This window comes from Oncorhynchus mykiss, chromosome 5, assembly GCF_057628025.1.
Source record: "Oncorhynchus mykiss isolate SJ-2025 chromosome 5, ASM5762802v1, whole genome shotgun sequence".
Taxonomy (NCBI): domain Eukaryota; kingdom Metazoa; phylum Chordata; class Actinopteri; order Salmoniformes; family Salmonidae; genus Oncorhynchus; species Oncorhynchus mykiss.
The window spans coordinates 89,409,366-89,481,454 of record NC_143026.1 but is presented as its reverse complement, the minus strand read 5'-3'; the positions used below and the strand labels follow the sequence as shown (position 1 = coordinate 89,481,454).

At 44.2% G+C, this 72,089-nt stretch overlaps 2 protein-coding genes across 3 annotated transcripts; both read right to left on the bottom strand.

The window, feature by feature from the left end:
- Positions 1-38,797: 38,797 nt before the first annotated feature.
- phb2b (prohibitin 2b) lies at positions 38,798-47,067 on the bottom strand. 2 transcript variants are annotated; one of them, XM_090236271.1, is made up of 10 exons: positions 46,119-47,067; positions 45,050-45,182; positions 44,875-44,959; positions 44,667-44,746; positions 44,144-44,328; positions 43,044-43,173; positions 42,767-42,870; positions 41,299-41,376; positions 40,866-40,942; positions 38,798-39,631 (listed from the first exon to the last, which is right to left on the bottom strand). In XM_090236271.1, the coding sequence occupies exons 1-10, from the start codon at positions 46,137-46,139 to the stop codon at positions 39,610-39,612; spliced, it is 915 nt and encodes a 304-aa protein (XP_090092397.1). In that variant the 5' UTR covers positions 46,140-47,067; the 3' UTR covers positions 38,798-39,609. The 2 variants fall into 2 exon arrangements, with proteins under 2 accessions (XP_090092397.1, XP_090092398.1); XM_090236272.1 differs by having other exon boundaries at positions 38,798-39,988; positions 46,119-46,291.
- On the bottom strand, positions 46,444-69,826 carry pde6d (phosphodiesterase 6D, cGMP-specific, rod, delta). Its single transcript, XM_021604723.3, has 5 exons — positions 69,362-69,826; positions 50,890-50,978; positions 48,937-49,062; positions 47,387-47,492; positions 46,444-47,067 (listed from the first exon to the last, which is right to left on the bottom strand). Exons 1-5 carry the CDS (start codon positions 69,427-69,429, stop codon positions 46,986-46,988), a joined length of 471 nt encoding a protein of 156 aa, XP_021460398.1. The 5' UTR covers positions 69,430-69,826; the 3' UTR covers positions 46,444-46,985.
- Positions 69,827-72,089: the final 2,263 nt, after the last annotated feature.

Below are 72,089 nucleotides of genomic sequence, written 5' to 3'. Positions count from 1 at the left end.
CACCACCACAGGACTGTAGGACTGCACCACCACCAGAGGACTGTAGGACTGTACTACCACCAGAGAACTGTAGGACTGTACCACCACCACAAGACTGTAGGACTGTTCCACCACCACAGGACAGTAGGACTGTACCACCACCACAGAACTGTAGGACTGTATCACCACCACAGGACTGTAGGACTGTACCACCCCCACAGGACTGTAGGACTATACCACCACCACAGGACTGTACCACCGTACCACCACCACATGACTGTACCACCACCACAGGATTGTAGGACTGTACCACCACCAGAGGACTGTACCACCACCACCACCACAGGACTGTAGGACTGTACTACCACCAGAGGACTGTAGGACTGTACTACCACCAGAGGACTGTAGGACTGTACCACCACCACAGGACTGTATCACCACCACAGGACTGTACCACCGTACCACCACCACAGGACTGTACCACCGTACCACCACCACAGGACTGTACCACCACCACAGGACTGTAGCACTGTACTACTACCACAAGACTGTAGGACTGCACCACCACCACAAGACTGTACCACCACCACAAGACTGTAGGACTGTACCACCACCACAAGACTGTAGGACTGCACCACCACCACAAGACTGTACCACCACCACAAGACTGTAGGACTGTACCACCACCACAAGACTGTACCACCACCACAAGACTGTAGGACTGTACTACCACCAGAGGACTGAAGGACTGTACCACCACCACAAGACTGTAGGACTGTACCACCACCACAAGACTGTTCCACCACCACAAGACTGTAGGACTGTACCACCACCACAAGACTGTACCACCACCACAAGACTGTAGGACTGTACTACCACCAGAGGACTGTAGGACTGTACTACCACCAGAGGACTGTAGGACTGTACCACCACCACAGGACTGTATCACCACCACAGGACTGTACCACCGTACCACCACCACCACAGGACTGTACCACCGTACCACCACCACAGGACTGTACCACCACCACAGGACTGTAGCACTGTACTACCACCACAAGACTGTAGGACTGCACCACCACCACAAGACTGTACCACCACCACAAGACTGTAGGACTGTACCACCACCACAAGACTGTAGGACTGTACCACCACCACAAGACTGTAGGACTGCACCACCACCACAAGACTGTACCACCACCACAAGACTGTAGGACTGTACCACCACCACAAGACTGTACCACCACCACAAGACTGTAGGACTGTACTACCACCAGAGGACTGTAGGACTGTACCACCACCACAAGACTGTAGGACTGTACCACCACCACAAGACTGTACCACCACCACAAGACTGTTCCACCACCACAAGACTGTAGGACTGTACCACCACCACAAGACTGTACCACCACCACAAGACTGTAGGACTGTACTACCACCAGAGGACTGTAGGACTGTACCACCACCACAGGACTGTATCACCACCACAGGACTGTACCACCGTACCACCACCACAGGACTGTACCACCGTACCACCACCACAGGACTGTACCACCACCACAGGACTGTAGCACTGTACTACCACCACAAGACTGTAGGACTGCACCACCACCACAAGACTGTACCACCACCACAAGACTGTAGGACTGTACCACCACCACAAGACTGTAGGACTGCACCACCACCACAAGACTGTACCACCACCACAAGACTGTAGGACTGTACCACCACCACAAGACTGTACCACCACCACAAGACTGTAGGACTGTACTACCACCAGAGGACTGAAGGACTGTACCACCACCACAAGACTGTAGGACTGTACCACCACCACAAGACTGTTCCACCACCACAAGACTGTAGGACTGTACCACCACCACAAGACTGTACCACCACCACAAGACTGTAGGACTGTACTACCACCAGAGGACTGTAGGACTGTACTACCACCAGAGGACTGTAGGACTGTACCACCACCACAGGACTGTATCACCACCACAGGACTGTACCACCGTACCACCACCACCACAGGACTGTACCACCGTACCACCACCACAGGACTGTACCACCACCACAGGACTGTAGCACTGTACTACCACCACAAGACTGTAGGACTGCACCACCACCACAAGACTGTACCACCACCACAAGACTGTAGGACTGTACCACCACCACAAGACTGTAGGACTGCACCACCACCACAAGACTGTACCACCACCACAAGACTGTAGGACTGTACCACCACCACAAGACTGTACCACCACCACAAGACTGTAGGACTGTACTACCACCAGAGGACTGTAGGACTGTACCACCACCACAAGACTGTAGGACTGTACCACCACCACAAGACTGTACCACCACCACAAGACTGTTCCACCACCACAAGACTGTAGGACTGTACCACCACCACAAGACTGTACCACCACCACAAGACTGTAGGACTGTACTACCACCAGAGGACTGTAGGACTGTACCACCACCACAAGACTGTAGGACTGTACCACCACCACAAGACTGTACCACCACCACAAGACTGTAGGACTGTACCACCACCACAAGACTGTACCACCACCACAAGACTGTAGGACTGTACTACCACCAGAGCACTGTAGGACTGTACCACCACCACAAGACTGTAGGACTGTACCACCACCACAAGACTGTACCACCACCACAAGACTGTAGGACTGTACCACCACCACAGGACTGGAGGACTGCACCACCACCACAGGACTGTAGGACTGTACTACCACCAGAGGACTGTAGGACTGTACCACCACCACAGGACTGTATCACCACCACAGGACTGTACCACCGTACCACCACCACAGGACTGTACCACCGTACCACCGTACCACAGGACTGTACCACCACCACAGGACTGTAGGACAGTACCACCACCAGAGGACTGTAGGACTGTACCACCACCAGAGGACTGTAGGACTGTACTACCACCAGAGGACTGTAGGACTTTACCACCACCACAGGACTGTACCACCACCACAGGACTGTACCACCGTACCACCACCACAGGACTGTACCACCACCACAGGACTGTAGGACTGTTCAACAACCACAGGACTGTAGGACTGTTCCACAACCACAGGACTGTAGGACTGTTCCACAACCACAGGACTGTAGGACTGTTCCACAACCACAGGACTGTAGGACTGTTCCACAACCACAGGACTGTACCACCACCAGAGGACTGTACCACCACCACAGCACTGTAGGACTGTACCACCACCACAGGACTGTACCACCACCACAGGACTGTAGGACTGTACCACCACCACAGGACTGTACCACCACCACAGGACTGTAGGACTGTTCCACAACCACAGGACTGTAGGACTGTTCCACAACCACAGGACTGTAGGACTGTTCCACAACCACAGGACTGCAGGACTGTTCCACAACCACAGGACTGTAGGACTGTTCCACAACCACAGGACTGTAACACGACCAGAGGACTGTACCACCACCACAGGACTGTAGGACTGTACCACCACCACAGGACTGTAGGACTGTTCCACAACCACAGGACTGTAGGACTGTTCCACAACCACAGGACTGTAGGACTGTTCCACAACCACAGGACTGTAGGACTGTTCCACAACCACAGGACTGTAGGACTGTTCCACAACCACAGGACTGTACCACCACCAGAGGACTGTACCACAACCACAGAACTGTAGGACTGTTCCACAACCACAGGACTGTAGGACTGTTCCACAACCACAGGACTGTACCACCACCAGAGGACTGTACCACCACCACAGGACTGTACCACCACCACAGGACTGTACCACCACCACAGGACTGTAGGACTGTACCACCACCACAGGACTGTAGGACTGCACCACCACCACAGGACTATAGGACTGTACTACCACCAGAGGACTGTAGGACTGTACCACCACCAAAGGACTGTAGGACTGTACCACCACCACAGGACTGTACCACCACCACAAGACTGTAGGACGGTACCACCACCACAGGACTGTAGGACTGTTCCACCACCACAGGACAGTAGGACTGTACCACCACCACAGGACAGTAGGACTGTACCACCATCACAGGACTGTAGGATTGTACCACCACCACAGGACTGTAGGACTGCACCACCACCACAGGACTGTAGGACTGCACCACCACCACAGGACTGTAGGACTGTACTACCACCAGAGGACTATAGGACTGTACTACTACCACAAGACTGTACCACCACCACAAGACTGTACCACCACCACAAGACTGTAGGACTGTACTACCACCAGAGGACTGTAGGACTGTACCACCACCACAAGACTGTAGGACTGTTCCACCACCACAGGACAGTAGGACTGTACCACCACCACAGAACTATAGGACTGTACCACCACCACAGGACTGTAGGACTGTACCACCACCACAGGACTGTACCACTGTACCACCACCACAGGACTGTAGGACTGTACCACCACCACAGGACTGTACCACCGTACCACCACCACAGGACTGTACCACCACCACAGGATTGTAGGACTGTATCACCACCAGAGGACTGTACCACCACCACCACAGGACTGTAGGACTGTACTACCACCAGAGGACTGTAGGACTGTAGCACCACCACAGGACTGTACCACCGTACCACCACCACAGGACTGTACCACCACCACAAGACTGTAGGACTGTTCCACCACCGCAGGACAGTAGGACTGTACCACCACCACAGGACTGTAGGACTGTACCACCACCAGAGGACTGTAGGACTGTACTACCACCAGAGGACTGAAGGACTGTACTACCACCAGAGGACTGTAGGACTGTACCACCACCACAGGACTGTACCACCACCACAGGACTGTAGGACTGTACCACCACCAGAGGACTGTAGGACTGTACTACCACCAGAGGACTGTAGGACTGTTCCACCACCACAGGACTGTACCACCACAACAGGACTGTAGGACTGTACCACCACCAGAGGACTGTAGGACTGTACCACCACCACAGGACTGTACCACCACCACAGGACTGTACCACCGTACCACCACCACAGGACTGTACCACCACCACAGGACTGTAGGACTGTACCACCACCAGAGGACTGTAGGACTGTACTAGCACCAGAGGACTGTAGGACTGTACCACCACCTCCACAGGACTGTAGGACTGTACTACCACCAGAGGACTGTAGGACTGTACCACCACCACCACAGGACTGTAGGACTGTTCCACAACCACAGAACTGTAGGACTGTACCACCACCACCACAGGACTGTAGGACTGTACCACCACCAGAGGACTGTAGGACTGTACTACCACCAGAGGACTGTAGGACTGTACCACCACCACAGGACTGTACCACCACCACAGGACTGTAGGACTGTACCACCACCAGAGGACTGTAGGACTGTACTACCACCAGAGGACTGTAGGACTGTACCACCACCACAGGACTGTACCACCACCACAGGACTGTAGGACTGTACCACCACCACAGGACTGTACCACCACCAAAAGACTGTAGGACTGTTCCACCACCGCAGGACAGTAGGACTGTACCACCACCACAGAACTGTAGGACTGTACCACCACCAAAGGACTGTAGGACTGTACCACCACCAGAGGACTGTAGGACTGTACCACCACCAGAGGACTGTAGGACTGTACCACCACCACAGGACTGTACCACCACCACAGGACTGTAGGACTGTACCACCACCAGAGGACTGTAGGACTGTACTACCACCAGAGGACTGTAGGACTGTACCACCACCACAGGACTGTACCACCACCACAGGACTGTAGGACTGTACCACCACCACAGGACTGTACCACCACCACAGGACTGTACCACCGTACCACCACCACCACAGGACTGTACCACCACCACAGGACTGTAGGACTGTACCACCACCAGAGGACTGTAGGACTGTACTACCACCAGAGGACTGTAGGACTGTACCACCACCACCACAGGACTGTAGGATTGTTCCACAACCACAGAACTGTAGGACTGTACCACCACCACCACAGGACTGTAGGACTGTACCACCACCAGAGGACTGTAGGACTGTACCACCACCAGAGGACTGTAGGACTGTACCACCACCACAGGACTGTACCACCACCACAGGACTGTAGGACTGTACCACCACCAGAGGACTGTAGGACTGTACTACCACCAGAGGACTGTAGGACTGTACCACCACCACAGGACAGTACCACCACCACAGGACTGTAGGACTGTACCACCACCACAGGACTGTACCACCACCACAGGACTGTACCACCACCACAGGACTGTACCACCGTACCACCACCACAGGACTGTACCACCACCACAGGACTGTAGGACTGTACCACCACCACAGGACAGTACCACCACCACAGGACTGTAGGACTGTACCACCACCACAGGACTGTACCACCACCACAGGACTGTACCACCACCACAGGACTGTACCACCGTACCACCACCACAGGACTGTACCACCACCACAGGACTGTAGGACTGTACCACCACCAGAGGACTGTAGGACTGTACTACCACCAGAGGACTGTAGGACTGTACCACCACCACCACAGGACTGTAGGATTGTTCCACAACCACAGAACTGTAGGACTGTACCACCACCACCACAGGACTGTAGGACTGTACCACCACCAGAGGACTGTAGGACTGTACCACCACCAGAGGACTGTAGGACTGTACCACCACCACAGGACTGTACCACCACCACAGGACTGTAGGACTGTACCACCACCAGAGGACTGTAGGACTGTACTACCACCAGAGGACTGTAGGACTGTACCACCACCACAGGACAGTACCACCACCACAGGACTGTAGGACTGTACCACCACCACAGGACTGTACCACCACCACAGGACTGTACCACCACCACAGGACTGTACCACCGTACCACCACCACAGGACTGTACCACCACCAGAGGACTGTAGGACTGTACCACCACCACAGGACAGTACCACCACCACAGGACTGTAGGACTGTACCACCACCACAGGACTGTACCACCACCACAGGACTGTACCACCACCACAGGACTGTACCACCGTACCACCACCACAGGACTGTACCACCACCACAGGACTGTAGGACTGTACCACCACCAGAGGACTGTAGGACTGTACTACCACCAGAGGACTGTAGGACTGTACCACCACCACCACAGGACTGTAGGACTGTACCACCACAGGACTGTACCACCACCAGAGGACTGTACCACCACCACCACAGGACTGTAGGACTGTACTACCACCAGAGGACTGTAGGACTGTACCACCACCACCACAGGACTGTGGGACTGTACCACCACCAGAGGACTGTACCACCACCACAGGACTGTACCACCACCAGAGGACTGTACCACCACCACTGTACTGGCCTTCCTGAGAACCTTTCAAATAGGCAATAGAGTATCAGCATATTACTAATATCTCCTACATAACACTGCGGCAGCGCCTGCAGCGAAACAACAGAAAACATCAGAGGGAAAGGTTCTTCGTTGGAGGGCTCAAAACCAACACTGAACAATACCTGTAACGGCAACACTCTGTGAACAGTCTTTACATGTCACTTTTAAGAAGAGAAAAAACGTTTGTAAGCGTTTGTAAGGGTTAGGGATATCGCACAGCGCCTTTAGCCTTTAGCTTCCTGCTGTAAATAAAAGCAAAAACTGAAAACACTTTGACCTTTTCAGTATTTCCTTCATTGTTTTCATCAATTGAATGGAGATAACAGAAAACACCAATATTTGTTTTTCCTTTGCAACATGACACACAATGTATTCTATTGTGTACATGTTTTATTTTGTCACCTACATTGAAGGTTTAATGTCTCCATTGTCCGGCTGTGATTGGGAGTCCCGCAGGGCGGCGCACAATTGTCCCACGTCGTCCAGGTTTGGCCTGGGGCAGGCCGTCATTGTAAATAAGAATTTGTTCTCAATAACTGACTTGCCTAGTTAAATAAAAAGGTTAAATATATATATATATATATTTTTTTTAAATGTTACGCACTGGAAGTTGACCCAGTTGGACTGTTTCTTAAGCAGAGCAACACAGCTGGGTAAAGGTAAGATCCTTTCAACTGGGTTTTCTCAGGCCGCTGATTCATAGATGAAGCATGTGTGTTTTCTCCACCCTGTGAAGACAGAAGATAAAACATCAAGAGTGAAACACAACTGACATTCACGAGTAGGATTCAAATTTACAAAAAACACTATCAAGTAAACAAAAGTAACAATTGAATAAGTACATTACATTAATTGATGTAATAAACTCCCTTTTACCCCGATTTACTGTTTCTCAAAGGATAGAGGGATTAAAACCTTTTTTTATTCTTTATTTAACTAGGCAAGTCAGTTAAGAACAAATTCTTATTTACAATGACGGCCTACCAAAAGGCAAAAGGCCTCCTGCTGGGACGGGGGCCTGGGATTAAAAAAATGAAATTAAAAAATGAATAACATACAGTATACAGTTGAAGTCGGAAGTTTACATATATACTTTTCGCACCAAAGTACGTTCATCTCTAGGAGACAGAACGCGTCTCCTTCCTGAGCGGTATGACGGCTGCGTGGTCCCATGGTGTTTATACTTGCGTACTATTGTTTGTACAGATGAACGTGGTACCTTCAGGTGTTTGGAAATTTCTCCCAGGGATGAACCAGACTTGTGGAGATTTTTTTCTGAGGTCTTGGCTGATTTATTTTGATTTTTCAATGATGTCAAGCAAAGAGGCACTGAGTTTGAAGGTGAGGCCTTGAAATACATCCACAGGTACACCTCCAATTCACTCAAATGATGTCAATTAGCCTATTAGAAGCTTCTAAAGCCATTACATCATTTTCTGGAATTTTCCAAGCTGTTTAAAGGCACAGTCAACTTAGTGTATGTAAACTTCTGACCCACAGGAATTGTGATACAGTGAATTATAAGTGAAATAATCTGTCTATAAACAATTGTTGGAAAATGTCCTAACCGACTTGCCAAAACTATAGTTTGTTTAACAAGAAATTTGAGGATTGGTTGAAAAACGAGTTTTAATGACTCCAACCCAAGTGTATGTAAACACGTTTTAATGACTCCAACCCAAGTGTATGTAAACTAGTTTTAATGACTCCAACCTGAGTGTATGTAAACTAGTTTTAATGACTCCAACCCAAGTGTATGTAAACTCGTTTTAATGACTCCAACCCAAGTGTATGTAAACTAGTTTTAATGACTCCAACCCAAGTGTATGTAAACTAGTTTTAATGACTCCAACCCAAGTGTATGTAAACTAGTTTTAATGACTCCAACCTGAGTGTATGTAAACTAGTTTTAATGACTCCAACCCAAGTGTATGTAAACTAGTTTTAATGACTCCAACCCAAGTGTATGTAAACTAGTTTTAATGACTCCAACCCAAGTGTATGTAAACTAGTTTTAATGACTCCAACCCAAGTGTATGTAAACTAGTTTTAATGACTCCAACCCAAGTGTATGTAAACTAGTTTTAATGACTCCAACCCAAGTGTATGTAAACTAGTTTTAATGACTCCAACCCAAGTGTATGTAAACTAGTTTTAATGACTCCAACCCAAGTGTATGTAAACTAGTTTTAATGACTCCAACCCAAGTGTATGTAAACTAGTTTTAATGACTCCAACCCAAGTGTATGTAAACTAGTTTTAATGACTACAACCTGAGTGTATGTAAACTAGTTTTAATGACTCCAACCCAAGTGTATGTAAACTAGTTTTAATGACTCCAACCTGAGTGTATGTAAACTAGTTTTAATGACTCCAACCCAAGTGTATGTAAACTAGTTTTAATGACTCCAACCCAAGTGTATGTAAACTAGTTTTAATGACTCCAACCTAAGTGGATGTAAACTAGTTTTAATGACTCCAACCTGAGTGTATGTAAACTAGTTTTAATGACTCCAACCCAAGTGTATGTAAACTAGTTTTAATGACTCCAACCCAAGTGAATGTAAACTAGTTTTAATGACTCCAACCCAAGTGTATGTAAACTAGTTTTAATGACTCCAACCTGAGTGTATGTAAACTAGTTTTAATGACTCCAACCCAAGTGTATGTAAACTAGTTTTAATGACTCCAACCCAAGTGTATGTAAACTAGTTTTAATGACTCCAACCTGAGTGTATGTAAACTAGTTTTAATGACTCCAACCCAAGTGTATGTAAACTAGTTTTAATGACTCCAACCCAAGTGTATGTAAACTAGTTTTAATGACTCCAACCCAAGTGTATGTAAACTAGTTTTAATGACTCCAACCAAGTGTATGTAAACTAGTTTTAATGACTCCAACCCAAGTGTATGTAAACTAGTTTTAATGACTCCAACCTGAGTGTATGTAAACTAGTTTTAATGACTCCAACCCAAGTGTATGTAAACTAGTTTTAATGACTCCAACCCAAGTGTATGTAAACTAGTTTTAATGACTCCAACCCAAGTGTATGTAAACTAGTTTTAATGACTCCAACCCAAGTGTATGTAAACTAGTTTTAATGACTCCAACCCAAGTGTATGTAAACTAGTTTTAATGGCTCCAACCCAAGTGTATGTAAACTAGTTTTAATGACTCCAACCCAAGTGTATGTAAACTAGTTTTAATGACTCCAACCCAAGTGTATGTAAACTAGTTTTAATGACTCCAACCCAAGTGTATGTAAACTAGTTTTAATGACTCCAACCCAAGTGTATGTAAACTAGTTTTAATGACTCCAACCCAAGTGTATGTAAACTAGTTTTAATGACTCCAACCCAAGTGTATGTAAACTAGTTTTAATGACTCCAACCCAAGTGTATGTAAACTAGTTTTAATGACTCCAACCCAAGTGTATGTAAACTAGTTTTAATGACTCCAACCCAAGTGTATGTAAACTAGTTTTAATGACTCCAACCCAAGTGTATGTAAACTTCTGACTTCAACTGTAAATATAAGACAAAACACACATCACGACAAGAGAGACAACACTACATAAAGAGAGACAACACTACATAAAGAGAGACAACACTACATAAAGAGAGACAACACAACTCTACATAAAGAGAGACAACACAACAGAAAGAGAGACAACACTACATAAAGAGAGACAACACAACACTACATAAAGAGAGACAACACAACACTACATAAAGAGAGACAACGCTACATAAAGAGAGACAACACTACATAAAGAGAGACAACACTACATAAAGAGAGACAACACAACGCTACATAAAGAGAGACAACGCTACATAAAGAGAGACAACACTACATAAAGAGAGACAACACTACATAAAGAGAGACAACGCTACATAAAGAGAGACAACGCTACATAAAGAGAGACAACACTACATAAAGAGAGACAACGCTACATAAAGAGAGACAACACTACATAAAGAGAGACAACACTACATAAAGAGAGACAACACAACGCTACATAAAGAGAGACAACACAAGGCTACATAAAGAGAGACAACACTACATAAAGAGAGACAACACTACATAAAGAGAAACAACACTACATAAAGAGAGACAACACTACATAAAGAGAGACAACACTACATAAAGAGAGACAATACAACATAAAGAGAGACAACACAACATAAAGAGAGACAACACTACATAAAGAGAGACAACACAACATAAAGAGAGACAACACTACATAAAGAGAGACAACACAACACTACATAAAGAGAGACAACACTACATAAAGAGAGACAACACTACATAAAGAGAGACAACACTACATAAAGAGAGACAACGCTACATAAAGAGAGACAACGCTACATAAAGAGAGACAACACTACATAAAGAGAGACAACGCTACATAAAGAGAGACAACACTACATAAAGAGAGACAACACTACATAAAGAGAGACAACACAACGCTACATAAAGAGAGACAACACAAGGCTACATAAAGAGAGACAACACTACATAAAGAGAGACAACACTACATAAAGAGAAACAACACTACATAAAGAGAGACAACACTACATAAAGAGAGACAACACTACATAAAGAGAGACAATACAACATAAAGAGAGACAACACAACATAAAGAGAGACAACACTACATAAAGAGAGACAACACAACATAAAGAGAGACAACACTACATAAAGAGAGACAACACAACACTACATAAAGAGAGACAACACTACATAAAGAGAGACAACACAACACTACATAAAGAGAGACAACACTACATAAAGAGAGACAACACTACATAAAGAGAGACAACACAACACTACATAAAGAGAGACAACACAACGCTACATAAAGAGAGACAACACTACATAAAGAGAGACAACACTACATAAAGAGAGACAACACAACGCTACATAAAGAGAGACAACACTACTTAAAGAGAGACCTAAGACAACAACACAGCATGGCAGCAACACATGACAACACAGCGTGGTAGCAACACAACATGACAACACAGCGTGGTAGCAACACAACATGACAACACAGCGTGGTAGCAACACAACATGACAACACAACATGACAACACAGCGTGGTAGCAACACAACATGACAACACAACATGACAACACAGCATGGTAGCAACACAACATGACAACACAGCGTGGTAGCAACACAACATGACAACAGAGCGTGGTAGCAACACAACATGACAACACAGCGTGGTAGCAACACAACATGACAACACAGCGTGGTAGCAACACAACATGACAACATAGCGTGGTCGCAACACAACATGACAACAGGAGGGCTACACACAGAGGGTTGCACAAAAATAGTACAGTACAGCTGAAGAGGAATTTCAAGGTTTTCCAAGGCCCTAAACCTAAAAAAAAACTATCACTACTCTGGCTACAGGCCTGCTCTCTGTCTAGGCTCAAAACAAAGGCTTGTGAAACCATGATGCAGTGAGCAGGAGGAGGAGGAGGAGTGCAGGAGCAGGAAATGCCGCTGAGAGGTTTACTCAGCTCAGCTAATGCTCTTTTTAGCCTGTCTAATTGACCTTTGTTGCCCTTAGATTTTTGTCCCCTGAGAAGAACACAGTACTGTGGCAACAGTAGCTGTGCAACCATACTGCAGCAGCCGGGGGAACCACGGTAAACTTCATCGGAGGCTGGTGTGATGGTCGGCTCTGTTATAAATCGATTTAGTCCTAATATGAGGGATCACAAGACCAGCCTCTCAGAGACGCCTTCCCCTTGTCTCTTTATCAACCCCTCTCTCTCCCCTTGTCTCTTTATCAACCCCTCTCTCTCTCCTTGTCTCTTTATCAACCCCTCTGTCCCCTTGTCTCTTTATCAACCCCTCTCTCTCCTTGTCTCTTTATCAACCCCTCTCTTCCCCCTTGTCTCTTTATCAACCCCTCTCTCTCTCCTTGTCTCTTTATCAACCCCTCTCTCTCCTTGTCTCTTTATCAACCCCTCTCTCTCCTTATCTCTTTATCAACCCCTCTCTTCCCCCTTGTCTCTTTATCAACCCCTCACTCTCTCCTTGTCTCTTTATCAACCCCTCTCTTCCCCCTTGTCTCTTTATCAACCCCTCACTCTCTCCTTGTCTCTTTATCAACCCCTCTCTCTCTTCTTGTCTCTTTATCAACCCCTCTCTCTCCCCTTGTCTCTTTATCAACCCCTCTCTCTCCCCCTTGTCTCTTTATCAACCCCTCTCTCTCCCCTTGTCTCTTTATCAACCCCTCTCTCTCCCCTTGTCTCTTTATCAACCCCTCTCTCTCCCCCTTGTCTCTTTATCAACCCCTCTCTCTCCCCTTGTCTCTTTATCAACCCCTCTCTTCCCCCTTGTCTCTTTATCAACCCCTCTCTCTCCTTGTCTCTTTATCAACCCCTCTCTCTCTCCTTGTCTCTTTATCAACCCCTCTCTCTCCCCCTTGTCTCTTTATCAACCCCTCTCTCTCCTTGTCTCTTTATCAACCCCTCTCTCTCTCTCCTTGTCTCTTTATCAACCCATCTCTCTCTCCTTGTCTCTTTATCAACCCCTCTCTCTCTCCTTGTCTCTTTATCAACCCCTCTCTCTCTCCTTGTCTCTTTATCAACCCCTCTCTCTCTCCTTGTCTCTTTATCAACCCCTCTCTCTCTCCTTGTCTCTTTATCAACCCCTCTCTTCTGTTTTTCTCTTTCTCTTTATGCATTACAGTAGGTTTGTAGAGTAAATGGAATGTGTAAAGAAACATTTTAAGATTTTTAAGATTTTGGTGTGTATAACTTACTGTACAGTATCAGCAATTATCCCGGATAAATAAATCAAATTAAAATTCATGCCTATCGTCATGGTTTCTCTTAGTATATCCAGGCCTATCGTCATGGTTTCTCTCAGTAAATCCAGGCCTATCATCATGGTTTCTCTCAATAAATCCAGGCCTATCGTCATGGTTTCTCTCAATAAATCCAGGCCTATCGTCATGGTTTCTCTCAGTAAATCCAAGCCTATCGTTATGGTTTCTCTCAGTAAATCTAGGCCTATCGTCATGGTTTCTCTCAGTAAATCCAGGCCTATCGTCATGGTTTCTCTCAATAAATCCAGGCCTATCGTCATGGTTTCTCTCAGTAAATCCAGGCCTATCGTTATGGTTTCTCTCAGTAAATCTAGGCCTATCGTCATGGTCATGGCCTAACCGTGGCATGAGGAAGTGAAACAATTACTTGACGTCCCACAATTTTATGTTAATTACAGACTTTTGCAATTAACATTTAAATGTTTTATTTTTTATTTAAATACATCATCCAATAAACAGGCCATGTTGGCCTTGTGACTCGTACACGACCGTTTCTCTCTCGGAGTCCTTAACTCTTGTCATTCACATGGCAGAGTACAACACAGAGAATGGTACTTCCTGTTAATTTAGAGAAGAGTGAATAAAGACCTGGGGAACTGTATCCTGCCATTAACCTCATCCATCCACAGTCTAACGGCACTTTCTGGCTTCGTATTTGAAACATGCGTTCTGTCCATTTTCTTTCCCAATTGTACATATTCTAAACAATGCAGCCTCTCTCTCTGCTTGCAGTATGTCTAATGGTATAGATAACTACGGACCTCCCGTTTAAGGCATATAGTGAGAGTTATGCAGCTGTCTAACTGCCATTCATGCTGTAGGCCTATGAAGAGGAAGTAATCAATAGGCCAAAGGGAATTTAAAGAGGCAGAATCTACCCTAAAGAAAGCCCCAAAACAGGGATATTCAACTCTGACCCTACGAGGAACGGAGCCTGCTGGTTTTTCTCTTCTACCTGATAATTAATTTCACCCACCTGGTGTCCCAGGTCTAAATCAGTCCCTGATTAGAGGGGAAATACCCACCTGGTGTCCCAGGTCTAAATCAGTCCCTGATTAGAGGGGAATCACCCACCTGGTATCCCTGGTCTAAATCAGTCCCTGATTAGAGGGGAATCACCCACCTAGTGTCCCAGGTCTAAATCAGTCCCTGATTAAAGGGGGAACACCCACCTGGTATCCCAGGTCTAAATCAGTCCCTGATTAGAGGGGAATCACCCACCTGGTATCCCAGGTCTAAATCAGTCCCTGATTAGAGGGGAATCACCCACCTGGTATCCCAGGTCTAAATCAGTCCCTGATTAAAGGGGGACGATGAAGAAAAATGCAGTGGAACTGGCTTGGGGTCCACCGTTGAGTTTGAGGGTCTAGAGGGTAGAATGTTCAGGTTTCAAGTTCTTTCCACCTCAGTTCATAGAAAGTACATTGTCTCTGACTATACTGTGATGTATTAGTAAGCTGAGCCTTGAGCATGCATACAACTACATACAATTCTATCACTCTCACTTCCATTTTCAGTATGACAGCAGAGGACTTCTAAAGAGCTTTTTTTATGTGTTAATAGGAAGTGTCTATGAGACTAACGGCTAAACTGTGACACTTCTGTATCAGGGAATTTCTACTGATAATCACCTTGACTTCCACTCACTTCCCCTCAGAAAGTAAAAAAATATATAAAGAAATACTTGCATTACTTTGAAGTAAATTTGTGGATGAAAGGATGTATTGTCTATCTAGTCTAAACCCATGTTTTGTACCCAGACAGGGCATGCTTTAAACAGCATGTCGTTTACAGAGAGCAGATATATTTTGTGATATGTATGATATTTATGTCACATCAGCTGCTGCAGGAAGAGAACAGGTGTGTGACACAGGAAGAGTGTTCATCTGTAGCCTGCTGGGTGCGTCTCAGGGACGCAGCATCTCACAGACGCAGCCTAGTGATTCAGCCTAGTGGAACCTAGTAAACATGCTTCAGTGGGCTTTCAGAGGCCATCTTCACATCACTGTGACAAGCACACTGACAGCTGGAACAGAGAGGAGAGGAAGAGAGGAGAGAAACGAGAGGAGAGAAACGAGTGGGGAAGAGGGGAGAGATGAGAAGAAGAAGAGACAAGAGAAGAGACGAAGAGAGGAGAGATAGGATGACAGAGGAGAAGAGAGAGGAAAGAGATAGGATGATAGAGGAGGAGAGAGGGGGACAAAGAGATGGTAGACAGAGAGAGTTTAGACAGAGAGAAGGGTAGACAGAGAGAAGGGTAGACAGAGAGAGAGTTTAGACAGAGAGAAGGGTAGACAGAGAGGGTAGACAGAGACAGAGGTTAGACAAAGAGAGGGTAGACAGAGAGAAGGGTAGACAGAGGGTAGACAGAGAGAGAGGGTAGAAAGAGAAGGGGAGACAGAGAGAGAGGGTAGACAGAGAGGGTAGACAGAGAGGGTAGACAAAGGGAGAGGGTAGTCAAAGAGAGGGTAGTCAAAGAGAGGGTAGACAGAGAAGGGTAGACAGAGAGGGTAGACAGAGACAGAGGTTAGACAAAGAAAGAGGGTAGACAGAGACAGAGGTTAGACAAAGAAAGAGGGTAGACAGAGAGAAGGGAAGACAGAGAGTTTAGACAAATATACAAAGCGAGAGGGTAGATAGAGAGGGTAGAAAACGAGAGAGAGGGTAGTCAAAGAGAGAGGATAGACAGAGAGAGAGGGTAGACAAAGAGAGGGTAGACAGAGAGAAGAGAGAGTAGACAGAGATGGATGGTAGACAGAGAGAGAGGGTAGACAGAGAGAGAGGGTAGTCAAAGAGAGAGGATAGACAGAGAGAGAGGGTAGACAAAGAGAGGGTAGACAGAGAGAAGAGAGAGTAGACAGAGATGGATGGTAGACAGAGAGAGAGGGTAGACAGAGAGAGAGGGTAGACAGAGATGGAGGGTAGACAGAGCGAAGATAGAGGGTAGACAGAGAAAGAGGGTAGACAGAGAGAGAGGGTAGACAGAGCGAGAGGGTAGACAGAGAGAGAAAGCGAGATGGAAGATGGAGAGAGAAAGAGAGTAGTTGACAGTAATATTAGAGCCTTCAGAAGGGAAGACATATCAATTTCAATTCAATTCAATTCCATTTTAGGGCTTTATTGGCATGGGAAACGTATGTTTACATTGCCAAAGCAAGTGAAATAGATCATAAACAAAAGTGATCAGAAATTAACAGTAAACATTACACTCAGAAAAGTTTCAACAGTCATATCATGTACAGTGTTGTAACAATATCTCACAAAAAGGATCTTTCATTTTTTATTACACATGAAGGAAACAGACTCAATTAGCATTAGTAGAAAATGTTTATTGAGCATTATAGAGAAAGGGCAAGGCAATGCCTTTTGGATGACATGGGTCCCATAATGCCTGGCGAAAACACAACACTGCATTTCGCAGTAAGAACCTCATACCAATGGTCAAGCATGGTGGTGGCGGTGTGATGGTTTGGGGATGTTTTGCTGCCTCAGGACCTGGACAACATGCCTCAATAGAAGGAACCATGAATTCTGCTCTGTATCAGAGAATTCTACAGGAGAATGTCAGGCCATCCGTCTGTGAGCTGGAGCTGAAGAGTAGCTGGGTCGTGCAGCAAGACAATAATCCAAAACACACAATCAAGTCTACATGAAAATGGCTAAAAAGCAAAAATGATGAAGTTTTGGAATGGCTTAGTCAAAGTCCAGACCTAATCCCAGTTGAGATGTTGTGGCAGGACTTGAAACGAGCAGTTCATGCATGAAAACCCACAAATGTCTCTGAGATAAAGCAGTTCTGTATGGAAGAGTGGCCCAGAATTGCTCCACAGCGATGTGAGAGACTGATCAACAACTACAGGAAGTGTCTGGTTGGAGCACAACCAGTTATTAAGTGTAAGGGGGAATTACTTTTTCACACAGGGGAATTGGGTGTTGCATAACCTTGTTTATGAAATACATTAAATATGTAATTGTTGTGTTATTTGTTTACTCAGGTTCCCTTGATCTAATATTAGATTTTGGTTAAGATCTGTTTCAACATTCAATATCAAAGACAATAAATGCACAAGTAGAGAAAATTAGAAAGGGAGCAAATACTTTTTCACTGCATTGAATGTGTCCTACATATACTGTAGCTCCCCCTATGTAAACAGAGCTCCTCTCCACCCTTCCCCCTCTGGCCTCCACCATTCCACCCTTCCTCCTCCATCCTCCCCCCTCCACCCTTCATCATCCACCCCTCCCCCTCCACCCTTCCCCCTCTGGCCTCCACCTTTCCCCTCCCCATTCCTCCTCCACCCTCCCCCTTCCTCCTCCACCCTCCCCCTTCACCCTTCCTCCTCCACCCTCCTCCACCCTCCCCCTTCATCCTCCACCCCTCCCCCCCTCCCCCTCTCCTCATTGATCTCCAGCAGATGACCTGTCCCTCTCAGCTCATCTCTGAAAGGGGCTTTTCCCACTGGACACAGATGTCATTGAATTGAAATGACATGGAAACAGAGTCATAACCAGTGAGTTATGATGGAACCATCTGAAATTCCACATCCTAGGGTCCCCTCTATGTAACAACCACACCGGCAAGTCAAACAAAGGGAGGTAGTGGAAGGTTGAATTTGTATTTACATTTTCATAGAAGTGAAAAGGAATCTCTATTGTCATAGCTCTGTGATGTGGTGAAGGTTTTTCCGGCACAAAAATGGCTGCCGTGGTGGGTGAATGAGGTGGACTAGCTAGCCCAATGCATGTAAAGGGCTTTGACATGGAGTGAAAAGTACAATCCATTATCAAATTGATTACATGAAAAGCAATATCAGTCCACATTAAATAGAAGAGTGATGTCTCTCATCCTCCTTCCTCCTTCTCCTACATCCCCCCTCGCTTTGTCCCTCCTGGTCTATTTTCTCTCCTCCCTCCTACCCCCGTCCATCAGTCCCTTCCTCTCCCTTCTCCTCCCGCCCTCCTGTCCTCATCCATAAAGCCCTAGTGCTTACCCCTCAGACAGCCCCGGGGCAGGGCGGGAGGGAGGGAGGAAGGGACTGATGGAGGGGTAAGCAAAAAAGTGTTAAACAAATGAAAATACATTTTATATTTGAGATTCTTCAAAGTAGCCACCCACAGTTTGGCATTCCCTCAACCAGCTTCACCTGCAATTATTTTCCAAAAGTCTTGAAGGAGTTCCCACATATGCTGAGCACTTGTTGGCTGCTTTTTCTTCAGCCTGTGGTCCAACTCATCCCAAACCATCTCAATTGGCTTGAGGTCGGGTGATTGTGGAGGCCAGGTCATCTGATGCAGCACTCCATCACTCTCCTTCTTGGTCAAATTGTCCTTACACAGCCTGGAAGTGTGTCTGGTCAATGTCCTGTTGAAAAACAAATGATAGACCCAATAAGCGCAAACCAGATGGGATGGCGTATCGCTGCAGAATGCTGTGGTAGCCATGCTGGTTAAGTGGGCCTTGAAATCTAAATAAATCACCAGCAAAGCACCCCCAAACACCTACTTGCAGCATTTCGACAATGAATGCCTGATTCACGCAGTCTCCTCTGAACAGTTGATATTGAGATGTGTCTGTTACTTGAACTCGGTGAAGTTTTTATTTGGGCTGCAATTTCTGAGGCTGTTAACTCTAATGAACTTATCCTCTGCAGCAGAGGTAACTCTGGAGCCAGTTTCATCATAGCGCTTGATGGTTTTTACACTTGAAACTTTTTGAAATATTCAGTATTGACTGACCTTCATGTCTTAAAGTAATGATGGACTGTCATTTCTCTTTGCTTATTTAAGCTGCTCCTGTCATAATATTGACTGCCTTCCTGAAGACAAACAACGTATATGAAGCGCTGTATCTTAGCACTGAGACTGCACCCGTGAAGGTGGTAAATTACTTTTTAATGGCGTCAGACCAAGGCTCTGCATCTGTCCTCGTGCTCCTAGACCTTAGTGCTGCTTTTGATACCATCGATCACCACATTATTTTGGAGAGATTGGAAACCCAAACTGATCTACACGGATAAGTTCTGGCCTGGTTTAGATCTTATCTGTCGGAAAGATATCAGTTTCTCTCTGTGGATGGTTTGTCTTCTGACAAATCAACTGTAAATTTCGGTGTTCCTCAAGGTTCCGTATTAGGACCACTATTGTTTTCACTATATATTTGACCTCTTGGGGATGTCATTCGGAAACATAATGTTAACTTTCACTGCTATGCAGACAACACGCAGCTGTACATTTCGGTGTTCCTCAAGGTTCCGTTTTAGGACCACTATTGTTTTCACTATATATTTTACCGCTTGGGGATGTCATTCGGAAACACACTGCTATGCAGACGACACGCAGCTGTACATTTCAATGAAACATGGTGGAGCCCCAAAATTTCCCTCCCTGGAAGCCGGTGTTTCAGACATAAGGAAGTGGATGGAGGCGAAAGCAGAGACAAAGGAGAGATGCTAGTTCTAGGTCCCAAGAAACAAAGAGATCTTCTGTTGGATCTGACAATTAATCTTGATAGTTGTACAGTCATCTCAAATAAAACTGTAAAGGATCTAGGAGTTACTCTGGACACTGATCTCTCTTTTGACAAACATATCAAGAATATTTCAAGGACAGCTTTTTTTCTCCATCTTCGTAACATTGCAAAAATCTGAAACTTCCTGTCTAAAAATGAATCCATGCTTTTGTCACTTCTGGAATGCTCTACTTTCCGGCTACCCGGATAAAGCACTAAATAAACTTCAGTTAGTGCTAAACATGGCTGCTAGAATCTTGACTAGAACCCAAAAATGTGATCATATTACTCCAGTGCTAGCCTCCCTCTGATTTCAAGGTTTGACTGCTAACCTACAAAGTATTACATGGGCTTGCTCCTACCTATCTTTCTGATTTCGTCCTGCCGTACATACCTACACGTACACTACGGTCACAAGACGCAGGCCTCCTAATTGTACCTAGAATTTCTAAGCAAACAGCTGGAGGCAGGGATTTCTCCTATAGAGCTCAATTTTTATGGAATGGCCTGCCTATCCATGTGAGAGACGCAGACTCTGTCTCGACTTTTAAGTCTTTATTGAAGACTCATCTCTTCAGTAGGTCCTATTATTGAGTGATGTCTGGCCCAGGAGTGTCAAAGTGAACGGGAAGGTACTGGAGCAACGAACCACCCTTGCTATCTCTGCCTGGCCGGTTCCCCTCTCTCCACTGGGATTCTCTGCCTAAACCCTATTACAGGGGCTGAGTCACTGGCTTACTGGTGCTCTTCCATGCCGTCCCTAGGAGGGGTACGCCACTTGAGTGGGTTGAGTCACTGATGTGATCTTCCTGTCCGTGTTGGCGCCCCCCTAGGGTTTGTGCCATGTGGGAGGTCTTCGTGGGCTATACTCGGCCTTGTCTCCGGGTAGTAGGTTGGTGGTTGAAGATATCCCTCTAGTGGTGTGGGGGCTGTGCCTTGGCAAAGTGGGTGGGGTTATATCATGCCTGTTTGGCCCTGTCCGGGGTTATTGTCAGACAGGACCACAGTATCTCCCAACCCCTCCAGTCTCAGCCTCCAGTATTTATGCTGCAATAGTTTGTGTGTTGGGGGGCTAGGGTCAGTCTGTTATATCTGGAGTATTTTTTCTCTCTCTCTCTCATATGACCTGAGCCCTAAGACCATGCCTCAGGATTACCATGCCTCAGGACTACCAGACCTGCTGTTTTGGACTCTCTCTCTACCGCACCTGCTGTCTATAACTGTGAATGATCGGCCATGAAAAGCCAACTGACATTTACTCCTGAGGTGCTGACCTGTGATTATTATTATCTGACCCTGCTGGTCATCTATGAATGTTTGAACATCTTGGCCATGTTCTGTTATAATCTCCACCTGGCACAGCCAGAAGAGGACTGGCCACCCCTCAGAGCCTGGTTCCTCTCTAGGTTTCTTCCTAGGTTCTGGCCTTTCTAGGGAGTTTTTCCTAGCCACCCTGCTTCGACACCTGCATGGCTTGCTGTTTGGGGTTTTAGGCTGGGTACAGCACTTTCAAAGTACAGCACTTTGTGACATTGGCTGATATAAAAAGGGCTTTATAAATACATTTTATTGATTGAATGACTTGGTCTTTTACCAAATAGGGCTATCTTCTGTATACCACCCCTACCTTGTCACAACACAACTGAATGGCTCAAACGCATTAAGAACGAAAGAAAACCACAAATTAACTTTTAACAAGGCACACCTGTTAATTGAATTGCATTCCAAGTGACTACCTCATGAAGCTGGTTGAAAGAATTCCAAGAGTGTGCAAAGCTGTCATCAAGGCAAACTGTGGCTACTTTGAAGAATCTCAAATATAAAATATATTTTGATTTGTTTAAACACTTTTTTGGTTACTACATGATTTTCATGTGTTTTTCATAGTTTCGATGTCTCCAGTATTACGTTACAATAGTAAAAATAAAGAAAACCCTTGAATGAGTAGGTGTGTCCAAACTTTGTATATATATATATATATATATATATATATATATATATATATATATATATATATATATATATATACACACACACATACATATATATATATATATATATATATATATATACACATACATACATACATACATATATATATATATATATATACACATACATACATACATACATATATATATATATATATATATATACATACATACATACATACATACACACACTACCGTTCAAAAGTTTGGGGTCACTTAGAAATGTCCTTGTTTTCCATGAAAACATACATGAAATGAGTTAGAAAATGAATAGGAAATATAGTCAAGACGTTAATGATTTTTAATTGAAATAATAATTGTGTCCTTCAAACTTTCGTCAAAGAATCCTCCACGTGCAGCAATTACAGCCTTGCATATCTTTGTCATTCTATTTGTCAATTTGTTGAGGTAATCTGAAGAGATTTCACCCCATGTTTCCTGAAGCACCTCCCACAAGTTGGATTGGCTTGATGGGCACTTCTTACGGTCAAGCTGCTCCCATGACAACTCAATTGGGTTGAGATCCGGTGACTGTGCTGGCCACTCCATTATAAACAGAATACCAGCTGACTGCTTCTTCCCTAAATAGTTCTTGCATAGTTTGGAGATGTGCTTTGGGTTATTGTACTGTTGTAGGGGGAAACTGGTTCCAATTAAGCACCGTCCACAGGGTATGGCATGGCATTGCAAAATGGAGTGATAGCCTTCCTTAGATTTGACCGACCATAACTTTTTTTCCAATATTCCTCTGTCCAGTGTCTGTGTTCTTTTGCCCATCTTAATCTTTTGTTTTATTGGCCAGTCTGAGATAAAACGGGCCTCCTTTAGACTAGTTGAGTATCTGGAACGTCAGCATTTGTGGGTTCGGTTACAGGCTCAAAATGGCCAGAAGAAAGTCATTTGTTTCTGGCCATTTTGAGCCTGTAACCGAACCCACAAATGCTGACATTCCAGATACTCAACTAGTCTAAAGGAGGCCCGTTTTATCGCTTCTTTAATCAGAACAACAGTCTTCAGCTGTGTTAACATAATCGCAAAATGTTTTTCTAATGATCAATTGGCCTTTTAAAATTATAAACTTCGATTAGCTAACAGAACGTGCCATTGGAACACAGGAGTGATGGTTTCTGATAATGGGCCTCTGTACGCCTATGTAGATATTCCATTAAAAATCAGCCGTTTCCAGCTACAATAGTCATTTACAATATTAACAATGTCTACACTGTATTTCTGATCAATTTGATGTTATTTTAATGGATAAAAAAATGTGCTTTACTTTCAAAAACGAGGACATTTCTAAGTGACCCCAAAGTTTTGAACAGTAGTGTGTATATATATATACTACATCTCAATCATTATGGAATACATGCTGAATACATGCTGAATACATGCTGAATACATGCTGAAGGCAAGGAGGGTCATGTAACTTGGGGGGGGGGGGGGGTCAACAGATTTGGTGCACCAGTTCCCACCCATGATACACCAGCAGAACAGCCAGAGGGCATTCTCTAGTCTAGCTGGATGCCTTGAAAGTTGAACATTTTTTCTCTGAAGAATCTGTAGGCAATTTTCCATAATGAGCAGAAATATATGGTATTGACTATTTATATATTTTACAGAAGAGCTGTAAAACCAGCATTTCAGCGTGCACCCTTTGACACAACATTGCAGTGTGCCCCCTTCACGCTGATCCCCGACCTGTGCCTGCGGGGAAAACTTCTATCCAGAACCATGTTTGCACATGCTTGGAGATCAAGAACGAGAGACACAGGAGACACGGGGCTGTCCAACAGATGTTTCACATTCAACACGTGTGGTGAGAGATAGCTACAGCTGTATCCTTAAATCATGTATGCAAATATTCCCAAATTAAGTTCAAGAATGCAGCGAGAGTTCACCCAGAGTTTGTGACGATGTAGCTCCATAAAACATAAATCAATGTTGCAAACATAGACATAAATACATTTCTATAGTTTAATATGTTATTAGTTCCTTATTGGCCAAATGCCTCAAGTAAACATGATGGAGGGATGCTTTCATTCACACAACACTGTCCAAGAAACAGTGACATCAATCTATATAGTCCTGTGTAGTTCAGTTAGTAGGCACTTGCAATGTCAGGGTTGTGGGTTCGATTCCCATGGGGGACCAGTACGAAAACGTATGCACTCGCTAAACTGTAAGTTGCTCTAGATCTGTGTGTCTGTTAAATGCGTATAATACATAGTTGTTTTAATTAACTTGCTTTCAATGTCTAAGATATATTATTATTGACAAAGACCTTTTGAAATGCATTGCCCACATGTTCTTTTGGCAAAGGCCAACACTCCAAAAAAAAAAAAGACTTCCTTTATTAGTCAAGAACGTCAAAACCACAAAAAGCTAGACCGCATTTGATGCCATTTCATCACGCTTATTATGTCTGCGTGTGTGGCGTTCAGGGTCTGTGTTGAATCGTGGGAGATAGCCTTACCTTGTATGCCGCCTGACAAAGCAGACACAACATGAGAGAATGGGGTCTACAGTTAATAAATACTGAGAGGAAGAAGGAAGGGGGGGCGGACCGGACCTGAATAAAATCAGTGAAATGTAAATGGAGAGAAGATGAGTCACAGAAAAGAGGGAGATAGCGAATAAAGGAGAGGCGTCAACAAACAATAAATATTTATGTTCGCTCACAGTACCTCTGTGTGCTGTATTTACATATTCAGCTTGAACCAATGCACACGGGAGAAACCATTATGGGAGGAATAGAGGGGTGCAAGAAGGCTTAGGAATGTGCACCCATCGGCCAGTGGTGACCTTCGAAGGCGTTCAGTATAGCAGAATAATGGTTCCCGAGTGGCGCAGCAGTCTAAAGGCATTGCATCACAGTGCTATAGGCGTCACTACAGACCCTGGTTTGATCCTCGGCTGTATCACAACTGGCCGTGATTGTGAGTCCCATAGGGAGGTGCACAATTGGCCCAGTGTTGTCCTTGTTAGGGTTTGGCTGGTGTAGGCCATCACTGTAAATAATAATTTGTTCTTAACTGACTTGCCTAGTTAAATAAAGGTTAGAAAATAACATACGCTTCTTTCCCCTCTAATCAGGGACTGATTTAGACCTGGGACACCAGGTGGGTGATTCCCCTCTAATCAGGGACTGATTTAGACCTGGGACACCAGGTGGGTGTTTTCCCTCTAATCAGGGACTGATTTAGACCTGGGACACCAGGTGGGTGTTTTCCCTCTAATCAAGGACTGATTTAGACCTTGGACACCAGGTGGGTGATTCCCCTCTAATCAGGGACTGATTTAGACCTGGGACACCAGGTGGGTGTTTCCCCTCTAATCAGGGACTGATTTAGACCAGGGATACCAGGTGGGTGTTTTCCCTCTAATCAGGGACTGATTTAGACCTGGGACACCAGGTGGGTGTTTTCCCTCTAATCAGGGACTGATTTAGACCTGGGACACCAGGTGGGTGATTCCCCTCTAATCAGGGACTGATTTAGACCTGGGACACCAGGTGGGTGTTTTCCCTCTAATCAGGGACTGATTTAGACCTGGGACACCAGGTGGGTGATTCCCCTCTAATCAGGGACTGATTTAGACCTGGGACACCAGGTGGGTGTTTTCCCTCTAATCAGGGACTGATTTAGACCTGGGACACCAGGTGGGTGTTTTCCCTCTAATCAGGGACTGATTTAGACCTGGGACACCAGGTGGGTGATTCCCCTCGAATCAGGGACTGATTTAGACCTGGGACACCAGGTGGGTGTTTTCCCTCTAATCAGGGACTGATTTAGACCTGGGACACCAGGTGGGTGTTTTCCCTCTAATCAGGGACTGATTTAGACCTGGGACACCAGGTGGGTGATTCCCCTCTAATCAGGGACTGATTTAGACCTGGGACACCAGGTGGGTTTTTCCCTCTAATCAGGGACTGATTTAGACCTGGGACACCAGGTGGGTGTTTTCCCTCTAATCAGGGACTGATTTAGACCTGGGACACCAGGTGGGTGTTTTCCCTCTAATCAGGGACTGATTTAGACCTGGGACACCAGGTGGGTGTTTTCCCTCTAATCAGGGACTGATTTAGACCTGGGACACCAGGTGGGTCTTTCCCCTCTAATCAGGGACTGATTTAGACCTGGGACACCAGGTGGGTGTTTTCCCTCTAATCAGGGACTGATTTAGACCTGGGACACCAGGTGGGTGCAATAGAAAACCAGCAGTGCTCCAGACCTCGTAGGGTCAGAGTTAAATAGCCCTGACATAATGGTTCTGTACTGGTGCATCAAGGAACCACTGGTTGGTCAGGGCCAGTCCCTCTTGGGTCACGACTAAAGGAACATGGCTTAGTGTATCTATATGGTCATTTAAGTCTGTTCAGCTGTAGGTGGGTCACTCATAATGCAAGAATTCTAGGCAGCTGCCAATGATATAAGCAACCTCAGCACCTTATTACTAAATACCTCCAAACAGACATTCCTTCATTCCCCTCGTGATCACTGTTATGGCATTAGGTCAGCTCTCTCTCACCCTGCCGGCAGACAACATCTCATTCAGGCTGACTGTTCTCTGTGGCAGGTATACTGAAGCTCTTCTGTGGCGTACCAGGGACTCAGCGTTGAAGGATCTTTTGAGAAGAAACATGAGGCTGCAGATTATTCATTTCACTCTGAACAGGAATTCACATTCTATCATTCACAGTTCGCTCTGAATTGGAGCCAGACAGATATGATACTTCCTGAGGCCATGTCTATATAGGATGAAATAGCTTATAAGCACTGAAGAACGGACAGAAAAAGGGCCACCTTGGATCAAATAGCATCAGATAAAATCAGAACAGCTATTGTGCTGTACATTTTTCATCCTGCAATTTTATTTTCCAAACGGCCTGAGACACACTTGAGAATAATACCATAGAATAGACTACATAAACTGTCTGTTCCTTCTCTGCTTTATGATATCAATCAAATTAATCAAATTTATTTATAAAGCCCTTTTTTACATCAGCTGATGTCACAAAGGGCTGTACAGAAACCCAGCCTAAAACACCAAACAGCAAGCAATGCAGATGTAGAAGCACGGTGGCTGGGAAAAACTCCAGAGAAAGGCAGGGACCTAGGAAGAAACCTAGAGAGGAACCAGGCTCTGAGGGGTGACTGTAGAAGGTGACCTTTGATGTGACTGTAGAAGGTGACCTTTGATGTGACCTTTGATGTGACTGTAGAAGGTGACCTTTGATGTGACCTTTGATGTGACTGTAGAAGGTGACCTTTGATGTGACCTTTGATGTGACTGTAGAAGGTAACCTTTGATGTGACTGTAGAAGGTGACCTTTGATGTGACCTTTGATGTGACTGTAGAAGGTGACCTTTGATGTGACCTTTGATGTGACTGTAGAAGGTGACCTTTGATGTGACCTTTGATGTGACTGTAGAAGGTGACCTTTGATGTGACCGTAGAAGGTAACCTTTGATGTGACCTTTGATGTGACCGTAGAAGGTAACCTTTGATGTGACCGTAGAAGGTAACCTTTGATGTGACCTTTGATGTGACCGTAGAAGGTAACCTTTGATGTGACCTTTGATGTGACCGTAGAAGGTAACCTTTGATGTGACCTTTGATGTGACCGTAGAAGGTAACCTTTGATGTGACCGTAGAAGGTGACCTTTGATGTGACCTTTGATGTGACCGTAGAAGGTAACCTTTGATGTGACCTTTGATGTGACCGTAGAAGGTAACCTTTGATGTGACCGTAGAAGGTAACCTTTGATGTGACCTTTGATGTGACCGTAGAAGGTAACCTTTGATGTGACCGTAGAAGGTAACCTTTGATGTGACTGTAGAAGGTAACCTTTGATGTGACTGTAGAAGGTAACCTTTGATGTGACCGTAGAAGGTAACCTTTGATGTGACTGTAGAAGGTAACCTTTGATGTGACCGTAGAAGGTAACCTTTGATGTGACCGTAGAAGGTAACCTTTGATGTGACCGTAGAAGGTAACCATTTAAGCACTGAGTCTTTTATCCCTCTTCTTGTTCCTATCTAAACGATAGACAGGAACAAATGTACCCTGCAGCCCTCTTCAGTTCAAATTATATACTGCAACCTCACGACCAAGCTGTTCACTCCTGCCCTTAAGCACAGATCTAGGATCAGCTTATCCTGTCCATTCCCTAACCTTAACCACAAGGGAGACAAAATAAAAACTGACATTAGATCAGAGTGTAGGGGCAACGTCACCACGCGGCCTCTTAGCATTCTCAGCAAGGAACATAAGTTTTAATGGTGACACTCATTTCAAACAAAGGTAATTGGAAAGGGTATCACACAGCCACTCTCATCTCCTTCAGCCTTTTGCGTCATTCTTTCTTCAGGATGCATTTCAGAATCGCATAGACCACGAAGAGTAAACTCCCCCCCCCCCCCCAAATAAATATTCCCAGGGCACATTTCTTTCATTACTATAATGAAAGAATAACAATATCGACGACAACAAAGTATCTTGAATGCAGCTCATAATTGAAGTCTGTATCAACAGAGTCTCTTGGCAGTTGGTTTAATGGAGGTAGACTTCGTGCCCATTGAATACAGAGAACTCAAGCAGTGATCTAAGAAACCCTTGGAACTGTTAAAGTAAATATGGCAGATTTTTTCAAACAGAATAATCACATTTGAAAGCAGACTTAAGGTTAACTTTACACTCACAGATTTATTTATTTAATATTATTAAATTTAACTAGGCAAGTCAGTTAAAAACCTCTTGCCGCTCAGATCCCTTTAGCGGATCATTTTCGTCTACATCCAGTGAATTGCAGAGCGCCAAATTCAAATTAAATTACTAAAAATATTTAATTTTCCTGAAATCACAAGTGCAATACACCAAAACACAGCTTAATTTGTTGTTAATCCAGCCAGATTTCAAAAAGGTTTTACGGTGAAAGCAAACCATGCGATTATCTGAGAACAACTCTCAGCAGACAAAACATTACATACAGCTAGCAGCAAAGTAGATGGGTCACGAAAAGTCACAAAAGCAATAAAATGAATCACTTACCTTTGATGATCTTCGTATGTTTGCACTCAGGAGACTCCCAGTTATTCGATCATTCTCGCTCATTTTTCAGAATAAAAGCCTGAAACTATGTCTAAAGACTGTTCACACCTTGTGGAAGCCATAGGGAAAGGAATCTGGTTGATATCCCTTTAAATGGAGGATTGCAATGGAAAAGAGTAGTTTCAGAAAAACAGCACTTCCTGGATGGATTTTCCTCAGGTTTTCGCCTTACATATTAGTTCTGTTATACTCACAGACAATATTTTGACAGTTTTGGAAACTTTAGAGTGTTTTCTAATTTGCCAATTATTTGCATATTCTAGCTTCTGGGCCTGAGAAATAGGCAGTTTACTTTGGGCACGTTTTTATCCAAACATCAAAATACTGCCACCTAGCCTAAAGAGGTTTTAAGAACCAAATTATTATTTACAATGACGGCCTACACCGGCGAAATCCTAACGACGCTGGACCAATTGTGCGCTGCCCTATGGGACTCTCAATCACAGGCCCGGTTGTGATATAGCCTAGAATCTAACCCGGGTCTGTAGTGAGGCCTCTAGCACTGAGATGCAGTGCCTTAGACCGTTAAAATACTACCCTGCTCTTGTTACACCAGTTGTCCTGTGGTACACAAGTCCTAATTTAGCCTGCTTCCTTCAGCTCTGTACAAAAATACCTCTATTGTGAGGACTATCCCTTAATGTTTCCTGCAGGGTGTCTGTTTGAGTCAGACACAGTAGAATTCACAGTGAGGTCCTGTAGTTTAGGAGAACACACAGGAAAGAGGTGGTTCAATTTGATCTCTGCTTATAGGCATTGTGGTTTTAAAAAGTCAGTTCCCTACTGAACCGACATATGCAGCACAATCGTATTTATGGAAATGAAGGCTGTTCTGACAGGCATGGTTGTGGCTAGATATGTACCTGGGGCACACTTCCTCCTAGGTAGAACAGGATGCAGTGGTTTATCAAAACAGCAGAGCAGACAGAGAGGTTGGGCTGCTCACACACAGAGCTCTGAACACACAACTTGGGAGAATGTTGCCAGATCCTTTATTGTGGATTGATCTAACTAAACCTACTCAAATCTGTCACATACTAGGTTAGGCACCCTATTCCCAGAACGACCCTAATTGTCTTTCTCAGTTATCAGATACACTAGGGGGGAGAACCAGGTTGAAACCAGATGCTGCGAGGTGACCCTGGGATGCTGGGACGGACCACGTGAGGGAGTAAGGAACTGAACAAACTCGCCAGTCAGCAGCCAGGCCAGCACCATCCGTAATGAAACCTAATTTACCATAATGACCTGCACGCTCAGAAAGCAGGTTAATCTCTAGCCTCTAGCTCACTCACACACAAAGGAACAAGACCCATGTACGACCGCCTGCCTCTGCCTGACCACCTGGTTGAAAAACAGAGATGTGCTGCAGTGCATGAGTGATGACAGACAGAGAGGCAGTGATGACAGACAGACAGGCAGTGATGACAGACAGACAGGCAGTGATGACAGACAGAGGCAGTGATGACAGACAGAGGCAGTGATGACAGACAGACAGGCAGTGATGACAGACAGACAGGCAGTGATGACAGACAGAGAGGCAGTGATGACAGACAGAGAGGCAGTGATGACAGACAGGCAGTGATGACAGACAGACAGGCAGTGATGACAGACAGAGAGGCTGGCTGCACCGGAGGTGATTACTGTACTCCGTGGAGACCGCAAAAATAAAAACTGTCACAAACGCACCACACAATTTTACAAAAACACAGTGTTTTTTTGGGAACACACACACACAACACTCAGGAAAACATAGGCACTCAACACAAAAACACACACATTACATTTGAATCATTTAGCAGACACTCTTATCCAGAGCGACTTACCCCAGTGTGAGTACACACATTTTGGTACTAATGTCATAATGCCCTTAATACAGGTCCCTGGATACCCAAATCTTTATAATGAGCAATTACTAAACGTCTTGTAATTCTATGAAAACACAGGATCAAAATGGGACACATGATAGAGCAGATCAGTCTTTAAGGTTCCTACCTGCTGTGTGGCCTAGTAAATAAAACAGAAAATACATGTGTTCATATGGAGAAACACTCTGAATGGTAAAACTGACCAGAGAACAGTAGAGCTTAATGACAGTGTCGAGTATATAGTAGAGAGACGGACGGAAGCATGTGTCTGCACACACACACACACACACACACACACACACACACACACAGAGGCTAAAGAGAGTACATAGAGATGCTAATGTAAAGCTAGCAGCATCTCCGGATTACCCTCAGAGCTGATAATCCTGTGTGTCCTTGGAGCCCTGTGCAGCCCTCTCAATGACACTGAGCACAGATGCAGTGTAAGCGTGCACACGCACACACACACACAAACACACACACAGCACATTTACCCTCAGCCATAGACAACCAGATGCTATGCCATACACACACACACACACACGCACACACACACAGCACATTTACCCTCAGCCATAGACAACCAGATGCTATGCCTCACACACACACACACAGCACATTTACCCTCAGCCATAGACAACCAGATGCTATGCCATACACACACACACACACACACACACACACACTTACCCTCATTCGCTCTACCAGACACACAGACGCTCCATCAGTCAGTAGCTGATGTAATGGGGATACAGTCCAGACAGTGATTGTATATTCCCATTACATCTGCGTGACTGTGGTCGTACATAGTACGTACACCTATAAATGAGAGACGGGCAACCACTGTCAGAACACAGATCTTTTCCTGCATGTAGGCTACTGCACTCTGCCGCACACGCAGACAAGGACAGAATGAGAACACAGATATTTTCCTGCATGTAGGCTACTGCACACGCAGACAAGGACAGAATGAGAACACAGAACACAATATGGCGCTGTGTAAAAACTGGAACATTGTAATAAGGCTCAAAGACTAGGACTGAAATAGCTGCTGCTGAGCCGGTAGGTGTGGTATCATGGCAACTAGAGGCTCAGGTTTGATGTCACAGCAGATCACCATGGCAACCGGCCCAGATCGCCTGTCACAGCGTGAGGTCAGTGTTTCTATGGAAACACACCAGCTGAGCAGTAAGCTGCTGCCCCCCCCCCCTCCCCCCTGCTCTGAGTTAGCGAATGAACAGGAACGGGGACAGGAAGAGAGTGAAAGAGGGGGGAGGGGGAGGGAGATAGAGAAAGGGGGAGGGAGAGAGCAGGAGAGGGAATGGGAGTGAAGAAGGGGAGGGAGATAGAGGGGGAGGGGATAGGGAGTCAAGAAGGGGAGGGAGAGAGAGGTGGAGGGGATAGGGAGTCAAGAAGGGGAGGGAGAGAGAGGGGGAGGGGATAGGGAGTCAAGAAGGGGAGGGAGAGAGAGTAAGAGAAAGATGCATATTCAGAACTGTCTGTAATAGTAGTCTACTCACAGGAACAGGCAGCCAGCAAACAGGAACAGGCAGCCAGGACACAGGAACAGGCAGCCAGCCAGCCAGCACACAGGCAGCCAGCACACAGGAACAGGCAGCCAGCCAGCACACAGGAACAGGCAGCCAGCAAACAGGAACAGGCAGCCAGCAAACAGGCAGCCAGCACACAGGAACAGGCAGCCAGCAAACAGGCAGCCAGCAAACAGGCAGCCAGCACACAGGAACAGACAGCCAGGACACAGGAACAGGCAGCCAGCTAGCAAACAGGCAGCCAGCAAACAGGAACAGGCAGCCAGGACACAGGAACAAGCAGCCAGCACACAGGAACAGGCAGCCAGCAAACAGGCAGCCAGCAAACAGGAACAGGCAGCCAGGATACAGGAACAAGCAGCCAGCACACAGGAACAGGCAGCCAGCACACAGGAACAGGCAGCCAGGACACAGGAACAGGCAGCCAGCCAGCAAACAGGCAGCCAGCAAACTGGAACAGGCAGTCAGCAAACAGGAACAGGCAGCCAGCACACAGGCAGCCAGCACACAGGAACAGGCAGCCAGCAAACAGGCAGCCAGCACACAGGAACAGGCAGCCAGGACACAGAAACAGGCAGCCAGCCAGCACACAGGCAGCCAGCACACAGGAACAGGCAGCCAGCAAACAGGAACAGGCAGCCAGCACACAGGAACAGGCAGCCAGGACACAGGAACAGGCAGCCAGCCAGCAAACAGGCAGCCAGCAAACTGGAACAGGCAGTCAGCAAACAGGAACAGGCAGCCAGCACACAGGCAGCCAGCACACAGGAACAGGCAGCCAGCAAACAGGCAGCCAGCACACAGGAACAGGCAGCCAGGACACAGGAACAGGCAGCCAGCCAGCACACAGGCAGCCAGCACACAGGAACAGGCAGCCAGGAAACAGGAACAGGCAGCCAGCACACAGGAACAGGCAGCCAGCACACAGGAACAAGCAGCCAGCAAACAGGAACATGCAGCCAGCACACAGGAACAGGCAGCCAGCAAACAGGCAGCCAGCACACAGGAACAGGCAGCCAGCAAACAGGAACAGGCAGCCAGTGCACAGGAACAGGCAGCCAGCACACAGGCAGCCAACACACAGGCAGCCAACACACAGGCAGCCAGCGCACAGGAACAGGCAGCCAGCACACATGAACAGGCAGCCAGCACACAGGAACAGGTGCTGCCTGTGGTCAAAACGAACACATTAAACAGAGCATTACCTCTAAACTACAAGCATCTTGGCAAACACACATGTAGAAACATAACCTTCATTGCACACAGACTGCACGCCACATAATCATTCACGGCACATCCACAATACCTGCAGCAGCAGCATGTCTGTGTTAGGACTTAAAAACCTGCGTTGTTCAATTATGTCATAGAAGCCCGAAAATTATTACATTATAAGATTTGATCAAATAACGGCCATGGCTTCTCTGCAGTGTCCCTAGATTATATCAAGGCTTAAGGAGTTCCATAGCTTTGCAAAGGGCGCCATCGGGTGGGGAAAAGGTGGAACTACTGGACACATTATAACTGCACCACGTCCAAGAACAAGGACTTGTCGTTTGAGAACAAAATAAATATGCTGCTGTCGATGGGATCCAGCTTGCAGCCCTTCCGGGCCATGTTGTCCTTAATGATGATGCAATTTTATAAATAGTTGTGTTTCGGAGGATGCACGACTCTCGGCCTTCGTCTGTCCTGAGTCCGATGAGACAAGACTGTAACTACCAATTGGATACCACGAAATTGGAGGAGAAAAAAAGGGGTAAAAAAAAGATATAATTATTACCCACCCCTACTCTACAATGTTCAGTTAGTTTTTAGCATGTTGAGCGAAAGCAGACACCCTTCCAAAAATACCACTTCCCATGTTTTTCCTTACGACTTAAGCAGCTCATTGGTGCCTTTTGAAGAATGCAAATACAAAGAAACTAATGGGAGATCTGTACGTGATTACATCTTGCTAGAGGGACAGTAGAATGAATTGTGTCCTAACGGAGTAATTTATCAAAAAGGACCCCCCCACCACCACTGATATAAGGTTTGTTTTGCATTCTGCGCCTAAGGGAAACTTCTTATATCCGACATAAAGTAAATATACTATAGATGACTTCTCTCCCTGTGAGGGCACATAACCACAACCAGATGAATAGATGAATAGAGTGATGTTATTTAGGCCACAGGGGAAGAGCAGTGGGCCCAGGTTCAGAAGCTGATGTTATAGGGTAGAAAAAATAAAAATAAACTTGAAACTGAGCTCAGGTGCATCCTGTTTCCATTGATCATCCTTAAATTGTATTTACAACTTGATTGGAGTCCACCTGTAGTACATTCAATTGATTGGACATGTTTTGGGAAAGGCACACACCTGTCCTTATAAAAAGGTCCCACAGTTGACAGTGGATGCCAGAGCAAAAACCAAGCCATGAGGTCGAAGGAATTGTCCGTAGAGCTCTGAGACAGGATTGTGTTGAGGCACAGATCTGGGGAAGGGCACCAAAACATTTCTGCAGCGTTGAAGGTCCACAAGAACACAGTGGCCTCAATCTTTCTTAAATGAAAGAAGTTTGGAACCACCAAGACTCTTCCTAGAGGTGGCTGCCCACTCAAACTGAGCAATCGGGAGAAAGGCCTTGGTCAGAGAGGTGACCAAGAACCCGATGGTCACTCTGACAGAACTCCCGAGGTCCTCTGTGTAGATGGGAGAACCGTCCAGACGGAAGACACTCCTCCGTAAAAGCACATGACAGCCCGCTTGGAGTTTGCCAAAAGGCACCTAAAGGACTCTCAGAACATGAGAAACAAAGTTCTCTGGTCTGATGAAACCAAGATTGAACTTTTTGGCCTGCATGCCAAGCGTCAAGTCTGGAAGAAAGAAGGCACGGGTCATCATCTGGCCAATACCATCCCTACAGTGAAGCATGGTGGTGGCAGCATCATGCTGTGGGTATGTTTTTTAGCGGCAGGGACTGGGAGACTAGTCAGGATCGAGGGAAAGAAGTACGGAGTAAAGTACAGAGAGATCCTTGATGAAAATATACTCGGCCTCGTCTCAGGATGGTAAGTTGGTAGTTGAAGAGATATCCCTCTAGTGGTGTGGGGGCTGTGCTTTGGCAAGGTGGGTCTCAGCCTCCAGTAGTTATGCTGCAATAGTTTGTGTTGGGGGGCTAGTCTGTTATATCTGGAGTATTTCTCCTGTTTTATCTGCTGTCCTGTGTGAATTTAAGTATACCCTCTCTAATTGTCTTTCTCTCTGAGGACCATGCCTCAGGACTACCTGGCCTGATGACTCCTCGCTGTCTCCAGTCCACCTGGCCGTGCTGCTGCTCCAGTTTGAACTGTTCTGCCTGCGGCTATGGGACCCTGACCTGTTCACCGGATGTGCTACCTGTCCCAGACCTGCTGTTTTCAACTCTATAGACAGACTCTTAATGATTGGCTATGAAAAGCCAACTGACATTTTACTCCTGAGGTGCTGACCTGTTGCACCATCTACAACCACTGTGATTATTATTATCTCACCCTTCTGGCCATCTATGAACATTTGAGCATCTTGGCCACGTTCTGTTATCTCCTCCCGGCACAGCCAGAAGAGGACTGCCCACCCCATCATAGCCTGTTTCCTCTAGGTTCTGGCCTTTCTAGGGAGTTTTTCCTAGCCGCCGTGCTTCTACACCTGCATTGCTTGCTGTTTGGTGTTTTAGGCTGGCTTTCTTACAGCACATCAGCGGATGTAAGGGCTTCATAAATTTGATTGAGTTTGTCTAAATATGTTTATTTTTTCATTATGGGGTGTTGTGTCAACTGAAGGGGGAAAAAAACGATTTAATAAATTTTAGAGTAAGGTTGTAATGTACCAAAATGTGGCTAAAGTAGAGTGTGGATATTTTCCTAGTACCCCGTAGATCCCATCTCTTGTTTTTTTTTTTACCAGTTGGCTGAACATGGACCAGAACTCCAGTATTTTTCCTTCAGTTTGTTCTCCATCTCTTTAAAACAGGAAGCCAATTCGGTTTCATCACTTATTTCCATGACTTGACTAATTTTCTCATGGCTCCCTTGTCCCTCTGCAGACATACAGTAAGCAATAGATTTGGAACATCGAATGGCAATAAAACGTTTATATTTTAAATCACAGTATTGAATAACAATACATATCTTATCGTGAGGGTCCCTGGCAATTCCCACCCCTACTATATGACCCACATTCACAGGCTGATGTCATACAGGCCAGAGGCACAAAGCAAAAACCATTTAAGCGGGACAAAAATGAGTCCATGTGTAGGCTACTTGTGCATTTGGAACGTTCATGTTTCCATTTTGAAAATGTTCCTCCTTGTTTATGCCTAACGAACACAGCCCAGGGTTAAACATCAGTGCATTTAGAACGTTCGTGTTTCCATTTTGAAAATGTTCCTTCTTGTTTATGCCTAACGAACACAGCCCAGGGTTAAACATCAGTGCATTTGGAACGTTCGTGTTTCCATTTTGAAAATGTTCCTCCTTGTTTATGCCTAACGAACACAGCCCAGGGTTAAACATCAGTGCATTTGGAACGTTCGTGTTTCCATTTTGAAAATGTTCCTCCTTGTTTATGCCTAACGAACACAGCCCAGGGTTAAACATCAGTGCATTTGGAACGTTCGTGTTTCCATTTTGAAAATGTTCCTCCTTGTTTATGCCTAATGAACACAGCCCAGGGTTAAACATCAGTGCATTTGGAACGTTCGTGTTTCCATTTTGAAAATGTTCCTCCTTGTTTATGCCTAACGAACACAGCCCAGGGTTAAACATCAGTGCATTTGGAACGTTCGTGTTTCCATTTTGAAAATGTTCCTCCTTGTTTATGCCTAACGAACACAGCCCAGGATTAAACATCAGTGCATTTGGAACGTTCGTGTTTCCATTTTGAAAATGTTCCTCCTTGTTTATGCCTAACGAACACAGCCCAGGGTTAAACATCAGTGCATTTGGAACGTTCGTGTTTCCATTTTGAAAATGTTCCTCCTTGTTTATGCCTAACGAACACAGCCCAGGGTTAAACATCAGTGCATTTGGAACGTTCATGTTTCCATTTTGAAAATGTTCCTCCTTGTTTATGCCTAACGAACACAGCCCAGGATTAAACATCAGTGCATTTGGAACGTTCGTGTTTCCATTTTGAAAATGTTCCTTCTTGTTTATGCCTAACGAACACAGCCCAGGGTTAAACATCAGTGCATGTGTTAAGTCAACAAGCATTTATATGTTCGATTCCCAAGGGGAGGATACGGCAGCAACACATTCACTCCAGTAAAAGGAAAGTCATGTAGTGGCTTTAATGCCACTGCAGAAGTACAGCTAAAGATCTCCCTAGTACAATAACAGGCGGTACTGTTATCCAATACGTCTGTTTCCGTCATGGGATCATTTCATTTCTCAGAAAACCTGAATGTGGACAATAGCAAGCAATTTCGCAATAGTTCTTACATAATGTGTTTTTTTCCCTCCAAAAACAAGCACGTAAAAAGATTTTGGAATAAAACGTACTGTCTCTGTTTATTTTCAGTCACGTCAACAGTGAACAATGTATTAACACTTAGAAGGGCAAAGCCTTTTTGTCAGCTCCAAACTAGTGGATGGAATCATTTTGGCAGACCCTTGATCGCCACGAGGAGTAGTACCTTTCCCCAGCAGAGCTGCATCAGATAATATGGTCATGTATCAAATAACATGGCCGTCATTTAACACAACGAGGGCAGCTAGTCCCATAGAGGACTTAAGTCATTATTACACACCTGATGCACCAAGGCTGAGTTTAGAACAACAGCCCAATTCAGATATTTGCTCTACCAATTGGTCTTTTGACCAATCACACCAGATCCTTTTCAGAGCTGATCTGATTAATCAAAAGACCAATCAGTAAAAAGTAAAAAAAGATCTGAATTGGTCTGCCTGTCTAAAAGCAGCCCAAGAGCCTAGTCCTGCTGTTCTCAACACATGTACACAAACACATCTAGGGATTAGACAGAACAAGTAGGATTCCTACAGCATCATATACACAGCTTATTGTTAACGAAGCACCTGATTATGTTGTTATAGGCCAGTGCCATTTGGTTTGATTCCACAAAACACTATTGATTCCAAATCCCATTATGACATCATCCCCGCAGGTTCCATCTGCACCTAGCCATGTCAGACCACTAGTCCCAGAGGTTTACTGTACAGAGTCTTCTTCAGAGAGATGGTAAACCACTTGGTTACAATCAGATTAACAGGCAGGTGGACAGACAGCAGTAGATGTAGCCTCAGACCGGTGGAATGCTAGAAGGCCTCTCAAAAGCCTACTTCTTTCCCAGTGATAGACTGAAACGGAAGCAGAGAGGGGGTTGCCCGTGTTAATGATACATAGTATTCTTTATAGTCCTTTCCTAAAAACCAAAAAGAGGATTCACAATAAGGCAATCATAAGGGGAAAACATAACAGCAATTTCAGCATTTCTTCAAGGCTTTGACAAGACACTAACTCCAGTAAACATGTCAACACACATGATGGACAGGGTTGCAGACGTGTTTCTGAATATATCTCATTATGGTTTGTCTTGCCATTATTGTCAACTGCATAATAATTTAAGATGTATATGAGTTTTGAATGACAGGCGTTTTTTGCACCAGGCCTGTGTCTCAGTTTCTGTGAACCGCTACACACGGACACTAAAGATCCTTGGCAGCATTAAGAGAAGAGGAGAATTACTTCAGTGTGGCACAGACAGTCTGACCAGAGCCATTCTCATTCCAGTGACCAGGCAAAGCAGTGAGATGGAGAGCAAAGACCAGGGTTGTGTTCAATTAGCGCACACCGTAACAAAACATGCTCATGTTTTATAAGGAAAACTAGCGTTTCTTGTTGGATAGTCCTTCCCTGTTTTCATCCTGTCGTCTTCCATTTTAGTACCTAGTGAACACCCTCTGGTGGTCATAGGTCAAAGCTGTGAAAATGACACGACATGCACACTGGAGGGAATGTGAGAAGAGCAGTCATAACGGTAATGATTTTGCTAAAAATCATGTTCTCTTTGAGCTAGTATAGAGCCACTCCAGAGCAACTTTAGGGAATGTCTACTTTTCCCACAGGTAATGTGATAGAGAAGGACTGTCTACTTTTCCCACAGGTAATGTGATAGAGAAGGAATGTCTACTTTTCCCACAGGTAATGTGATAGAGAAGGACTGTCTACTTTTCCCACAGGTAATGTGATAGAGAAGGAATGTCTACTTTTCCCACAGGTAATGTGATAGAGAAGGAATGTCTACTTTTCCCACAGGTAATGTGATAGAGAAGGAATGTCTACTTTTCCCACAGGTAATGTGATAGAGAAGGAATGTCTACTTTTCCCCATATTCCCCATATTGCCATTGATTTCCCCCAGCACCTGTAAGGCACGACACAGTGTGCCAAACTGGATGTGAACACTCATGTCAGAGCTAACCCTGTTTGAGGCAACTACAACAAACCATCTGGGTGGTGGTGAGCCATGCAAGGAAGGACAAAAGCCAGACGAGGACATGATGCTGCGAGAGTGAAGCTAAGAGAAACATACTTGTTAAAAGAGTCGTCTTGAAGGTTGAGGACCAGGTTGTCGGCGGACAGGTACACCTTGTTCTGGGACGTTGCCACCTGAGACAACATAACAGACAAAACACCCCGTTGAAAACACAGCGTCACAGAGCTAGTCTTTGTAGCGGCTCATAGTACGAGGGTAAACAACCCTCCTTCAGTCCTATTGCCTCAGAAAATAATGGAAGATAGCGATATAACCAGCTAACTGCACTGTGGGTTACCATAGCAACGAGAACCAAACAGCCACAACAAGAACAGGCTGCTAAAATGAATGCCCCCATTCTGACTGGAACAATAAGATCAAAAGTTGAGTAACGATTTCCTCCTAAATAATGAAGTAGTTATGAGGACAATAACTCCATTGATCTCCAAATTCCTTTATACACAGGAACAAGGACATGATTACAACTCACCGTCTTAGCAATGGCCTGGGCAGCTCTGATTCGTCGAAGCTTCAGGTATCCAGGATTCTTCGTCACTGCTTGTCCCAACTACAACACCAAACACACAAGAGCCATAATGAAGGAAAACTTCATGAAATTCACAAGTGTCAAGTATTACAATGTAAATGTACTTTTAAATCCGTCTGTCTGCATATTTTTCAAGACATGGCTTATGAAGGTGCAGTGAGAGACCCGTTGGATTGGACCATACTTTTCTCGTCAATCATCTTGGGAAAACACGTATACTTAAGTGGAAATTAACCAGTCCTCCATCGTTGGATTGGGGGGGGGGCAGGTGGGTCTGGAGATGGGGGGGGGGCAGGTGGGTCTGGAGATGGGGGGGGCGAGCAGGTGGGTCTGGAGATGGGGGGGCGAGCAGGTGGGTCTGGAGATGGGGGGGCGAGCAGGTGGGTCTGGAGATGGGGGGGCGAGCAGGTGGGTCTGGAGATGGGGGGGCGAGCAGGTGGGTCTGGAGATGGGGGGGCGAGCAGGTGGGTCTGGAGATGGGGGGGCGAGCAGGTGGGTCTGGAGATGGGGGGGGCGAGCAGGTGGGTCTGGAGATGGGGGGGGCGAGCAGGTGGGTCTGGAGATGGGGGGGCAAGCAGGTGGGTCTGGAGATGGGGGGGCGAGCAGGTGGGTCTGGAGATGGGGGGGCGAGCAGGTGGGTCTGGAGATGGGGGGGCGAGCAGGTGGGTCTGAAGATGGGGGGGTGAGCAGGTGGGTCTGGAGATGGGGGGGGCGAGCAGGTGGGTCTGGAGATGGGGGGGCAAGCAGGTGGGTCTGGAGATGGGGGGGCGAGCAGGTGGGTCTGGAGATGGGGGGGCGAGCAGGTGGGTCTGGAGATGGGGGGGCGAGCAGGTGGGTCTGAAGATGGGGGGGCGAGCAGGTGGGTCTGAAGATGGGGGGGTGAGCAGGTGGGTCTGGGCAGGGGTGATGTAGTTGATGAGGGGGGGTGTGAGCAGGTGGGTCCGGGCAGGGGTGATGTAGTTGATGAGGGGGGGTGTGACGTAGTTTGGGTAGTTTACAAGAAAAAAAGGAATTAATATACCACGTTAAGTCAATAAAAAAACAATTGTAGACCAGAATAATCTGGTTTTGAAGTCATGTGAGGAAGAGGGAGCAGATTGTCTAGAGGTTGTGGTAAAGTTAATGTGTCACCATCTTGGCAGGTTGTGGTAAAGTTAATGTGTTACCATCTTGGCAGATTGTGGTGAAGTTAATGTGTTACCATCTTGGCAGATTGTAGTGAAGTTAATGTGTTACCATCTTGGCAGGTTGTGGTGAAGTTAATGTGTTACCATCTTGGCAGGTTGTGGTGAAGTTAATGTGTTACCATCTTGGCAGGTTGTGGTGAAGTTAATGTGTTACCATCTTGGCAGGTTGTGGTGAAGTTAATGTGTTACCATCTTGGCAGGTTGTGGTAAAGTTAATGTGTTACCATCTTGGCAGCCTCTGCCTCTCCCTCTGCCTGAATAATCTTTTGTCTCTGGTCCTGTTTGGCTTTCTCCACGTAGAACTGGGCTCTCTGGGCCTCCTGTTGGGCTGTAAAGACACATAGGCTGTGTTTTAAAACCCAATGCATGTTCTCACACACACACATTAGCGTACTGAGAACGCCCCCACACATATGCAGACAACCTAACACATGCAAGTACACATCCACAGACAGCCATATATACCCCCCCACCCCACCCCACCCCACAATGGGTACGTACCAACTTGTTTGGCCTCTACGGCAGCAGTGTACTCCCTGCTGAAGCTCAGCTCTGTGATGGCCACATCGTCCAGGATGATGTTGAAGTCTTTGGCTCTCTCAAACAGCTCCCGGCGAATCAACAAGGACACCTACAGTAGACCCAGGAACACGGCAGACTCATAAAACACAGTCAGGGAAAAGGCTAAACATATGCAGGAGTTCACGTGTCAATCTAATGCATGTACATTTTTTTTAAGCAGAGACCGGCAAAGTACACAACCTTGGTCCCGTATAATCCATCACTCCTGTGCTCTCTGAGATGAGCTGTAGTCTACCTGTGTGGCAGTACCTGTGCTCTCTCAGATGAACTGTAGTCTACCTGTGTGGCAGTACCTGTGCTCTCTCAGATGAACTGTAGTCTACCTGTGTGGCAGTACCTGTGCTCTCTGAGATGAACTGTAGTCTACCTGTGCTCTCTGAGATGAACTGTCTACCTGTGCTCTCTCAGATGAACTGTAGTCTACCTGTGCTCTCTCAGATGAACTGTAGTCTACCTGTGCTCTCTCAGATGAACTGTAGTCTACCTGTGCTCTCTCAGATGAACTGTAGTCTACCTGTGCTCTCTCAGATGAACTGTAGTCTACCTGTGCTCTCTCAGATGAACTGTAGTCTACCTGTGCTCTCTCAGATGAACTGTAGTCTACCTGTGCTCTCTCAGATGAACTGTAGTCTACCTGTGCTCTCTCAGATGAACTGTAGTCTACCTGTGCTCTATCAGATGAACTGTAGTCTACCTGTGCTCTCTCAGATGAACTGTAGTCTACCTGTGCTCTCTCAGATGAACTGTAGTCTACCTGTGCTCTCTCAGATGAACTGTAGTCTACCTGTGCTCTCTCAGATGAACTGTAGTCTACCTGTGCTCTCTCAGATGAACTGTAGTCTACCTGTGCTCTATCAGATCAACTGTAGTCTACCTGTGCTCTCTCAGATGAACTGTAGTCTACCTGTGCTCTCTCAGATGAACTGTAGTCTACCTGTGCTCTCTCAGATGAACTGTAGTCTACCTGTGCTCTCTCAGATGAACTGTAGTCTACCTGTGTACGAGTCCCTGTGCCGTACCTGTGCTCTCTGAGTAATGAGCTGTGAGGCATTGAACTTGGCCACCACACTCTTTAGCACCTCGTTGACAATGGAGGGTAGTACTCTCTCGTCATAGTCTTTCCCCAGCTGCTGGTACATGGCAGGCAGGTTGGCGGCCACGGGACGAGACAGCACACGCAGCCCAATGTTTATCATCTGCAGATCTACACAAGGGAAACAGAGAGAGAGACAGGGAGAGAGAGAGAGACAGGGAGAGAGAGAGAGACGGGGAGAGAGAGAGAGAGACGGGGAGAGAGAGAGAGACGGGGAGAGAGAGAGGAGTCACACGGCAGTATCCCAACTGGCTGTGATTAGGAGTCCCATAAGAGGGCGCACAATTGGCCCAGCGTCATCCGGGTTCGGCCGTCATTGTAAATAAGAATATGTTCTTAACGGACTTGCCTATTTAAACAAAAGGTTAAAACATCACATCTTTACTGATCTGCTGGACATAATGCATTGGTCTACATGTGTCCACCCCTCCATTTCTGCCATCATGTACCTTTACTTCCAGTTAGTGAAGCGATCTTCCTGGGCCTGGCTCTGATGTCATAGATGATTGGGTACTGGATCCATGGTAACCTGAAGAACAAAAACTGTTCAGTTACAATATGGTCATGTGAATTCAGTTTTGTTGCAAGTTGGAGCCTACCGAACATGACGACCCTGGCTTTATGATAAACCCCCCGAGACCGAGTCCGACAGTGTACCTGAAGTGCAGTCCCTCAGCCAGCACTGTGTCCATCTGCATCCCCCCAATTCTGTTGAAGATGATCGCTCTCTGACCTCCATCCACTGGGAACAAACCATTTCACACAACATTAGAGGGGTGCACTCATGATTGTGATAAGTGTTACCCATTCCACTACCAGAGGTTAAGCATACCCGTGAATGTAGCCTCTTTGACGCCATAGGCCAGAGCTCCAGCACCAATGAGCAGCTTGAGACCTATCCCTGCTCCCTTGCCCCCCGCACCAGACATTCGACCGGCCAGGTCCCGCAGATGTGTCAGGAAGCGCTGGGAAGACAGAACAAGGACGTCATGTTAAGCATCTGACAGAGACCCTTTCTCCACAAATGACTACATGGCTTCCTCTACAGTTGTTCATTTATTAGGCCAGTAATACATTGAGCGATTTGGAGGGCTTCTTGTGATGGTCCAGCAATTTAACACCCCTCCCCCATCTGGTGGCCTTGAGGGGTACTTGTGTCCAGGACAATGCCTGCCATTCATATTCACCTCGAATATTCTTGACCATTTATAACAGAACTGGATTGTGCAGGTCAATAAGTAATGGCTGTGCATGTAAACTAGTCACGTTAACGTTCAAGCAGAACTTAAATCCCTGTATTCCACGTAGAAACGGGTAGGCAAATTACCTGCATGTGTGTTGACATTGAATGAATGACTTGGAATGTGTTGGTTCTGCTAACTAGTTATATTTTGCTAACTGCCTGCTAGGCTCGTCTGTTATTCCAAATACCAATATTTTCCCATACTTCAGAAAGAAGCTAGCTATGTTTAACTAGCTAGAAAATATTAACAAAATACATTTAAGTTAGCTAGCTTATTAGCATCTGATGCAACGTGAGACCTGGCCTGTTTCTAGCTGGTTAGAGAACTGTTTAGCTAAATTGGCATCGGCAAACCTTAGCTTCCAAAAGGAATCTAAAGAAATACATACTTGCTATATTTGATAGCTAGTTGTCAAGCATTGCAGAGAGGATATGAGTCTTAACTACCAGCGTAGTTAGCCAGTTAACCATAACTAGCTAACGTTAGTTATTAGCTAAACTGTGCTAGTTATCTCCATCTCCTCTCAAGCATAGCATGTAAGTCATAATATATAACACACGTGTCTGAAATACAAACAGCGTCTACAAGCTGACACTATAACAAGTATTTATTCCCTGTCTATAATAAGTATGGTTGGTAGCTATTTTAAATACTCACGTTGGGCTCTTTATTCGCCATGCTTGCAGTGCAGTCGATATCCAAGGTCGTCACAGACAACTTTACTCATTCGGGCGAAAGGCTTTCTGGGACTTGAAGTTCACAGCAGCTAAAATGATATAACTGACATGTGGTGGGCTAGGCTAGTCTGCCCACGGGTTTATTCAAGTGTTGAGTGGCTTAGTCAAAAATATGCATGAATGTTTAGTTCTAATTTGCATACAGGTGCCCCATACACTAGCCACGTTTGGGATCCTAGGAGAACAAATATCTTGCATGAACCTGTTGCAGTTAAACTTCATCAACTACAAAAAAAAAAAAAAAATGTAGTGAACATATTTTAATCCATAATTCGTGTAGTAATAAACACAGCCTATTTTACAAGATTAGTAACAGCTATAAAAAAAAAAAAAATCCAAACAATGCCAATATCAGCAACCACAACATCAACTGAAAGCAAACATCAAAAACACAAGGTGACAATGGAGCAGTGTACATCAGAGGGTGACATTTCTGGAATGACAAGGGAAAATAATGAATGTACAAATAAAATAATTTACATGGTTTCTTGCCATGAGCATCATCTTTGCCCATATATATATATATATATATTTACATACAAAAAGTCTTGTCTGCCAAGAAGCCAGTGTGATCTTGATGACTTGGTTGGATGCCAGTTTCTTCCTGTATTGTTCCCTTTAGTGCTGCCGTCAGAGAAACGCACTCCGTCGAACTCGGCTTCCAGTGACCATTGGATAATAACCATCAGTTGTGTATGCATGGTCCTGTTTTTCTTTCTTCCCCCCACCCTCACTTCAAGGATTAATAGAAGAAAGAAAAAAGTAAAGTAAAGTTGTTCATTCTTCTTCAGACGTAGAAAAGTCGTACTCGGGAGGTGCTGACGTGAAGATCGTCATCAAAGAACTTGGTCTCTATAACAACATTTCCACTGCAAGGGAGAGAAACAAAGAAACATGACAATTCAGCAAACACTAATCTCTAGCTGCAAAATATGAGACAAAGACGCCTCCATAACAGTGGACATTGCAGTTTACAGGAAGTTTGGTGTAGAATAGATAAAGTGTGAAGGAATATTTGGCTGTAGCCTCATTACTTATTCAAGATGCAGCCTAGTGAATGACAGTTCTGTATTACCTACAAACAATTGCACAACCCAAATGTAGGACAATGAACAAAAGACCCAACAACCCATGCAGATAAATGGAAAAGGCTGAAATAGTTTCTCAAAAATATATATGAACTCTTACGTTAAAACATTTGCAGGCATCATCTGCGACTCTGGAGCCGCCTCTATCAAAGACTGCCATGTGTTTGTGGAGTTGGGAATCACAAAGCCAAACTCAAAGAACCATTCTGCAGGTAGAGGAGAGAGCCATCCAAAATACATTCAATGAGTGTTTATTCACTATGCACAGATGTTGTATTCTTTAGTACATACAGGCAGAAAGGAAGAGGCGAAGCGAGAGGGATAACGGAGCCCAAAATCTGTCTTCTTCAGCAGGTGGGTGGCGTTTTAAAAATGTTTTTTTGCTCACCAAGCAGAGTTTTTGATTGGAGGTCAGTTAGTGTTGAATTTGGTTAACAAAAAATGTAATGGCTTTTTAAGTTTAACTTTTTAAATATAAGTTTCGTAATGATTAGGTTGTTACGAGTGTAGGACACATGAAATCCCGGCAACTTAAAAAAAAAACATTGGAGGTATGCATGGTTGACACTAGTTACCACAGCCACAAAGTCGTAAACCCTGCCTATTTCTAAGATGTGATTTTAAACCTAACATTACTCACACTGCTAACCTTATACCTTACAGTAATCTTAAATAATATTTCACGATATAGCCAATTTTGACTTTGTATCTGTGGTAACCGTTGTGCCTGTTGTTCACATGCGTATCTGCCCTCTCATTGGCTAGAATGGTCCAACCGGCTCTTGCCTCCTCCAGACTGCCTTCCATTTTTTAAGACATTTCTTTTACCTTGTTAGAGCGGCCACTACAGTATCATGTCAATAAAATGGCTAATCTGTGATATAGGTAACTGCCAAAATAAAGGAAAAACTTGAGTAAATGAGGCATACAAAGTATATTGAACAAAAATGTAAAACGCAACATGTAATTTGTTGTTCTCGTGTTTGAAGAGCTGAAATAAAAGATCCCAGAAATGTTCCATAAGCACAAAAAGCTTTACATCCTTGTTGCTGAGCATGTCTCCTTGGCAAGGATAATCCATGTCCCAAGTTGAGGGAGCGTGCAATTGTCATGCTGACTGCAGGAATGTCCAAAAGAGCTGTTAAATCAGAAAAATTAATGTTCATTTCTCTACCATAAGCCGCCTCCAACATCATTTTAGAGAATTTGGCAGTACGGCCAACCGGTCTGAACCGCAGGTGTAACCACGCCAGCCCAGGACCTCCACGGCTTCTTTACCTACGGGATTGTCTGGGGGTGGTGGGGATGCTGAGGAGCATTTCTGTCTGTAATGGGTGTGTGTGTCTCTGTCACCAGATCTCAAACCAATTAAACACTTATGGGAGATTCTAGAGCGGCGCCTGAGACAACGTTTTCCACCACCATCAACAAAACACCACATTTAATTTAATTTATAGTGGACGAATGGCGTTGTATCCCTCCAACAGAGATCCAGACACTTCTAGAATCTATGCCAAGGCGCATTTGAATATGTTCTGGCAGCTCGTGGTGGTCCCAACGCCCTATTAAGACACTATGTTGGTGTTTCCTTTATTTTGGCAGTTACCTGTATATAAAACGCTTATTGAAACAGATCAGAGAGACTAGTACCTTCTAAACACTGGCCTTTGAAGAAGACCTTCTGCTCAAGGCGGAACTTTTCCAGTTTTTCTGATGAAGAGAAATTTAGCTCTCTGGACACAGCTTTGCACTTGAGAATTTTCTTGGGGACTCGAGCTGCAAGGAAATAAAAAAAACGGACGGTCAAACTATCAATTAGGAGAGAAGAAATGCAGTCACAAACACAAACAACATCCTGGGGCCTCATTTACAAACTGCGCGTACATACAAAATATACCCCAAAATGTGCGTGTGCCAGTTCACGCGAAAGTTGTCATTTATTTAAAAAAAATGTACTTGATGTGAGAATGTGTTCACATCCCTGCCAACTTTAGACCATGCGTAAGCACATCTGCTTGTGATTGAAATATTGTATTGCAAGCTGGCAAGTAAGTCATTTGTGAAAATCGCAGATATGCATATTCATAAAAAAACTAAAAAAACAGTAAAAAATTAAAAAGAATGCAGCCATTTATCATTACTGAGAGGATCCATTTTTCTTTTAGAATATAAAATAATTTGAAATAGGAATCTTTTTCCTATATATATTATATAACCATTGCAGAATATATTAATGACCTTTTCTGGTCTTGATTGGGTTTATATTCCTGAAGGAGCCATACAACAAATTACCATGCGCATCTCTCATTTAATTGGACCTAGTAGCCTAGTAAATAGATAGGTTATATGTATTTCAAGTTTCGCAATATCATAGGTAGTGCGGTTTATAATACCGTTATATGGGTCGAATTTAACAGGTGAACCATTGATCTTTTACATTGATTTAGGCCTTAGTAAGCCACTGGAAGTAAGTTAATGGAATTCCATTTTAATTTGTAGCCTGCCTTAGACAATGTTTCACAATTCGCAGGCAGTTCATATTTAGGTTGGCGGGGGGAAATCAATGCAAAACATTGTTAAATTCAAATGTTCTGTAGACATGTCCACAACTATTTTTTATCTTTCAGAAACTGACAGTCCTTTTCCAGAAACAGCATAAATGACTGCAGAAGATTAAAACATGCTGCACACACAGTAAATAAACCGGTAGCTTTATGTAAAATATTTGACAGTTTGGGTAAACTTGGGCTACAGTGTTGCTGTGTGATAGGTGGTGACATCAATGCCCATTTAAGCTCATAGTCTATACCACGGTAGAACATATAAACCCAATAATATCTGGATGAACTAAATATTGAATATCTTTTGCATGCTGTGGCCTAATGCCAATAGTTCCAAATTATACCTCAAATAAAAAGGGTGATATTGTCACCACATGGAGAGCGTTTCAGGTGGAGCACTTTTTATTTTATTTAACTAGGCAAGCCAGTTAAGAACAAATACTTATTTTCAATGACGGCCTAGGAACAGTGGGTTTAACTGCCTTGTTCAGGGGCAGAATGACAGATTTTTACCTTGTCAGTTCGTGGGGTTCGATCTTGCAACCTTTCGGTTACTAGTCCAACGCTCTAACCACTGCCGCCCAATGCACGTTCACGCAGTTTTACGACAGGTTTGATTTATAACGAGAAACATGCTTATGTATGGCGCGCGCCAAGTTTATAAATCTCTCTATTTTTGTACATGCGAACTTTTCAGAAATGGCGAATTAAGAAATTATAGATTTATGAATTAGGCCCCTAATGTTTACCTAGAGCTAGGCTACTTTCTCACATAAAATATGTTCCCCTTTCCCCTTTCTATTGATTATAATATACACAATATTTAACATGGCACAACATGATATAACTATGTTTAGAGGTAAATTGCTAATTATCATTTTGGGTATTTTGACATTGGTTCAGGGGTTCAAGCTCTTAAGGAAAAACTGACTGTTGGGATGGTTAGAACCGAGTGGTCATCTTGGTAGTGGTTGGAATATTCGGCCTAAAAATCCAGGTTTCCTTCAGGAGGGAAGCAAGATGACAGTAAACCAGCCAGTACCTTCATGTTCGACCCCAGGAAGGGACAGATCCTCCGTTCCCTGCCACAGCACCTTCCCAGTCTCAGCATCACGCAAGTTCATCCAGTTTCTGGCAGAGGGAGTCGAGGAACACTACGGACACAGCCATGTACTTCCATCAGGCAACAGTAGCCTTGTCTAGGTTCTGGTCTGTACTGTTTGTGTCTGCAGCTCGTGGCAAAAATTTGAATTTTCCCTCAGAGCCAGGGATCAATTAAGTAACGCCAATATTCCTCAAGGTTGCAGGATAACAGGAAACCCATCAAGTTACGATAGTTTAGTGGAAGCCAACTGTCAGACAATTCAAAGAGTAGCCAAGCCCAATCAAAAGGAGGTAAATACACAACGATATACAACCTTTGATCTCTCGGAACCAACAGGTAATCCAGAAGTATGCAACAGATGTTCAACTCAGTCTCGGACAACAACAAAAAAGCTAACCAACGGACACAGGTTTTGTTGATAATTCAACTAGTGGGCACGAGTTAAAGCCAAAAAAGAAACTGTCTAGGTCTATTTTTATACTTCCGAAACTCTTAATTAAGACAGCTGACGTTTGTGGCTCTAGTTATTTACACCAGCTCTCACACAATGTTTTTTTATTGGAGTGGCCAATAAAGCTGCCCATGATTATGTAGCTACTACTAGCTAACGTCTTCTAATAGGTCAAGTGGTGCAAGCCGAGGCAAGTGTGTCACGTAACAGTTCTCCAGCTGGTGCTAACAGAACGAATAGTTTCTGACTCGGCTCTGGAAGCCGACCTGAAGATGTGGCTCGTGTGTCAACTAGAGGGTACTCCATGTCAGAAGCACCTGAACTCCTGTGTCAAGACCATCTGTGCCCCCCCCAACAGGGTGTCAGCACCAGCCTGCACAGCCCTCCTCAGGACACAATGCCATTCAGTTGACATGACTATTTCATGACTAAGTGCTTCAAACAGCAAAACGGAATTAAATCGGAGGAGCAAAGTGTCTGTCGATCCATTCCGCACACGGGATCAATTCTTTCAAACTAACAATAAGAGTTTAAATATAGAATGACCAAATTTCAAAACAGCAGGTAGGAAAATAACAGTTGATGTCAAGTGAAAACAGAAACATGGGGCAACCAACTCCAACGCTGAGCTGTCTTAGCTAGCTGCTGTGGAGCGAGGACTGTCTTAGCTAGCTGCTGTGGAGCGAGGACTGTCTTAGCTAGCTGCTGTGGAGCGAGGACTGTCTTAGCTAGCTGCTGTGGAGCGAGGACTGTCTTAGCTAGCTGCTGTGGAGCGAGGACTGTCTTAGCTAGCTGCTGTGGAGCGAGGACTGTCTTAGCTAGCTGCTGTGGAGCGAGGACTGTCTTAGCTAGCTGCTGTGGAGCGAGGACTGTCTTAGCTAGCTGCTGTGGAGCGAGGACTGTCTTAGCGAGATGAAACGTGTGGTGCTTTGAATCATTTAATCCTTTCAAAATCTGACAGCCTGCAGCCCAGCAACATTGGGTCAGCTCAGTCACCAGCTCAGTCACTAACCTCCCAGCAGCTTCCCACAACCTCCTAGACTGAAACTCAAGTCTACAGTGCGTGGCTCTGTCACCTCAATAGAAACTTCCTCAGAAAACACAGGCCTACTACCAAAAGGTTTTACTAGCCTCGCAAGCCACCCTGATCTTGCAAGCTTACATGAATGGTTTGCTGCGCAGCGGTAATCAGTCTGGTATACACGAGGCTACAGTTTTACCCCTTCATTCAAAAACTCTGTACATGACTGGGGATGCTTTGTGTGAAGCGGGTTTGTTAGGTAATATTTTGGCTGTGGACTTTGTGCTGTCTGTCTCCTACTTACTACATCATTTAAATTGATTTGAACAGTTGTCAGTCCTGCTGGACCATGACTGGGGGACGAAGCAATTTAGCAGCGTCGACCCATCTGACGTTTTATGAATGGATTACAGTACGATCTGTCCTGCTGCTTCAATGTGAATTATATATATATATATTTAGATAATAAAAAAAAAAATATGAATTATATTTAGATAATAAAAAAATAAAAAAAAATTATTTATATTATAAATATATATACATTATATTTGGATAATTTTAAAATATATATTTATAATATAAGCTCATTAACTGGCTGCAGAGAACAATTCAAGGAAAATGTTTCCAGTACATTCTAAGGTCAAAGCCTAGACAACACAAAGTTCTTCATAATAGGCCCGGATAAAGATGTCAAGCTCAACGCAGTTCTATTAGGCCCGGTGGGGAAACAGGTGACAGATGTCTCCAGGATCATACCTACTGAGATCCCTGGCGCTAAGCGGAGAATATCCGCAAGGGGGATAGACCCTTGTTCCCGAACACACTCAAACAGGCTTTTAATTAGCCCCTAGGGTCATGCTAGCCTCACTTAAGCCCCATCCATTTTTAAAGAGTAGCTTTAAAAATGGTCCATGTAGACTTTTTTCCCCCCTCTTCTACTCAATATCAAATATGTTCTGGGTAACAATTAAGTACCTTACTGTGATTGTTTTTCAATTAAAATGGTTAAAAAATTTTTTTTAAAGTCACTTCTTAGCAAAAAAAGCAATTTCTTAAAGAACAATTTTGCCAAGACTGTCCGGGAATAGCCTGAGTGAGAGGCATAATTGGAGGAGCCTAGTGTGAGGGATATGTAACCTGAAAACTAGCTATTAATGGAGGGCAAACTCTCTTTGTTATGGTCTATTAACCAAATGAATCCAAGGTCATACCGTCTATAATATTGTAACAAGCTCACATAGTTGCTGTCAAACTCTACACTAGTTGGATATTGATTTCCCACAGAGCAAACCATTTCTGTATTTACAGCATTCAGAAATGCATTTTTATCATTTTTTTTGTTTGTAGCTTTGGCAGACATTTTAGTTGTTGTTGAGATTTGTCAATAAAACTCATGAATGCAACTGTTTATGTCAAATTGTTTTGTGTTCTACTTGGAGCCGTGTTTGTCCTGAAAAGAACATGGTAAAACACTTCACTGTGAGACTAAATATAAAGGCTGGACATGCAGATTAGATGAAAAGACGATTGTCGCTGGCGTCTCGGGACTGATAGGGTTAACTTGTATCACCTGGCGATGTAGCCAAGTGGCATAAAGAACCCACCCATGCAAACAAGCTGACATTTTCCCTCTCCAAAACAGATCTTAGACTATCACTGAGTATTACTCCTCTCTCATAGTGGGAATATAAAACACAGGAAAATCACATTTGACTGCACATGCAATAAACACGAGACATAAAAGTCATGACGCATGGAATATGGCATAAACTGGCAAATGAAAGCATTGCAAATTAATACATTTCAAAAAAACATTTTTTTTGTAACAAACATCTTCAGAAATGCAATTGAGACCGTTTTACTTTTCTGAAGTCTTAAAGCTCAAATATCCTACCACTACTAGACCCACTCAAGACTTTCCCTGTGAGGTTAGCCAGTCATTGGTGTTCACACAGTTCTGTGAATCAGTTTGTTACAGGGACAGATTAAAATGCAAGTCAGGTCTACTCAGGGGAAGCCGAAGCTGGCTACAGTGCACACTGCATTCTCCTCCGAGGCCAGCCTTTGCCTTTCCTTAGGGACATAACAGAGGCATAACAGAGGCGATGTTGTACAAGCCAGGAAGCCCAATGCAGCAACAGCATCATACATAAATCAGTCATGTAGCCTGTAGATTTTTAGTCTGAGATGTACATTTGTCTAATTAACCAAACTGCAGAGAGGTTTTTCAATACAATGAACTACTGTAGGGCGGCTTAATAAAATACTGTGGTGTTCTATGGAAAAGCAGGATTCTCAGCACGACTTGGGTAATCGGCTATAGCCTAGGCCTAAGGCACACGGGTTACTGGGTTATTCATGGGTGCAAGGCAGTTCCCAGGAATCAAAGTATCAAATAATCTGATTACGCAGCACAAGGGATAAGCACACAAATCACACTTTCATAATTTCAGGTTATACCTACAGAATGTGAATATTATGCTAGACTTAGAAACTGTAATAACTGAAAGCAATTACGATATTCTCGTCGTCAAAGTCTGCAAAAACAAGCAAATTGGTGATGAAGCTGATTTGTAGCACATCTTGTGCCTTCTTTGAATTCTCCCTGCTGTGATACAACTTCTAGTGCTTTCTATAAATATCCTCATTGCATAAGACAATGACCTACAGGTCAAAAACCCGGTCATGCTGGGGAAGACTTCCTAACCTCCTTAACCCGATAGTCACCACACAGCACACACAGAAAACTCTGATCAGCACACATCAAATAAATACACCACTTCTAGATTCATTTGATGGAAAAACCTTGAGAAATCTGTGTGAATGTAGCCTGTTTCTTGATGCTGATGTAATCACGATTAATCTGATGAGTTTTTGGTTTTAGTTCAAAGATGGACAATTCCTCAGAGTACAGATTGATTGCTTGGTCTCAGAAGAATCCGCTGACACTTGAAACAGCTCGACTATCCTCTGTATCATTTTTATTTTTTTATTTAAAAAAACTAGGCAAGTCAGTTAAGAACAAATTCTTATTTACAATGACGGCCTAACCCAGACAACGCTAGACCAATTGTGCGCCACCTTATGGGACTCCCAATCAGAGCCTGGATTTCGAACCAGGGACTGTAGTGATGAGATGCAGTGCCTTAGACCGCTGCGCCACTCGCGATTCTCTCGCAATCCACAACAAAACAAAATGCAAAGGCTAACCTATTTTGCAAAGGTTGTAAAATCAGTTACACAATAGAGCCCCATAAAACCTAGCGGTCAAAAACGGAAATGGTTCCTACATTTATAAACCACCCATTTTAGAACCCTTTTAAACAAGGTCTGCGTTTCATGTAGGCTTTCCCTGGCATTACGTTTTGATGATCATGTAAATCGCTCTAGGACAAGCTTACTTTTATCAATATGGTCAGCTCCATTTACTTAGAAATTTGAAGAATGCTAATTACCATCAAAGTACACATCATATAAATTCCTGCAAGCCATCTCTAGCGGACACCTTTACTGTCAGCTAGCTAGCTACCTTGTAACAAAACAACATATTGGGATTTACTGATCTATATTTGATTTAAATAATATTTGTTGGCTTATTTATGCATTTGGTCTTGTACACAATACTGTCAGTCAGACATTTACATTATGCCATGAATACTAGGCTATACAGTGCCTTGCGAAAGTATTCGGCCCCCTTGAACTTTGCGACCTTTTGCCACATTCCAGGCTTCAAACATAAAGATATAAAACTGTATTTTTTTGTGAAGAATCAACAACAAGCGGGACACAATCATGAAGTGGAACGACATTTATTGGATATTTCAAACTTTTTTAACAAATCAAAAACTGAAAAATTGGGCGTGCAAAATTATTCAGCCCCTTCAGTTAATACTTTGTAGCGCCACCTTTTGCTGCGATTACAGCTGTAAGTCGCTTGGGGTATGTCTCTATCAGTTTTGCACATCGAGAGACTGACATTTTTTCCCATTCCTCCTTGCAAAACAGCTCGAGCTCAGTGAGGTTGGATGGAGAGCATTTGTGAACAGCAGTTTTCAGTTCTTTCCACAGATTCTCGATTGGATTCAGGTCTGGACTTTGACTTGGCCATTCTAACACCTGGATATGTTTATTTTTGAACCATTCCATTGTAGATTTTGCTTTATGTTTTGGATCATTGTCTTGTTGGAAGACAAATCTCCGTCCCAGTCTCAGGTCTTTTGCAGACTCCATCAGGTTTTCTTCCAGAATGGTCCTGTATTTGGCTCCATCCATTCAATTTTAACCATCTTCCCTGTCCCTGCTGAAGAAAAGCAGGCCCAAACCATTATGCTGCCACCACCATGTTTGACAGTGGGGATGGTGTGTTCAGGGTGATGAGCTGTGTTGCTTTTACGCCAAACATAACGTTTTGCATTGTTGCCAAAAAGTTCCATTTTGGTTTCATCTGACCAGAGCACCTTCTTCCACATGTTTGGTGTGTCTCCCAGGTTGCTTGTGGCAAACTTTAAATAACACTTTTTATGGATATCTTTAAGAAATGGCTTTCTTCTTGCCACTCTTCCATAAAGGCCAGATTTGTGCAATATACGACTGATTGTTGTCCTATGGACAGTCTCCCACCTCAGCTGTAGATCTCTGCAGTTCATCCAGAGTGATCATGGGCCTCTTGGCTGCATCTCTGATCAGTCTTCTCCTTGTATGAGCTGAAAGTTTAGAGGGACGGCCAGGTCTTGGTAGATTTGCAGTGGTCTGATACTCCTTCCATTTCAATATTATCGCTTGCACAGTGCTCCTTGGGATGTTTAAAGCTTGGGAAATCTTTTTGTATCCAAATCCGGCTTTACACTTCTTCACAACAGTATCTCGGACCTGCCTGGTGTGTTCCTTGTTCTTCATGATGCTCTCTGCGCTTTTGACGGACCTCTGAGACTATCACAGTGCAGGTGCATTTATACGGAGACTTGATTACACACAGGTGGATTGTATTTATCATCATTAGTCATTTAGGTCAACATTGGATCATTCAGAGATCCTCACTGAACTTCTGGAGAGAGTTTGCTGCACTGAAAGTAAAGGGGCTAAATAATTTTGCACGCCCAATTTTTCAGTTTTTGATTTGTTAAAAAAGTTTGAAATATCCAATAAATGTCGTTACACTTCATGATTGTGTCCCACTTTTTGTTGATTCTTCACAAAAAAATACAGTTTTATATCTTTATGTTTGAAGCCTGAAATGTGGCAAAAGGTCGCAAAGTTCAAGGGGGCCGAATACTTTCGCAAGGCACTGTATATATATATATATATATTTTTTTTTTTGCAAAGACGCTAGCTAGCTAACCTACCTAGGTGAAAATAGCAACATCCCCTTATTTTACCAGATCCTCTTCTCCTTTAGCTGGTGGTATACATTTAATCCCTTATCAGTTCTGCCAACTATATGAACGAGGTGATACCTATTTCAATTAAAATGGTGTCAGAATGCACCACTGTATTAAAGCGATTCAGAACTAAACTTGCCACATTTGGTTGCAGATTCAAAGCCAGACTAATTCATAGTAGAATTTAAACAGGTCATGAATGAATAAGCATATTTATTTGACAAGAACGCACCTAGTCACCCATCAATCAAGTCAAAACACCTTAACTCCAACAATTACATTGTTTTACAGAAATCTAAATAGTAAACAATGCATTCATAAAATAAACATCTGACTTGAAGTAAAGCTTAAACTATTTATTAGTCTGAGAGCGCACAGATTCTTCTGATTTTCCATGATAGGAATTAGACCAGCATAAATAAAGCAAAATGTTAAACGCCATATTGTGATTTTTGGTGGGTGAGTTACAAATGGAGAAATACCTGGATGTTGAAGGTAGGCTTAAAACACACTGAACAATTTCTTCTTTTTTTATTCTCAACATTTAGCAGATACTGTAAATTGCTTTGGATAAGAGTATGAGTGAATACATTTCCATTCTTTTTGCACTGGTCCCTTGTGGGAATAGAACCCACAACCTTGGCATTGCAAGCACCATGCTCTACCAACTGAGCCAAACAGGACTGCGTTGATCCCATGTTATATGAGCTGAAATAATAGACCCCCAAAAATGTTCCATATGCACAAAAAGCTTATTTCTCTCAAATTTTGTGCACAAATTGGTTTACATCCCTATTAGTGAGTGTTTCTCCTTTGCCAAGATAATCCATCCACCCGACAGGTGTGGCAAATCAAAAAGCTGATTAAAACAGCATGATCATTACACAGGTGTACTTTGTGCTGGGGACAATAACACAACGCCACAGATGTCTCAAGTTGAGGGAGCATGCAATTGGCATGTTGACTGCAGGCATGCCCAACAGAGCCAGATCATTTTATGTTAATTTCTCTCCCGTGAGTCGCCTCCAATGTATGGCGCTGTGTGGGTGAGCGGATTGCTGATGTCAACGTTGTGAACAGAGTGCCCCATGGTGCCAGTGGGGTTACAGTATGGGCAGGCATAAGAGACGGACAATGCACACAATTGCATTTCACAGATGGAAATTTGAATGCACAGAAATACTATGACGAGATCCTGAGGCCCAAGGTATCTGTGAACAACAGTTGCAAATCTGTATTTACAGTCACGTAAAATCCATAGAGTAGGGCCTAATTAAATTTATCTCCTCAAATGTTATTTAATTAGGCTAGTCAGTTACGAACAAATTCTTATTTATAACGACGGCCTACCAAAAGGCCTCCAGCGGGGACAAGGGCTGCAATTTATTTTATTTTATATATATAACACAAAGGCAAGAGAAACACCAAAGATACCTAAGACAACAACATGGCAGCAACACACAACACAGCATGGTAGCCCCCCCCCCCCAAAAAAAAGACAACATGGTAGCAACACATGAACTGTAACTCAGAAAATATTTGAAGTGATTGCATGTTGTGTTCATATTTTTGTTCAGTATAAAAATACTAGATAAACTCAGGCAGAATGAGAAATACTTAAGACAACAAAAAAATGAAGTCATGCCTAAATACAGCTTCTTCAGGAACTATTCATACCCTTTGACTTCTTCCACATGTTGTTACAAAGTGGGATTAAAATGGATGTCATTTTTTTTGGCAAAAATCTACAAAGTGTGGAAGAATAATTCAATGGAAAATAACACATTTTTGATTAGAGAAGTTCCCAAAGTTGACACAAATGATAAACTACTACACATACAGTGCATTCAGAAAGTATTCAGACTCCTTGCCTTGTTACGTTACAGCCTTGTTCTAAAATGTATTAAATATTTCGTCAGTCGTGGCCAAAAGTTGAGAATGACAAATATTAATTTTCATAAAGTCTGCTGTCTAAGTTTGTATGATGGTAATTTGCATATACTCCAGAATGTTATGAAGAGTGATCAGATGAATTGCAATTCTTCACTATGCAAATGAACTGAATCCCCCCCAAAAAAACAATTTCCACTGCATTTCAGCCCTGCCACAAAAGGACCAGCTTACATGTCAGTGATTCTCTCGTTAACACAGGTGTGATTGGTGACGAGGACAAGCCTGGAGATCACTCTGTCATGCTGATTGAGTTCGAATAACAGACTGGAAACTTCAAAAGGAGGGTGGTGCTTGGAATCATTGTTCTTCCTCTGTCAACCATGGTTACCTGCAAGGAAACATGTGCTGTCATCATTGCTTTGCACAAAAAGGGCTTTACAGGGAAGGATATTGCTGCCAGTAAGATTGCACCTAAATCAACCATTTATCAGATCATCAAGAACTTCAAAGAGAGCGGTTTAATTGTTGTGAAGAAGGCTTCAGGTCGCCCAAGAAAGTCCAGCATGCGCCAGGACCGTCTCCTAAAGTTGATTCAGCTGCGGGAATTGGCCTGGTGTCAAGAAGGGCAGCAAAGAAGCCACTTCTCCCCAGGAAAAACATCAAGGACAGACTGATATTCTGCAAAAGGTACAGGGATTGGTCTGCTGAGGAGTGGGGTGAAGTTGCTTCCTCTGATGAATCACTTTTCCGATTGTTTGGGGCATCCGGAAAAAAGCTTGTCCGGAGAAGACAAGGTGAGCGCTACCATCAGTCTTGTGTCATGCCAACAGTAAAGCATCCTGAGACCATTCATGTGTGGGGTTGCTTCTCAACCAAGGGAGTGGGCTCACTCACAATTTTGCCTAAGAACACAGCCATGAATAAAGAATGGTACCAACACATCCTCCGAGAGCAACTTCTCCCAACCATCCAGGAACAGTTTGGTGATGAACAGTGCCTTTTCCAGCATAATGGAGCACCTTGCCATAAGGCAAAAGTGATAACTAAGTGGCTCGGGGAACAAATCATCCATATTTTGGGTCCATGGCCAGGAAACTCCCCCGCCTTTAATCCAATTGAGAATTTGTAGGCAATCCTCAAGAGGCTGGTGGACAAACAAACACCCACAAATTCTGACAAACTCCAAGCATTGATTATGCAAGAATGGACTGCCATCAGTCAGGATGTGGCCCAGAAGTTAATTGACAGCATGCCAGGGTGGATTGCAGTGGTCTTGAAAAAAAGGGTCAACACTGCAAATATTGACTCTTTGCATCAACTTCATGTAATTGTCAATAAAAAGCTTTTGACACTTATGAAATGCTTGTAATTATACTTCAGTATTCCATCGTAACATCTGACAAAAATATCTAAAGATACTGAAGCAGCAAACTTTGTGGAAATTCATATTTGTGTCATTCCCAAAACTTTTGGCCACGACTGTACACACAATATCCCATAATGGACAAAACAATAACAGGTTTTTAGAAATGTTTGCAAATTTGCAAAGAAATACCTTATGTAAATAAGTATTCAGACCCTTTGCTATGAGACTCGACATTGAGCTCAGTTGCATCCTGTTTCCATTTATCATCCTTGAGATTTCTACAACTTGATTGGGGTTCACCTGTGGTAAATGAAATTGATTTTTACATGATTTGGAAAGGCACATACCTGTCTATATAAGGTCCCACAGTTGACAGTGCATATCAGAGCAAAAACCAAGCCATGAGGTCGAAGGAATTGTCTGTAGAGCTTGAGCAGAGACAGGATTGTGTCGGGGCACAGATATGGGGAAGGGTACCAAAACATTTCTGCAGCATTGAAGGTCCCCAAGAACATAGTGGCCTCAATCATTCTTAAATGGAAGAAGTTTGGAACCAACAAGACTCTTCCTAGAGCAATCGGGGGAGAATGGCCTGGGTCAGGGAGGTGACCAAGAAGTGACCATCGAGTTCATAACAACCCTAAGCACACAGCCAAGACAAAGATCCCGTGGAGATGGGAGAACCTTCCAGAAGGACAACCATTTCTGCAGCCCTCCACCAATCAGACCTTTATGGTAGTGGCCAGACGGAAGCCACTAAAATGAACACGACAGCCCGCTTGGAATTTGCCAAAAGACACCTAAAGGACTCAGAACATGAGAAACAAAATACTCTGGTCCGTTGAAACCAAGATTGAACTATTTGGCCTGAATGCAAAGCATGACATCTGGATGGAAACATGGCACCATCCCTACGGTGAAGCATGGTGGTGGCAGCTTCATTCTGTGTTGATGTTTTTCCAGCGACAGGGACATTAGTCAGGATCGGGGGAAAGATGAACGGAGCAAAGTACAGATATCCTTGATTAAAAACCTGCTCCAGAGGGCTCAGGACCTCAAACTGGGGTGAAGGTTCACCTTCCAACAGCATAACAACCCTAAGCACACAGCCAAGACAATGTAGGAGTGGCATTGGGCCATGTCTCGGAGCGTCCTCGAGTGGCCCAGCCAGAGCCCGGGCTTGAACCCGACCTAACCTCTCGAGAGACCTGAAAATAGCTGTGCAGCGACGCTCCCATACAACCTGACAGAGCTTAAGAGGATCTGCAGAGAGGAATGGGAGAAACTCCCCAAATACAGGTGGGCCAAGCTTGTAGCGTCATACCCAAGAAGACCCGAGAATGTAATTGCTGCCAAAGTTGCTTCAACAAAGTACTGAGTAAAAGTTTCTAAACCTATTTTTGCTTTGTCATTATGGAGTACTGTGTTGATGAGGGGGAAAACAACTAATACATTTTAGAATAAGGCTGTAACTTATCAAAATGTGGAAAAAGTATGTATGTATGAAAGACTGTACAATAGCCTACACATGGAGAGGAACCGAAAGGCACATGCCAGTACCAACCAATACTACTCATCCGACAGACAGGGCAGGTGTGGACCAGTGATGCCTTCTAGTTGCAACCGCTCCCTTGTTAGCATCAGTCAACAAGTTCAACTTGAGTGTGACATGTATTATATATACACACTGCTCAAAAAAATAAAAGGGAACACTTAAACAACATAATGTAACTCCAAGTCAATCACACTTCTGTGAAATCAAACTGTCCACTTGGGAAGCAACACTGATTGACAATACATTTCACATGCTGTTGTGCAAATGGAATAGACAACAGGTAGAAATTATAGGCAATTAGCAAGACACCCCCAATAAAGGAGTGGTTCTGCAGGTGGGGACCACAGACCACTTCTCAGTTCCTATGCTTCCTGGCTGATGTTTTGGTCACTTTTGAATGCTGGCGGTGCTTTCACTCTAGTGGTAGCATGAGATGGAGTCTACAACCCACACAAGTGGCTCAGGTAGTGCAGCTCATCCTGGATGGCACATCAATGCGAGCTGTGGCAAGAAGGTTTGCTGTGTCTGTCAGTGTAGTGTCCAGAGCATGGAGGCGCTACCAGGAGACAGGCCAGTACATCAGGAGACGTGGAGGAGGTCGTAGGAGGGCAACAACCCAGCAGCAGGACCACTAGGACAGCACTGCCAGAGCCATGCAAAATGACCTCCAGCAGGCCACAAATGTGCATGTGTCTGCTCAAACGGTCAGAAACAGATTCCATGAGGGTGGTATGAGGGCCCGACGTCCACAGGTGGGGGTTGTGCTTACAGCCCAACACAGTGCAGGACGTTTTTCATTTGCCAGAGAACACCAAGATTGGCAAATTCGCCACTGGCGCCCTGTGCTCTTCACAGATGAAAGCAGGTTCACACTGAGCACATGTGACAGGAGACGCCGTGGAGAACATTCTGCTGCCTGCAACATCCTCCAGCATGACCGATTTGGCGGTGGGTCAGTCATGGTGTGGGGTGGCATTTCTTTGGGGGACCGCACAGCCCTCCATGTGCTCGCCAGAGGTAGCCCGACTGCCATTAGGTACCGAGATGAGATCCTCAGACCCCCTGTGAGACCATATGCTGGTGCGATTGGCCCTGGGTTCCTCCTAATGCAAGACAATGCTAGACCTCATGTGGCTGGAGTGTGTCAACAGTTCCTGCAAGAGGAAGGCATTGATGCTATGGATTGGCCCGCCCGTTCCCCAGACCTGAATCAATTGAGCACATCTGGGACATCATGTCTCGCTCCATCCACCAACGCCACATTGCACCACAGACTGTCCAGGAGTTGGCGGATGCTTTAGTACAGGTCTGGGAGGAGATCCCTCAGGAGACCATCCGCCACCTCATCAGGAGCATGCCCAGGCATTGTAGGGAGGTCATACAGGCACGTGGAGGCCACACACACTACTGAGCCTCATTTTGACTTGTTTTAAGGACATTACATCAAAGTTGGATCAGCCTGTAGTGTGGTTTTCCACTTTAATTTTGAGTGTGACTCCAAATCCAGACCTCCATGGGTTGATACATTTTATTTCCATTGATAATTTGTGTGATTTTGTTGTCAGCACATTCAACTATGTAAAGAAAAAAGTATTTAATAAGAATATTTCATTCATTCAGATCTAGGATGTGTTATTTTAGTGTTCCCTTTATTTTTTTTGAGCAGTGTATCTATTTTTTTTGAGCAGTGTATCTAGCAATACCATCTAAATTAATTCCCCTCCTCACGAAAAATGTGTACCCATAGTTCAGAATAATTAGAGATCTGAATGGCAGGAGTATGTATAAGCTTTTGTTCCTGCCCAGCTCATATCGGAATACAAATCTTAGCTTACAACCGTGATTCATTATGTTGATTATTTAAGCCAGGTGTTAGAGCTGGGCTGGGACAAAACCCTTCATACACTCCAGCTCTTCAGGACTTCCTGCAACGACAAACAGACCAAAGCAAGAGAAAAGTGTTCCAGGTTGAAACAGCTTCCCTAGTTGAGAGGTGATGAGACTCTGGCACACCCATTGGTTCTGGAACAGAGAAAATGCAAATAAGGTCTGCAATTAGGCATCCATAACATGACATTTATTCTACCTCAAAAAGAAACGTGTGAACACCAATTACATTAAAACCCACCATAGCAGGTCTGACTAAATAAGGTTACATTACTTTGCCTACTAGTATAAATACAGGCAAATATATTGATAAAAGTCACCTTGTCCGGGGCCTCCTGAATGGCACAGCGGTCTAAGGCACTGCATCGCAGTGCTAAGGGTGTCACTACAGAGCCGGTTTCGATTCCGGTACTGTATCACAACCAGCCATGAGCGGGAGTCCCATAGGGTGGCGCACAATAGGCCGAGTGTTGTCCGTGTTAGGCCGGGGGGCTTTACTTGGCTTATCATGCTCTAGCGGCGGGCCAGGTGCCTGCAGGCTGACCTCGGTTGTCAGGTAAACAGCGTTTTGTCCGACACAATGGTGCGGCTGGCTTCCGGGTTAAGTAGGCTGGTGTTAAGAAGAGCGGTTTGGCGGGTCATGTTTCGGAGGACGCATGACTCGACCTTCGCCTCTTCCGATGAGACAAGATCGAAATCGTGGAGAAAAAAGGGGGCAAACAAAATACATTTTTAAAAAAGTGGGACCTTGTCCGAGAGAGATTTGCATGGTAATCAAAACATCACACCAGGGTAAGACTACACAAAACAGACCTTCATTTAAGTGTTTCTATAGTCCCCTACGGGGGAAAATTAACAGTGGAAAAACCATTGGAACCATTTCATTGTTTGACTGCTAGGTTTTATGGGTATTATGACCTCGACTGTGGTACTCTAGGAGGATGCAGCGGGCCATGGCTCCATGCAGTGCTTGGTAGCATGTTAACTCAGTCACCAGGCCTGTTAGGAGGACCATAAGGCAGTAAATCCCTGTCCTTGCAAATCAAGGATTTAAGAATGAGAAGCCTAGAAAATGAAGCCTATCTTGCCTTGAATGTCATGAATACGCAGTCTGCCACACGAGTCACGATCCCTTACCTATTCAACACTGAATAGGCCTACCCTCAGTGCTACCAAGTCATGTTTAATGTACAGGGAGTAATTAAAGAACGATGGATCTTCAGGCTTGAAGCCGATGGCAGTAGAGCAGGTGCGATTAATCTCGTCCACATTACCGTGCCTATTTTGGGACCGTTGGCTTGTGTTAGCCTATGTAAACCAGAATAAGGGCTTCTATCTGAGCTACAGTAGGGGAGATGCACTGAACATTACCCATGGAAGGTACATAGAAAGCTCCTCAAATGACCTCCTCCACTATCTTCAGGTCTCTACCACACACACACCATAACACATATGGATTCCTGAAGTAACCAAAAAATAAATTTAAAAGTGTTAAAACAATATATTTTGTGGTTTGGATTCTTCAAAGTTGCCACCCTCTTCCTTGATGACAGCTTTGCACACTCTTGGAATTCTCTCAACCAGCTTCACCTAGAATGCTTTTCCAACAGTCTTGAAGGTGTTCCCACATATGCTGAGCACTTGTTGGCTGCTTTTCCTTCACTCTGCGGTCCAACTCATTCCAAACCATCTCAATTGGGTTGAGGTTGGGTGATTGTGGAGGCCAGGACATCTGATGCAGCACTCCATCACTCTCCTTCTTGGTCAAATAGCCCTTACACAGCCTGGAGGTATGTTTTGGGTCATTGTCCTGTTGAAATACAAAAGGATAGTCCCACTAAGCCCAAACCAGATGGGATGGCGTATCGCTGCAGAATGCTGTGGTAGCCATGCTGGTTAAATGTGTCTTTCATTCTAAATACATCACTTAGTGTCAACAGCAAAGCACCCCTACACCACCACACCTCCTCCTCCATGCTTCACAGTGGGAACCACACATGCTGAGATTATCCGTTCACCTACTCTTCGTCTCACAAAGACACAGCAGTTGGAGCCAAAAATCGCAAATTTGGACTCATCAGAACAAACAGATTTCCACCGGTCTAATGTCTATTGCTCGTGTTTCTTGGCCCAAGCAAGACTCTTCTTATTGGTGTCCTTTAGTAGTGGTTTCTTTGCAGCAATTCAACCATGAAGGCCTGATTCACGCAGTCTCCTCTGAACAGTTGATGTTGAGATGTCTGTTACTTGAACTCTGTGAAGCATTTATTTGGACTGCAATTTCTGAGGCTGGTAACTAATGAACTCATCCTCTACAACAGAGGTCCGCTCCGGGAAAATGTCAAGAACTTTGAATGTTTCTTCATGGCAAACTGGCTCTCATGAGAACCGCCAGAGGAAAGGAAGACAGAGTTACCTCTACCGCAGAGGATACGTTCATTAGAGTTACCAGCCTTAAATTGCAGCCCAACTAAATGCTTCACAGAGTTCAAGTAACAGACATCAACTGTTCAGAGGTGACTACGTGAATCAGGCTTCATGGTCAAATTGCTGCAAAAAAAAAAGAAAAAAAAAAACTACTAAAGGCGCCAGGCTGTGTAAGGGCTGTTTGACTAAGAAGGAGAGTGATGGGAGTGCTAATGAGTGTGCAAAGCTGTCAAGGCAAAGGGTGGCTACTTTGAAGAATCTCAAATATATTTTGATTTGATTAAAACTTATTCAGTTACTACATGTTTCCATGTGTGTTATTTCATAGTTGATGTCTTCACTATTATTCTACAATGTAGAAAATAAAAATAAAGGAAAACCTTTGAATGAGTTGGTGTCCAAACTTTTGACTGGTACTGTATATATGAAAGGACAATGCCATCGATCACGTGACACCATTCACTCCCATGTGAAGACTCAATTAGGCTGATGTTGCAGGCTCAGTACTGCCCCCTTTGAGTAACTCAAGTTGAAGGCTGACCAGGTTAATGCAACCTGCCATTAGCGACTAAATTATCCTTCTAACTTTTTCTGTGTGAGATTTAAAAGTAAATTGGTTCAAGGACATACATCTAGTAGTGTATTAGAAAGCAATTATGATTGTCTTCTAAACTTTATTACATGAACACAGATTGTTTTCTTCTTCTCCATTCACTATAATGGTGGGGATCCTGCTTTCTGCTAATACACAATATTATGATAATCAATCATAGTGGAATTCCGATTCGAACTATAGCTGAAATCTTTGTGAAAACTCTTGTCACAAGCACAGTATTCAGCAGGAGCAGGCTGTTGTGGAGTGGGTTGAGTACTTCCAAGTTCCTTGTCGTCCACATCACTAAAGACTTAACACGGTCCAGACATACCCACGACGAGGGCACGGCAGCACCTCTTCTCCCTCAAGAGGCTGATAAGATTTGGCACGGGCCCTCTGGATCCTCAAAAGTTCTACAGCTGCACCATCGGGGGCATCTTGAATGGCAGCATCGCCGCTTGGTACGGCAAATGCACCACCCTTGACTGCAAAGCGCTACAGAGGGTGGTGCAGACAGCCCAGCACATCACTGGAGCCGAGTTCCCTGCCATCCAGTACCTCTATATTATGCGATGTCAGAGGAAGGCCTGAAAAATTGCCAAAGATTCCAGCCACCCAAGCCATAGACTGTTCACGCTGCTACCGCCAGGCAAAGAGTACTGGAACATCGGCTCTTGGACCAAAAGGCCCCGAGACACCGATAAGACTGCTAAATAGTGAATTAATGATACAAACTATCTGCACCAAAATCTATTTTGCACTGAGGCACACTCACTAAATTACACACTCAGTGTACAAAACACTGAGTGTACAAACCTAATATTGAGTTGACCACGTTGACTCCAATGCTTCCCCCAGTTGTATCAAGTTGTCTGGTTGTCCTTTGGGTGGTGGACCATTCTTGATACACATGGGAAACAGTGGAGCGTTTAAATAATACAATAAATAATGCCATTTAGAAGAAGACACGTTTGAAGAAAACCCAGCAGCGTTGCAGTTCTTGACACAAACCCGTGCACCTGGCACCTACTGCCGTACCATGCCCCATTCAAAGACACGTAAATATTTTGGTCTCGCTCATTCACCCTCTGAATGGCACATAAACACATCTCATGTCTCAAAAATCCTTCCTCCCCTTCATCTACACTGATGTGGATTTAACAAGAGTTCGGGAAAAACCGCACCAAACCAACCTGGTATGAAAGACCCCGAAAACTAGAAACTAATGTTGTAAGAAAGGATGCTTTTGCACAAGTAATAGGCAATGCATGACAATTGGCCAATACTGTTCTGTATGTTCGAACAGGTAACGCTACAGAGACTGAGCATCAGCAAACGACTCCAAGTTTAGTGCCAATCAGAACCAGTCAGCAAACTAGCGACGGCAACAATTCAGCTAACCTTAAATGCATGTCTAAATAGCATCTCATTGTCCAATGTAACTGCTCCTTATCAACTTATCCGAAGTAATTGGCTAAAGTTAACCACCACATCTATGAGTTGAGTATATAACTAGATAACATAGCGAGGCCTGTTACTGTTAGCTAACGTTAAGCTAACTCGACAGCAAACGAACGTTAGATTCAGAGCATATGGCCAAGAAAGACACTAGCAACACTAACGTTACCAACTAGTTAGTTAATAAACCATCAACAGACTGAAAATATTATCTAACTTCGCTAACGTTGCCTAAACTAGCCATCCACGAACTAGCTAACGACTTAACGGTAGCCAGCGTGGTACAACAAGGACAGGTAACGTAACTGGCTAACTGAAGACTGTAGCCAAATAGCTAGCTAAACAACCAAGCAAAACTCAATTAATTGAAAAGGATACAGCTTAAACCCCTTCAGAATCTCCTTGGCTCTGTCTTCGGCTGAAGACATTATGTCGGAGTCGGACATCTTCAATTTCGTGAGCGTAGAAAAAAAAAACTGCTAAAAAAAAACTCTAGGTTGCTTGTGATGTTACTGTACAGTTAGTTAGCTTTACCAAGCTAATGTAAATGCACCTGAAACTGGCATAAAGTCCAAGGACTCTATCACATTAACCTCTAACAGACCCAGAATTAATCTCACTGGGAACTGCTACAGTACTGATCCCTTAATCAACCTACCCTAAATATATTTTTGGTCGGAGATTGACAGCTAATTCGTCCGAACACCTTGCGCTGTAGCAAAGCAACACACAAAACAACAAATGAAACCGGGCGTCTAGGGAGGGATCAGGCTGGGGGAGACGCGTCACCAGGGGCAACGCCAAAAGGCGGAGGCAACGCCCCATTTCCGCCCCCTTTTTTTCTTGCACGAGTGCCACAGGCAGAATCTATACAAGATAAATCATACAGAGATATTTGAGGAGTACCGCTCAATTTGCAGACACAAAAGCTATGAATCGAGTGTAGGGGCTGTTGCACCTGTGCTTTAAATCAAATTGTCTAGATAGAACCATGAACAAATAGTATGATTACACAATCCTGAGTGTCCTTTTTTTAATCTGATAATTGTATTCTTAATATAAACCAATCAGGTTTTAGGCCTGGGCATAATACTATCACAGCAACCACGCTAGTTGTTAATGATCTTGTCAATGCCTTGGATGCTAAAAAGAGCTGTGCTGCCTTGTTCATTGACCTGTCAAAGGCGTTCAACACTGTTGATCATTTTGTTTTGCTGAAGAAATTATCAAGAGTAGGCCTGGGACATACAGCCTGTTAATTGTTTCAGAATTATCTTAGCGACAGAACTCAGGCCATCTGATAGATAGGGTTAAATCTGAATTTCTTGAGATTCAAAAAGGTGTTCCTCAGGGTTTGATGCTGGGTTCATTATTGTTCACTTTGTATATTAATGACATAGGAAACACTGTTGATACTTGTACTACTCATCTCTATGCAGATGACACCGTTTTGTATTCCTGTGCCACCTCAGTGCAGCAGGCCATTCGTGAACTTCAGCATGACTTTGATCCAATAAATAAAACAGAATTCACCTTTCTTCTTACAGACAGAGAGGTTCATCCCACATGTTTGTACAGACTACAATGATGAGTCCTAAAATTGTCCCCTGTGATAAAACATATTGCTGAATGGTAGACTGCAGCCAAGATTTTTTATTTTTTTTATATATCAAAATAAATCATGCCTTAGTATTAAAAATAAGAGAAAGATTGTTCAAACAACGCCTCTCCCTGTATTGGATGTTGGTGATATTGTTTACATGCACGCGGCACAACCTCTGTTTTAAAACCCCTGGCTGCAGTCTACCATTCAGCATTAGGTTTTATCACAGGGGACAATTTTAGGACTCATCCTTGTAGTCTGTATAAACATGTGGGATGGACCTCTCTGTCTGTAAGAAGAAATGACCAATATGTGGTGCTCTTTGTTTCTGCATTTTCTCTTTTATTTATTTACAAAGCAATCTGACAGAAACTCCCTCTATATGTAACATCATTAATAAAGTTAAGAATCATAAGTTATCAAACCCGTTCACAGGAGTGGATAACACTAGAGAGCCCTCCAGTCTCCACAGATTTGGGAAAATCTGCATTTTGTTTTTATGCTACAAATATGTGGAACAATCTGCAGAGTTCACTGCAGTTAGATGTGCTGGTGCCACTGAGGCAGTTATAATTATTGATTGAGGACCTCTATGTGTTGAATGTGATTGCTTTTCTTAAATGTTAAATGTTATACATTTGAATCTCAAAGTGACCCCCTGTTTAAATAAAATAAAGAAAGAAATAAAGATAAATGGATGTTTGTAGAGATGAGAATGTCTAGCAATTTAAAATGGATAGAGGGATGATCTTATACAGTTGGCCTAAATCATCACTCAAGGGCACTCACACAGGCCTGCATGTCTGCAAACAGTGAACAACTGTAATTGCCCAGATTTCCTGCAGTCTCTCTGATCACCTCTGGACTAGTATGATATATTATACAGCTGCTTCACACTGTCTATGAAAATATTAGCGTAGTGTAATTCCATCTAATTAGATGGTGCCAATCTTTCCCATTGATTAGGGATTGAGGCCCTTTATCCTAATATACACATGACAGGCTTACTACATGGTGACCCAACATGGTATGGAGAATATGGACACGAGTCAACTTAAGACCACTTACAGTACTCTGTATACATTGTAAAACATCTGACTAACCTTTTGGGGTAAACTATCTCTTTAAGGATATATGCAGCAACCTGTCAGTCATCACAGTGCTGAATATTGGCTTGTTAGCAAGGTGCAATTGCCAACACAATCAAAGGTGACTACAACAGACAAAGGGACTGAGAATAGCTAATGAACTCCATCTTCAAGAGAATGACCTTTGACTTCTGCCATACAGGTAGTCAGTAAAATGTCCTTCAGTATTCACATAAGTCTCTCAGTGTGCTCCAGCTGAACTCCTCATCAGCTAATTAATGAATGTCATTTATCCTCAGAGAGGACAATTGTAGGCTTGCCAACAGCCACATACATAGATATACAGCACATTACAGAGACTCACCGGTACACAGAACATAGAAAGGAACCAGGAAGAACACCGGTAAGAATGCTG

Coding starts and splice junctions, on each gene's coding strand:
- phb2b (XM_090236271.1), bottom strand. CDS start 46,139: ATGGCGAATAAAGAGCCCAAC. Junction 44,960..45,049: donor CAAAGAGGCTACATTCACGG/GTATGCTTAACC, acceptor GTTTGTTCCCAG/TGGATGGAGGTCAGAGAGCG. Junction 39,632..40,865: donor CAAGACGACTCTTTTAACAA/GTATGTTTCTCT, acceptor CTTCCGTTTCAG/TCTATCACTGGGAAAGAAGT.
- pde6d (XM_021604723.3), bottom strand. CDS start 69,429: ATGTCCGACTCCGACATAATGTCTTCAGCCGAAGACAGAGCCAAGGAG. Junction 47,493..48,936: donor CAAAGGCCAGTGTTTAGAAG/GTACTAGTCTCT, acceptor CTCTACCTGCAG/AATGGTTCTTTGAGTTTGGC. Junction 47,068..47,386: donor ATGCCTGCAAATGTTTTAAC/GTAAGAGTTCAT, acceptor TCTCCCTTGCAG/TGGAAATGTTGTTATAGAGA.